The 70166-nt window shown below is 51.8% G+C and overlaps 2 protein-coding genes across 3 annotated transcripts; both read left to right on the forward strand.

The window, feature by feature from the left end:
- The first annotated feature begins 37047 nt into the window (after positions 1-37047).
- On the forward strand, positions 37048-38476 carry OTOS (otospiralin). Of its 2 annotated transcripts, XM_073888811.1 has the most exons (4): positions 37048-37132; positions 37281-37383; positions 37518-37544; positions 38245-38476. In XM_073888811.1, exons 2-4 carry the CDS (start codon positions 37326-37328, stop codon positions 38427-38429), a joined length of 270 nt encoding a protein of 89 aa, XP_073744912.1. In that variant the 5' UTR covers positions 37048-37132; positions 37281-37325; the 3' UTR covers positions 38430-38476. The 2 variants fall into 2 exon arrangements, with proteins under 2 accessions (XP_073744912.1, XP_025743610.1); XM_025887825.2 differs by having other exon boundaries at positions 37055-37383.
- A 3332-nt stretch (positions 38477-41808) lies between these two features.
- On the forward strand, positions 41809-46711 carry COPS9 (COP9 signalosome subunit 9). Its single transcript, XM_025888714.2, has 3 exons — positions 41809-41920; positions 43746-43818; positions 46309-46711. Exons 1-3 carry the CDS (start codon positions 41858-41860, stop codon positions 46344-46346), a joined length of 174 nt encoding a protein of 57 aa, XP_025744499.1. The 5' UTR covers positions 41809-41857; the 3' UTR covers positions 46347-46711.
- The last annotated feature ends 23455 nt before the right edge of the window (positions 46712-70166 follow it).

Here is a 70166-nt window from a genome sequence, read left to right on the forward strand (position 1 = left end):
ATTTTAATGTAATTAATAGCAGTGCATGGTGTGATTAATGAGATCCCCCAACACGCTGCTCCCTGTTTGTCGCCTCCTCCGCACGCCCTCCCTCCTACGTCTCCTCTGACGGCCATCCTCACATCCTCAAGGACCCCCTGGCACAGCATTCTCTGGGTTCTCTGGGGGAGATCCATAGCTGTCCTGGCCCTCAGCACCCTGCTGACATCTGCCAGGCCTGGGGGTGCTCCGTGCTCCCCACCTCCTCCGTGCTCAGGGAGGACATTCCTCACCCGTGGCGGCCCGCACAGGTCAGCCCGGGCGCTGGGCATCCGTTCGCACACGTTTGAGGAGCAGGGCGCGTCCTGTACCTGCATCTGCCTGAGGCTCCTGATGGTCACATATGTGCACCCTGTGCGGGCTGAGGACCCCGGCACTCAGCACCAGCCCTGCACTGGGTGGGGGTTCAGTGAGCATCACACATAGATGGGGAGCAGAAGGCCTCCCGGCCACTGTCGGGCTGGCCTCTGCCCACACCCCTTTCACCGGTCCACCCCCGCTTTTCCTCGGTCACTGTCTTCCCCAGAAACCCTCCTGGTTCCCAGCACAGGCCCACAGCCCTCCGGTATCCTTACTGCACCCTGGTGACCGGGCCTGTTGCTCCATTCCTCCCCTCCGGTGTCCTGGTCATCTGGGTGTCCCAGTTCTGCCCCGCACAGTGCTGGCCCCTGGGAAAGGGTCATGGAAGGCAGAGGCCCAGCTCTTCCTCAGAGTCCTCAGTGAGGGCAGAGGAGATTACGGGGCTGTGCACGGATGGGGGACCGTGGACAGATGTGGGACCATGGACGGATGTGGGACTGTGGACGGACGTGGGACCGCGGACAGACATGGCCTGGTGTGGGCTAGATGCAAAAGAAAAAATCCCAGTGAACACTGGCTTCACCCCCAGCCTTCTGTTTGCAGACGCCCAGGGGCACAGCTGCGGCCTCAGGGACAGACGGGTGGCGATCCCTCTGGAAAGGTGGGGCCCAGCACAGCTTGAGGGACAGTGCCATTCTGGTTGGCGTTTCTCCTGCTGCCGGGACTCAGTGTCTCTCTGAGGAGAGAAAGCTCCTTCCTCAGGGTCTGTTGTCACTCCTATTTACCACGGAACGGGTCCTTTAAGAAATAGCTGTACCGCTTTCATTTATAAAATAATGCTTGCTCATTGTCATTTTTACAAAGTCACACATTCAGAGAGTGTAAGAAAAATAGTAGAGAAGAATCCATGGAAATCTCACCAGAGTTTGCTGTCCTTTCAAAGTCTTTGCACAGAATCCATGGAAATATCACTGTTGCAAGAAAGGGATTATAGTATTAACACTATTCTATCAATTAACATTTGCACTTGTGCGTAGAAGTTACCTTGGATAATTTTCCACGTTGATAGATATAGATGCAACTCATATATAGATTCGTATGATAGATAAGACATATATAATTTATACAACATATAAATATGTTATGTATTTGCACACACACAACATACCTAATCTATATATGCAAACACATGCACATATATTTCCATCTGTTTTAAGGGCCGCGTTAAATTATGGATGTACTGTGGTTTATTTAACTAACTCGGTTTTGATAGACACTTGGCCTGGTTTTATTTATTTAGAATAAAAAATAATGCCACAATGAGCATCTTTGTATTCTTATGTGAGAGTTATGTAGACGGATTTCTGGAGGTGCCATTGCTGGGTCAAAAGCATGCATAAATTAAGGTTTGATGGACGTTGTCAGGCTGGGTTTCCATCAGTAATGCAGAAGCGTGTGGGGCCTCTGCCCTGTCGGCATCCGGGGACACCCATCTTTGTCATATGCAGCAAACGCCCACTCATGACTTCAGTTTCAGTTTTAAAGTTATTAGCGAGATGAAAATCTTTTCAGATGTTTACTGACTGTTATTAGTGAGACGAAAATCTTTTCAAGTGTTTACTGACTGTATGTTATGCTTAAAGAAGTAAATAAAATATTTGCTACCTCACAAAAATTAATTTCAAAGGGATAAAAGATTCACATATTTTAAAAACACATAAAAACAATGTTATGTAACATAAGGGTAAGGAGGGAAAGTCTTTCCTTAGCATAACAAGGCCAGAAAATTATTTTAAAACACAAATTTGATTGCATTTTTAAAATTCAGTGAGGTAACAGACATAAAGAAGCTGAGAGACAATGAAATGGAAATTTTGTTATAAAACACAAACTAATATAACATGACAAGTCTAGAAGGAAAATATTAGAAATACACTAGAATATGAAGATAAGGAGCGTCAGTGTGCCACCGGTGGAAGAAACCTCGTTCCTCGGGAGGCTCTGGGACGGCCGCCACCAGAGGGGTCCACCGAGAGCGCAGCAGGTGCGAAGCGCAGGGCCCCGGAGCGCGGCCAGCAGGTGGGGAACGCCCCGCGCTCCGGCCACCCAGGTTGGCTGCCCGGCAGGGACCGGAGGACAGATGGCTCCAGGAAGAACAAAACATGGAAACAACATGTCTCCCTGTGTGTCCCTTCCTCCGGGCGGAAGGCAGGTCAGAGCTGGGGGAGCATTTGTGAACCAGGAAAACGAGCCAACGGAACCAAGACCCCTGCGCCAGAGAAGCCTCGCGGGGCTCAAGCGCCGCGGGACATTTACATCGCGACCACAGCATGGACCGCGAAGACGGGGTTAATTCCTTGGGTGCCAGAACCCAGGTGGGCATGGGAGGCCCGGGCCGTGTGTGCGAGGGAGGTGGCGCCCTCTGATCTAGGAGGAAAGGCAGCTGGGAATGGACAGGGCAGCGCCCACCTGGCCCCAGGGCTGAGCGGGGGCAGCTGCTGGGGGCTGGGGGCAGGGAGACTGAGGCAGGCTGCTGGGGAGCTTCATCAGCCCCACTACCTGGGTCCTTCCTTCTCCCCAGCACGCGCGTAGGCTCTCGGCGCTGGTGGGGTGGCCATCGACAGATGTGGCCGTGCGGCGTGGCCGCCAGATGCCGTGTGGCCCACAGGACTGCAGACAGCCAGGCTGGAGGCTGGCGAGGAGGAAGTGGGCCCTTAGGGGCCTAAAGTGTATCCACGATGACAGAGTTTCCAGCCCAGGCAATATGAGGAGACACTTCCTTACACTGACAGCATAAAGAGAGAGAAGTGGTATTTTTAACGGATGTTCAGAAGATGTTCGATGCTATTTGATAACTGTATTAATAACCAACGGCTCTGTGACAAATTGCCGCCCAGGTTTAGCAGCTGGAAACTACAAATGCATTAGCTCGCCGTCTCCGTGGCCAGGAGTCCGAGCGTGGCTGGGCAGGGACCTCTGCCTCCCGCCCTCAGGGCGCCCTCCCGTGGGACTGGCCGGCGGGGAGGGTCCGAGTTCACTCACGGGGTGTTCGAGGCCTCAAGGACTGTTGGCCAGAGGCTCCCTCACTTCTCCACCATGTGGGCCTTTCCGTGGGCCCTGCATGGCAGGCAGCTTCTCCCAGGATGAGCAGTCTGGAGACAGAGTGCCCAAGAGTGCCACGCCTGCCCCTGACCTAGGGTCTCTGTCATGTCCACTGCACACCATGCACTAACCCAGGGGCTGCCATTCACTGGGGGTGGGAGGGGTGTCGCATGGAGGGTGTGTGGGCACGTGGGCAATCCCACCACCATGCTTGAGGAGGCGAAACTTCTGTGAGAGGCAGGAGGTGAAGATACCTTCCCCGGCAGAGTACGGACCCTGTATCATATTATTAAAGTTATTATTAAAATCTCAGCAGCAAACCCGTACCAACCGTTAGCGCCCAGATTGGATTATGGCGGAGTGAAGACCAGGTCTGGGGAAATTAATGGAACTTACTGGAATGAATTATCATTACGTAAATTCACTGCTGAGACAGGACGGGAGGGCCTCCCCCGGGGCGCGGCTCTTCTGGGAGTACCTGGCCCCTCACGGTGTCCCCTGCTGTTCTGGTCAGGGTCCTCTAGTTACACAAATGTAAAGTCAGAGCCTGCCACGGCTCTCAGAGCTGCAAGAGTCTCTGGAACGTGACCACAGGGCTGGCCACAGACTTTGATCAGGAAAACACACGAGCCCTGGGACAGGGATTTGGCATCCATGATGGGGAGTGCATGTGCCCTGGCCCTTCTTGCTTATGGTGTAGGGGAGTGCTGGGGACGGCCAGTTTGGGGAGGGGCCACTCTGCGCCCACCTCCGTGGTCACCATGGCCAGTGCAGGGCAAGCTCCGGTGGAGGGGGCGTGGCGTAAGGGCTACCGGGCACAAAGCTGAGAGCGCCGTGGGAACCAGCCGGCCGAGGCTAAGGGGACAGCCGGGCACTCCAGCTCCGGATATGCCCCAGTGAACGCACGGTGAAGTGGGAGCTTCCCTCTTCCACCAGATATTTTTAAAGCAGAAGATCAGAGGGGATGAGCATAACCTCCAAAAGGTATCAAATTAATACCCACATGAATGTCTAGCCCACAAAAATTTCACTTCAAATCCCCTAAATTGTAACTGTCACGTTCAGTGTGGCGAGATGCCTAGTGAGAACCCCATTTCCAGTAGAAGCAATTCCATCTGAATTCAATCTGCACCACACTGAATTACTTTAACTACGACTCGCCAGCAGAAAGTATTGTGAAAAAGGCATTCTCCCTTCTTATTTTAATCAGATTTCATAATTTTCAAGTGCACGTGCTGGTGGGAGAGCTGTTTGCTCAGGCGGAGGCAGAAGGAGACCAGGCGCTCCAAGCCCTCCCCGGACTCCAGTCAAGAAGGGCCAGGCTGTCGCTAATAAGACTGAACTATTCTATAGAGTGAAGTCGATAATAAGCCAAAGCTTTGGAGAAGATATTTGCAATGTATATAACGGCTGAGAAAATATAAAGAGCAAATCAGTAACAAATAGCCAGACAACCCGGTGGGAAAATTGCCAAATACTTGAATAGATGCTTCACAAGCGAGGATGACAGGAGCATCGTGACCAATGATGGGAGCATCATGAGGAGTGCGCCCTGTCCCTGGTAGCAGGGACACGGACCACAGTAGATGCTGCTGGCCGGGCTCAGATCCCCTTCGCCGACCGGCAGGCTGCCATCCCTGCTGGCTGCCGTCCACAGCTGCCCCTTCCCTGGAGAGCTGCCCCAGGCCAAGCAGAAACCACCTGGTCCCCGAGGGCCAACCTCAGTCAGTGACTAGCTGGTGTGAAGCTTCGGCAGGTGGGCCCTGCCTCTGGCCGGCACCACGTGCCACATGGCATGTGCTCATTCTCTCTCTCTCTTTCTCAAATAAATAAATAAATAAAGTCTTTAAAAATAAATGTAACTACTGCTTTACAACAGCAATCATACAGAAGCCTGCTCGTGCTCTTCAACTTGGCTTTGAAGTCCCTCTGAAAGCTCACTGGGATTATAGGAGAATTTTGTTAAAAACCTATTAATTGATTTAGGAAAGGATTGCTATTTGAATTCACTTTGTTGTTCCAGCCTGGAGCAGAATGTGTCCCTATGTATTTCTAAGACTTCGTTAGAATCCCCACGTCTGTCCACTATTGCTCCCTATGGTTATTCCTAGGAACTTCGTGGCCCGAGACTCACAAAGTGCTGGTGGATCCAGCGCTTGCCTGTGGCAGGCAGGCCTGGGGAATGGGAGGACTCCCTGGCCACCAAAGTCAGGTGGCCATTCTGCAGTGGGCAGCGGGTGGCCCTGGGGGGCTGACAGTAGGCAGGGACCTTATCCAACAGGTGTTCTAGGTCCCTCTGGGGGAGGCGCTCTGTGGAGGGCAGACGGGAGGGCTGACGGAGACTGGGACCCTCCCCACCGCCTCACCTACCCCTAGCAGGGGGCCCCTGCCACTCCAACCCCTGTGACCCCCACCCCGGCTTCCTTCCAGCCTTTGGGGGGGGACCCTAGAGCCCGAAGGGCCAGGCCATCAGGCCACAGCCTGTGTGACTACAGTCCTGTGCTCTCCTTCTCCCCCACGCTACCCTCTCTCACACCCCACATTTCCACTTCCCCGTCTCCGCCCCAGGCAGCCTGCTGTGCATGGTGCTCCCCCTGGGGTCCCTCTGGGCTTCGGGATGTGTAGGAGTGGCAGCTGGGGTGGGTCCAGGGTGGGTTTTATTTTGGTTCATGCTCACACTGCTGATCAGCAGGTCGGAGGGCCCCAGGGGAGGCGGATGCAAGGGCTCAGCGCCCACGGCCACCTGTAGCTCAGCAGAGTCGATGGGCAGCAGGCTGTGGGGGCCGCAAGCGGGGTGCCCAGCCAAGTCAGAAGGCAGCACCTTCCCTCCAGGAGCCCGGCCATCCAGGACCGGGTCTCAGAGTCCTTGTTGTGACCCCAACTTCCCTGGCCTGCAGCAGGCCAGGTGCCGGGCTGTGGCCACCACACCCACACCTTCATGCAGGTCCCCACTCCCTGGTCACACCGTTGGTGCTGCTGCCACCCTCCCCCCTCTCCTCAGTTCCTGTCCTCCCAGAAGCAGACCCCAGACCCAGAGAGGAGTCTCAGCTAGGGACTGATCAGTCCGGGGCCATAGCTGGGTGGGGGCGCAGGACGGGGAAGGACGAGAAGCTAAGCAAGGGCATGATTTTGGGTGAAGCCCCACGCGGCCTGGTCCTTGGTCCCTGGGTTACAGTCCCTGGTTGTCATCACACCTAGACTCCTGCCCCAGGTGGTCTACCCTGGGTTGTGAACTCTGCACTCGGGCCTCCAGGGCATGCTGTGTGAAAACTAGGGTGGGCTCACAGCCCCAGGGCCGTCTGCGAGGCAGAGACCCAGCCTGGGCTGCTAGAGGCAGAAGCACCCGGAGCTGGGGGAGGCGCATGCAGGCCCAGGGGAGGGGCAGGGGGAGGAGTGGGGGTTCCCTGGCACCCTGCCCCATCCTGGAAGCTGGGGGGAGGGGCATGCGGGCCCAGGTTTGGGGGGGTGGGGGTTCTCTGGCACCCTGCCCCATCCCGGGAGCTGGGGGGAGGGGCATGCGGGCCCAGGTTTGGGGGGTGGGGGTTCCCTGGCACCCTGCCCCATCCCGGGAGCTGGGGGAGGGGCATGCGGGCCCAGGTGTGGGGCGGTGGGGGTTCCCTGGCACCCTGCCCCATCCCAGGAGCTGGGGGAGGGGCATGCAGGCCCAGCGGAGGGGCAGGGGGAAGAGTGGGGGTTGCCTGGCACACTGCCCCATCCTGAAAACTGGGAGAGGGGCATGCAGGCCCAGGTTTGGGGGGGTGGGGCTTCCCTGGCACCCTGCCCCATCCTAGGAGCTGGGGGTGGGGCACGTAGGCCCAGGGTTGGGGGGGGGTTGCTCCCTGGCACCCTGCCCCATCTCAAGGTCACAAAATCTACTTGTCTACTCAGCATCAATTGCCGCAAAATTAGCAGCTTAAAACAATAAGCCCTTAGTATCCCTGTCTCTGTGGGTCAGGAGTCTGGACTCTGGCTCGAGGTCTGGCTGAAGGCCTGAGTGGGAGAGCATCCCCCACACTCAATCACACCGTCCTGGCGTCCTTGGCAAGACTCGGTTCCTTGTCACCTTGGTCGGAGCTCCTCCACAGGTGGTTCAAAGTAGGGCAAGCGGCTTTTGGGGGAGCTAAAGAGGGTGAGCAAGACAGCAGCTGAGGTCTTTCACACTTAACCTCAGAAGGGCGTCCCACTGCTGTGCTGTCTGTCCTGCTTAGAAGCAACTCTGGGCCCTCATGGCTCACGGGGAGGGCCACCCAGGCTGTGAGGGTAGGGGGTCCCTGGGCCATCCCAAGATTCCCTTTGGAGCAGTGGCGCTCCCCCTCAGTGGAGTGGACCCCCGGGGCCCTGGCTGCCTCTCGGGGACACAAGGGAGACGTACAGGGGCTCAAGGCACCTCCCCCATCAGCACCCAGGCTCTCACTAAGGATGACCCCTCCCGTCCTTCGCCACGGTCACCTGCTGCAGGGGAAATGCGGTTTGACTTGACAAGAGGCTTTGGAGAAATTCTAACCCAGAGACTTACAGGACTAACACTCCTCATTACGGCAGGGCAGAGGTGTGAAGATTTTCAATTTTCTTTTTAATCAGCGCAGCATTCACTGGGGAAACCCTGCTAGGTCATCTTGAAGAGTGCTTGACAAGTCCAAGGTCCTGGAGAGACTTAATTAAACCTGCAAAAACACAGCGGGGACACACGGATGACAGGGAATGCGGCCGCCGGCCACTAGCCCACGGCGAGGCTCACTCCCCACTCAGACACGATCCGACACGGGTCCTGAGCCACCACACGCCACGCCCGCGGCTCCTGTGGTGGGCCCGATGCCCGTCACTCCTGTCCGCCCCCCCATCCCCAGCCCCCCGCCCCAGCTAATCCAATGCCCCTCCCTTGGAGCCCCACGCCCCACACTCCCAGCCTGCCAACTGCCTCTGTTTCCCCTTAGCATCCTCTTGGTTTGGAAACTGTGTCCACCCAATCGGATCTCTTCTGAAGCCCCAGCGCCTGGTGCCCAGGACGGAGGAAGAGTTTGGGTTTGGAATGTACCAGAATGCAGGGGGAGGGGGATGCGTCTGGCTGCCCAGGGCAGAAGCAGCCCACAGCGAGCAGAATCCAGCGGTGAGGGCCAGCGGTGGAGTCCAGGTGCCCAGCTGCCGGACGTGGCCAAGAAGCACGCTGGAAAGGTTGGCCTGGCAGGAGGGTGCGGGGTTGGAGGGTTGGGGGCAGGGGCTGGGTGATGGTGTGGGGTCCAGGGAATGGCAGAAGGGCAGGATGGAGTAGCTGTTGGCCCTCAGGTGTGTCATATCCTGAGGAGTGAGGACACTTTCCAGCATTTTCCGAGAACCTCCTGCCCTCCCAGCCTGCAGCAGCTGGCTGAGACTTGGCAGGGTAAAACGCGTGGGCCGGGCTGGTTACCTTCCGGGATGGGCACATGGATGCTCAGGCGGCGCCCTCAGCCGGCCCTGCGAGGAAGAAACGCATCTGCACCCTGCCAGAGCCCATTGGGCCCCATGTTTCTGAGCGGCCTCCTCGGGGCCTTGGGCCGGCCACCCAGAGTCACCACATTTGTAGTATACGTGCTGCCGAGGCAAGCACCGGAGTCTCCACAAACCAGAGGCCCCGAGGGTGTGCTGGAATTGCAGACCCAATTGCTTGTCTACACCACACGTATGAATCTATTTAAAATAGTACACTGTTAAAAACACAGTTTCCAGGGAGGTCCCAGAGACTGGAAGAAAACAGGGTCTCAACTTCACGGGGTATGGCACCTGCTCCCGTAGGGCCCCTCAAGCGAGGCTGTGACCAGACCTGGCGCGCCCCCCGGAGATGCCCCAGCAGACCCGTCTGTGCCCATACCTGCCCCCCACCAACAAATTCTCCAAGGAGGACCCGAGACCCACTCCGACACGGTGACAGCAGCTCAGGGCTGGGATCGTGCAGCGTGGGGCACAGCGTGGTGGCAGAAATGCTCATGTGTAGCCGTGTGCATGCGCACGCGCTCTCCATGAGACCTAGAGCTTTAGAGTGAGTCTCCCAAGCACCATGGCATTGCGCAGACAGGTAAGGCAGCTACTGGACGTGCAAGGAAACTGAGGCTCAGGGAGGTAGGGTGACCTTCCCAAGGTCACAGGGCTGACAAACAGAGGAGCTGGCTCCCCAGGGAAGACGCTGGGCACAGAGAGCTACCACAAGGAGCCGAAGAGGACGGGGGAGCCCACCACACGCTTCCCTCACACTTCACAGCATCCTCCCGAAGAGCTCTGTGGAGAACAGAGAAAGCCTGAGCCGTGGGCCTCCCGGGAGCGGCCACCCCGTCTGGCGGTCCGTTCCGCTCTGGCTCGGTGGGGCTGACTGCTCCCCTCAGCCCGCCTGGCCGTCCAGACTCCCTCCCACACCGCAGCTTCCTCGTCCCAAGAGCGGGGCCACTTGAGACCATCAGCAGGATGAGGAAGACCAATCCAAACACGTGCATGTCCCCTGCCTTTTCTCACAGCTATGTGATGAGGAGATGAGGGGATGTCAGTGCCCGTGGTGTCCAGCCGCCACGGGTGACTCTGGGTCAACCCTGGAAGGTCACGGTTTCACGCCTCTATGTGACTGGAGGTCAGTCATGTGGCTGAAGTGGCCCAGGGGTCACCTCTCTGTGACCAGTGGGGAGTGTGTGGTTTGCTGGGTGTGAACATGCAAGGAAGGGGCTAGGGGGTCCCCTCCTCCCCTGGGTGGTGGCCCCCTCTATCATCCTTCACAACCAGCCCATGAGCTCCTGCGTGCCCTCCTGGCGACTTCTCCAGAATGTCCCAGACATGGACAGCTCGTGGGGAAGTGCATCGAGTACAGGATTCACAGAAGGATGCCAAAAGCACGCTGCCACCACAGGGGAGTGAGGGAGGAGGGAGGGGCGGAGCGTGGGTGAGAATCCGTGAGCCCCGCAGGACGCTGGGAGACGGGCCTTCCGGGGTGTCCTGGTGTCAGAAGCCCCTGACGCTGGAAAGCTTCTCTCCCTGAGTGGCGGGTGGGGGGACTGGGCCTCAGAGACAGATGCGGGCGGGGATGGTACAGAGGGGACGCTGGGCCAAGTCATGAGGGGAGACCCCGTCTCTAGGTGAGGCAGCCTCTAAAGAAGCCAAGAGCAGGGCACTCAGCCCAGTGTTCGGGCCCCTCCACACGAGGGGCTGCCGTCGGGGACACGCGATCTGGGGACACTACGGAAAGGTGAAGACCAAACATGTGACCTCAGCGTCAAGCGAGGCTGGGGACACAGGCACGCCCAACACTGCTGGCACAGCTTTCTGGGAGAAACAGACACCAGGCCACAAGCAAAGGTGCGATCACGTTCAATGCAGCATTGTTTAAAATAGGGGAAAAGTGGACGACGTGTTTGGTAGGCATTTGATACTGTCCGCTCTCAATAATGAAAAAACTAGTAGACAGAAAACCTGTCAGGATGTAGTAGACTTGAACACCACCATCAAACAACTGAACTTGCCCAACATTCATAGAACAGCAGAATATGCACTTTTTCAAGTGCACTTTTGAACCAAGACAGACCATATTATGGACCGTAAAATGAGGCTCAATAAACTTACAAGGACTTGGGGAATACGGAGCATGTTCCCTAGCAAAAACAAAATTGACATAGAAATCAAGAGCAGAAGGACATCTGGAAAATTCATGCATATTTGGGAAGTAAGTAACACACTTCTCAATAACCCATGCTTCAAAGAGTCAGGCAAAAAGAAGACAAGCAAAAAAAATTGAACTAAATGAAAATGAAAATAGAGCACTCGAGGATTGCTCCGCGCGCCTGTCAGAGAAGACGGACGGTCACACACCAATAACCTCGGCTTCCACCTGAAACAACTCGAGCAAGAAGAGTGAACTAATCCAGTGTAAACGGAAGAAGGAAAGAACGAAGATGAGAGTCAAAATCAATAGCATGGAAAACAGAAAAAAATAGAGAAAATCCATGAAATCAAAAGCTAGGTCTTACTAAAAGGGATATGTCTCTGGTTGGACAGATCAGGAAAGAAAAGACAAGGCACACATGACCAGTATCAGGAATGAGGAGGTGACAGGACAGACTCTGTGGATATAAAAGGATTTTAAGGGAATATTATGAGCAACTTTATGCTAATAAATCTGACACTTTGGATGAAATAATTTTTTGAAATGACCAAAGCTCACTCAAGCAGAAACGTGTACCTTAATAACCGTATATCCATTAAACAAATTGAATTTGTAGTTGAAAGCCTTCCCACCGACAAAACTCCAGGCCCAGATAGCTTCACTGATGCATCAGCCTAACATGAAAGGAAGAAATAATATTTCCCACACCAACTCTTCCAGAAACTTGTGGGGAGGAAAGGCTTCCCTGCTCGTCGACGAAGCCATTACCTTTGCCTCCAACGGCAAAGACATTGTAAGACTACAGATCAGAATCTCTCATGAAAGTAGCCACTACTACCCTTAACCAAATCTTAGCCAATTGGATCCAATCATATATAAAAAGAATTAACTCACCATGATTCGGTGTGGCTGACCCCAGGCATGTTAGGTTGGTGAAACATTTGAAAAATAGTATTAAACTAAAAAAAAAATGTCTTTACAGATGATCTCAGTAGCTGCTAAAAACATCTGACAAAACCCAACATCCACTCCCAGTATAAAACCCTGAGAAAGTCGTGATAAAACAAAGAGTTTTCAGCTCGATAAAGGGCATCTGTGAAGAACCCACTACTAACATTTCTTGATAGTGAAAAACTGAAAGCTTTGCCTATACGATCAGAAACAAGGCAAAGACACCTGCTCTTACCCCTTCTAGCCAACATGCCTCTGGGAGGTCTGGTCAGTAAAATAAGTCATAAAAGAGAAAGTAAAGAGATCTAGACTGGAAAGGAAGTTAAACTGTCTTTAGATATAGCCTGATCATCTCTGTAGAAAAACCCAATAGAGTCCACAAAAACTTAATAGAGCTAATCACTGAGTCTAGCAAAGTTGTAGGGTACAAGCTCAACGTGTCAAAATAAACTCTATTTTTATATCCTGGAAACACACAATTGGAGTTGAAATTTAAAGAACACCATTTGTAATAGTATCAAACATACGAAATATTCAGGGACGGATCTGACGGTGCACAAAACCCACAAAGCATCGCTGAGAAAAAGTGAGGAACTAAAAATCGGATTGATGTTCCATGTTCATGGGCCCGAAGGCTCAGTGTGGTCAAGGACTCAATCCTCCTCATTTTAATGTATTTTGTAAATGCAATCCCAAACCCAGGGAGTGTCTTTTGAAGAAAACAGGACACGTCAATTCTGAAATCCTTTTGGAAACGTAAGGGAAGTAGACTAGCCAAACAACTTTAAAAAGAAGAGAGTCAGGGGGCGCCTGGGTGGCTCAGTTGGTTGAGCACCCGACTCTTGATCTTGGCTCAGGTCATGGTCTCAGGGTCGTGGAATCGAGCCCCAAGTCAGGCTCCTTGCTCAGGAGGGAGTCTGCTTGAGGTTCTCTCTCTCGCCCTCTGCCCCTCCCCCCACTCTCGCTCGTGTTCTCGCTCTCTTAAATAAATAAATAAAATCTTAGGGAAATGCTTATAACCAAAAAAAAAAGAAGAAGAAGAAGAAGAAGAAGAAGAAGAGAGTCAGAGGACTAACATTATGTGATTTCAAGAATTACTATAAAGCCATAGTAACCAAGACAGTGCAGGATTGGTGGGAAGATAGAACTAGATCATTGAAACAGAACAGACTGTCGTCCAGAAAGAGACCCGCCCCCCCCACACGGGAAGCTGACCTTCTACAAAAGTACAAATATAATTCACTGGTGGAAGGAAAGTTGTCAAAAATGATCCTGGAACAATCGGATATCCATTTGAAAAAAAAAGGTCCATACCAGGCAAGGAGGGCTGGGAGGGAAGGGGTACAGGGTTATGAGGGGCACAAGGAAGGTTCCTGGTGATGGATATGTTCATATTTTGATTATGGTGATGATTTTATCAATTATACATGTGCCAAAAGTTATCAAGTTGTACTCTTTAAATAGGTATGGTTCATTGTAGGTAAAATATTGCCTTTAAGACCCTGTGTGGTCTGTCCTCCATTCACCCTCTGTCCTTAATTCTGAAAACTTTGTTCCTTGCTAAGTCCACCCCAACCATGGAGGACTCTTCGCTGTTTTTTTGGCCAAGTGCTCAATGCACCTCACCTTTGCACATGCTGTTCCGGATGCCTGGAATGCTTTTCTCCAGGGACTGCTTGGCTCTCTCTCACCAGCCCAGCCTCCATTGGTCTCAGCCTAAAATGTAACAACTCAGAGGCTTTCCTTAACCACCCTACTTAAAATCAACACTCTCCACCCCTCTCCCCCAGCATCCACACACACACACACATCCATACTCACTCACATGAGTCCTGGCCCGCTTTGCACCTCCATTCTTACCCACGGCACCCATTAACCTTCTACAGGTCACATTCACTCCTTTGCGGCCACCGTCCCCCACGCACTTACCTATCGCCTCCACAAGGGCAAGCGCTTTTGTCCCGTTTGTTTCCTGCTGCATTCCCAAATTTTGGAATAGGGCTTGCCACTTTTTAGGCACTCAATAAACCTGCTGTGCAAATGAGCAAAGTAACCAACTAAATGCTCCTCAGTCAGGATCTCTGAAGATACATACTTACAGGCGGGATATTGCACTGCTGTTAGAAAAGGATGAAGTGTAGGTACATACATCGCCCCCCCTGCAGTATGAATGAGGCTCAAGAAGGGCTTCATTTTACAGCTTCTCCTGCTGCAGGCATCTGGGTGGCGCCATCCCCGAGGCCTGAGGACATCCTGCCAACACATCAGGTGTGTCTCTACCTGCAGCCCCGCGCTATGCCCTGAGCTCTAGTGGTGCCTCTTCACTGTGTGACTTGGAAGCAGACCCTGCCCTTCATCCCATCCTCCCTCCATCCACCCGAGGAACTGTTAGATCAGAAATGGCAGGGCGCCTGGGTGGCTCAGTTCATTAAGCGACTGCCTTCGGCTCAGGTCATGATCCTGGAGTCCTGGGATTGAGTCCTGCATCGGGCTCCCTGCTCAGCAGGGAGTCTGCTTCTCCCTCTGACTCTCCCCCCTCTCATGTGCTCTCCCTCTCTCTCATTCTCTCTCTCAAGTAAAAAAATAAAATCTTAAAAAAAAAAAAAAGAAATGGCAGACGTGGGTGGTAAGTGGGAAGGGGATAATTTATCACTATTTCTAGTTCCACAGATTTAAAAAAAAGTTAGGCGGAGAAGTTTAACAAATCAGAAAATCAGAAAATTCTTCTGGCCTCCTTTTGATTCATTTTGAGTCAAACTGTACGCTCTCTCCCTCTGAACTCTGGACTTCAGCAAAAGGAAATAAAATCTAAAGAAGAAGTTCCCACAGGCAGGTTAAAAACCACTTCTCTAATTTTAACTTCAAGTTTAGTTAATGCCAAAATAGAACCCAAACCTATATGTCTCTGCATATGGAAAGATGCTCAAGATAATAGTAAGTAAATCAAACAGGTTCTGAATGAATGAATGAATGAATACAGGGAGGATTTCAATTATACCAAACAAATTATACATACACAAAAGAACATAATAAAAATTGTTCATATAGTTGCTAACCTTAAAAATAAAGCTGCCAGTTTTTTTTTGCCAGTTATTCGAGAATAGCACAGAATTGCTAACCCAGAATAAGAAACCTATAGCAAAACCATAAGCAACTCCCTAGAATAGAGCGAAGGAGGCTCACTTATAGAGGAAAAGAGGGTTGGCGCTCTTGTAAACAGTAAACTGGGAGCTGGAAGCCTAGTGGCTTCTCATTGGCTGAGCCTGACTGTCTCTCATTGGCTGGGCTGTCACTGTCTCTCACTGGTTGAGCTGGGACAGTTCTCATTGGCTGGGCTATTGCCGGGACAGAAGAAAACCATCCCTCCTCCTGCTGGGGTAATAACGTGGTACCCCGCGCAGGGTGGTCTCTACCTGTGGGGTCTGTTGTTGTCACTTGGTGTTGGGCATGAAGGCTCTGCCTGCCAGCCGCCCTACACTGTTCTCAATGAGGTTTCCCTTTATTAATTTTCACACAGTTCACTAGATGAGGGCGGGACTGTGGAGGACTTGCACTAGTTTACGTTATACACTTCTGTAAACTGGAACATTTTTCATCAAGGACATATTTATCATCACTGAATAATAACTGTATTTTGGGGGTGGGTGGGACACAAACAAAATGAAGGAAGGAAATAATTGCAGTTATTCTGGACCTTCTAAATATTCCAAGTAGGCAATTATAAGAATAAATGAAGAACTAGAAGATTCTGGGTTTTGTTTCTGAAACCTCTTTGTTGTTTTAAAAATGCTTGGAAAATAAGTATTGAAATCACCTCAGTTTCCTCTCAAGCTCCCATTTGGTATGCATTCCCTTCCTCTTGGCAAGTGCTGGATTGCGTTTGGCTAGCCAGTGGACAAACGTGTGTCAAAGATAAGCTTGGGATCAGGAAAAGCGTCTCTTCCCTTTCCACTGGGAGCCCAGGAGAAAAGAGTAACAATGACGGAGACCTCATCCAAGGGCATCTCTCTGCTGCAGGAATGTTTTGCTTCATGGAAGTTGTCCTTCTAAGCCGAGCCTGTCCAGGGGAGCAGAGAGCACAGAGCCGTAGACCATAGTGAGATGGGGAATTCCTGGAAGCCCTATGAACCTAAACATGTCCATGATGGGGATTCTTGAAATTCTACCGTGGAAGCCTCACTTGGATAAACAAAAGACCACCATCCCAGAAGGGCTAGCACGTTCAGCTGCCAGAGTCAGATTAGCTCATTTTCCTAAGGTTTGGGAGACCTGGGGAAGTCATTTGAAGCTGTGGGTACTGCTCCACATGACTCGTGCAAGACGTGGCCAGTTCTGGACAATGGTGGGAACAACTCGGGCCACTTTGGGCCAGCTGGACTCCGTGGGCATGAGGGGAGGTGGGGGCAGAGGTGGCCTCACACTTTTGAGATTCCATAACTTTAGGAACATCAGGTTTCTGGCCCAATCCCACTGTCTGCCTATCTTCATATTAGTGTTAAAAAGAAAAAAAGTTCAAAAACAATGATTGGCTCCTGCTGTTTATAAAATAAAGTCACCATTCCTCAGTGCAGCACGCTCAAGTTTTCAGACTCACTTACCATTGCCCGGCAAGCTTCTGGCCCTCTCTGTGTCCCCCTGGCTGGTGTCAAATCCTGCCTGCCCCTCCTGGCTGGAAATACCCCTTTACTCAACCTGCCTTCCTTACTGTGTATCTCAAACCTAAAGCGAAGCGCAGTGAGTCACACCTTTGCATTGATCCCCTCCCCTTGGGTGTGGCTGAAAGTGTGACTTGCTTCTACCAGTACGGTATGGCAAAGATGGTGAACGGTCAGTCCTGTGACTGGGTCCTAGAAGACTCGGGTCTTAGCAGACTGGAGGGAGACCTCCTCCTGGTCTTGGAGAAACGGCACCGTGAATTCTCCAGCTGCAGGAAACGAATCCCGCCAACAACCCGTAAGAGTCCTTCCCTTCTGCAGGTGGGAGCACAGCTCAGCTGACACCGTGGTTACAATCTGGCGAAACCCTGAGCGGACAGCCCCGCTGAGCTGTGCCTGCACTGTGACCCACAGAAAAGGTAAAATAACCAATGGGGTGGTTTTGAGCTGCTGTGTTTGTGGGAATTTGTTAGGCAGCTAGCAACTGCTACCTACTACGGTCCGCTCCTCAGGCTGTTCGTGCTCAACCACCCAGATGAGCGCGTGTTCCTCATCAACGTCTCCAGTGCTTGGCCCTCCGGGAAGCCCCGGGAAGCCATGAGCAGCTGATGGTTGACATAAAGCAGACTCTTTATGGGAGGACTTATCACAGGAAGGCCGAAAATAGGTATTATTTAAAATGCAAAAATAACGTTGAGGATCCAACATGGTTATTGCTCGCAAAATAGAAGAATGGCCTTGCTCGTCCTTTTTTGGAAGCTTTCCTTTGGAAAGGGGCCTTGAGGGCCACCTGCGTGGCTCAGTCATGCAGCATCTGCCTTCAGCTCAGGTCATGATCTCAGGGTCCTGGGATAGAGCCCCACATCGGGCTCCCTGCTCAGCGGGGAGCCTGCTTCTCCCTCTTCCTGCCGTTCCCCCTGCTTGTGCTCTCTCTCTCTCTCTCTGAGAATAAATAAATAAAATCTTTAAAAAAAAAAAAAGAGGCCTTGCTTCCGAGTCTATGGCGGTCAGACCCCTGCACACCCACCCGGGGCTCCATCAAGTCAACGCAGATAAAGCGGCCAAGCGCAGCATTTGTGCAAGACAGACACCCATAGCACTCATGTTTTGCTGGATAAAAAAGGACTTCTGACCCCATGTACTATCAACTGGTAGCATCATTTTCTTCTAATAACCCAAAGGAAGATGAGTATTTGATCTGACATGGCATAATTAAAGGAACTACCACCAAACACCCAAGCAGCAACCAAAACATAATCTGATCAGAGTTCAGTCTTTAATCTTTCAGTCAAAACTCAGTAAATGAAAATATATGAGAAACCAATTCGCCTTTTTCATGATTAACTTTGTTACGCAAACAAACTTCCACATCGGCCCTGAAAACCAAATTCTCGCTTCACTGAATAATGTTGACGGAATAAAGCAGCAAAATAAATCTCAATTTAACAAACAACCCTATAATCACATTGTTAACCACTTGCCACTTGAGACTAGAGAAAACTCAGTATTCTGTCTCCTCAGAAATTCTCTGTCAGCTCCGCGCATTTGTGCTCAGAGCCTGGCAGACACTTCCGCTGACACAGCTCGCCTCCTGCTCTGAGCCCACTGGCTCCTGAGAAGTGGAGCTGCATTCCGAGGGAGGTGGACATTCCAATCCTGCACAAGGAAGGGGCGGTGGGGGGGATGAACAGGGGTGGCTTCTGGCTTCTCACCTGGTCATCGAGACTGAATTCCACAGCCCGAGTGCAGGGCCTCGCACACCAGAGGATTCACCACCACGTGGTGTACCAGCGTACTTTGGAAGGCGACAGGGGGCTACCAACCATCATGCCAGGGTAGCTGACATACACAGGAGGCCTCGGGAGGCTGGGATGCGCAGTCACCTTTCCCGTGCAACTGAGAGATCCATATCCCGTGTGTCTGCTGTGACCACGAGTCGCAGGCACGTGACAAGCCAGCACCTGGCAGGACTGGTCTCAGGGCTGCGACAGACAGATGAAGAACAGAGTGTGGGAGGGGCTCCCCGGTCGTCAGCCCTGGAGGAATTTGTTGGACTCGCCAGCCAGAGGGTCCCGATGCTGATGCTTCCTTGACAACAAGAGAGGAGACCCTATTTCCAGGCCACCGTGCCTAAGACCTCTGTGTCCACGTCAGAGCCTCAGGCCAGACAGGTGATGGGCGTGCTTGAGGCTCCAGGAGAGCCCAGGTGACCCTCCTCCCAGGCTGGATAACTCCCTTCCCATACCCACAGCTTCATGACCCAGGGGGAGCATCAGAGTCTCCAGGATATGCAGTGACCTAGGCGGGTCAGCGGTGTTTGAGTCTGGAGCCAGAGGTCACATGGAGTCGCCACCACCAGGGCTAGTCACAGTTGTGTCCAAACCTGGTGGCCAGAGGGCAGAGACAAAGCTTGGGGTGTGGGCGGCAGGCCTCAGAGAAGAGAGAGGGCAGGCACAGAGGGATGGAGGCCAGGGGCCTGGGGAGAGGCGGGGAGGGAGGGAGGCAGAGGTAGCATCGGCCAGGTAACTGCTCAGTCCCCATGAGGGCTGGCTGAGGGTCCTCCTGCGGATCCAGGGGAGCTCCTCCACCAAATGTCTTTTGTTCCCAAGTTCCTCTGGAAGGGTCTCTCTTTCTTGCAACAGCAGGTCCCAAGCTGTGCCCAATTCCTCCTTGCCCCCCTTTCTAAGGGCTGCCCAGTGAACCAGGCATCCCCACCTGGCTGCAGGTGAAGACAGGCTCAGGGCGGTCAGACAACCTGCCCGAGGTCTCGCTGCTGACAAATGGGGAAAGCTGGGCTCCAACTCTGTCTTGGGCCATGTGTCTGGTAAGGAGCCCAGGACCTGACCACGAGCCATCGGCATGACCCTGCCCTGCCAGCTGGCCTCTGCTGATCCCACCAAGATCAGCTTCCGCGGCACTCCGACTGGGCCAGGGACTTTCAGGGCCCCACCAGCTGAGCATCCACCCCAGAGCCATCAGAGAAACTGCCCTGGGAGCTAAGGGAGGGGTCATGTGTCAGCCTCTGCTGGCTGTCCTTGCCGGGCGGTGCAGGTTCGAGGCTCAAAGTCATGAATGTAGAAAAGCAAGAAATCATTCAGCGTGGTGGCACTGGTTTTAAAAGCACCGACTCAAGAGGCACCCGGGTGGCTCAGTCCATTAAGCGTCTGACTCTTGATTTTGGCTCAGGTCATGATCTCAGTTTCGTGAGATCAATTCACACATCAGGCTCCAAGCTCAGCGTGGAGTCTGCTTGAGATTCTCTCCCTCCCCCTCTGCCCCTCCCCGCCCTCTTTCTCAAATAAATAAATAAATCTTAAAAAAAAAGCACCGACTTGAGGCACCGTTGTTCTCCTCCCCGCATGGCTCCCCCCGGTCACAGCCGCCTGAAGCGACACGAACCCGTGAAACCCCCTGGGGCCGTTAACAGGGATCCATCCCTTCCACAGACCCCCTGCTTCATGGATTTATGGGCATCTCCCGCCCACTGGACTAGGGCAGGGAGAGCAGTTTCATCAAGACAGGATTTGTCAACACTCAGGGCAGCTCGGAGAAGGCTCCATTTGCCTGGTTCTGCCCATTAGCCTCCCAGAGCCGTGTGGGATGAACTTCTGAACTAGAGGCCGTGGCAGAAGGCTCCGGAATGGTGGAGCAGGAAGGGGTCAGCCCGGGGCTGCCTCTCGCCACACGGTTGGGACACAGCAGTCAGGAACACAGCCCCTGACTTGGGGTCCAGGCTCCTGGTTCACTTTTTCTGTAGCTTTGGAGAAAACACTGTATTTCCTCACCAGCCCTTGGCGCCTCCCACCTTGACTCTGTGTCTCAGCACGTTTGCACGTGCCATCACACGTCCCCCTCCCCGTGCCTGCTGGGTGCCTGGTGCTCCTGAAACCCTGCCCAGGGCCCTGCAGGAGCTGTGAGCTCGGAGGAAGTGCTCGGGCGTGGGCCGAGGCCCGCGTCCCCTCAGAACGGCGCCTGCAGTTAGAGGACATTCCCATGGGGCCACCCCAGGCAGGGCATTAACATTGACACATTGCTGCCGCCCAAACTTCCTCAATTCAATTCGCTCCTGTCCCTAAAATGTCCCTACAGTCAAAGGATGCAGTCAAAATCACATGTCACATTCAGTTGTCAATTCTCCTGAGTCTCCTTGCACCTGGAAGAGTTTCTCATCTGCCCTTGGCTTTAATGACCTTGACGCTGGTCAGGCCCCCAGGCCAGTCACTTCACATTCGCCCCTCTGCCCCTCCGTGTGGGCTCCTCTGATGTTCCCTCCAGGATGCTGGATCCAGGCACCTTGTGGGGCAGGCGGGGCAGGCAGCTCACCTGGCCTTCCTGCCGCATCCCGCCCGTGGCGCGTGCTTTTGGTTTGCTGGTCATGGACGGCACTCACTTTCGGTCGCTTGGTTGAGCTGCTGTCCACCAGGCTTCCAAACTGTAACGATATTGTGTTACTATGTTACTATGTAACTGTGAAATGTCCTGTGTAATTAGTACATATTTTGTGGAAGATTCTTCGAAACAGTGTACGTATCATCCCGTTTCTCATCAGAGTTGCCTGAACTCATTTATTTATGTTGGTGTAGACTCCATGTCTCCTGCCTCTTTCAAGAAGCCCTAATCCAGTGCTGCTCATTGTAATGCTAAGTGGCTGCAGATCAGGTGGGGGCCCTTAGGAGGGGCATCATGGGGGCGGGCGTAGGGGGGCAGGAGAGAGCTGGAGTTCACTGTCTGGGGAGGAACGGTCTTCCTGGTCTTCCTGGCCGGCAGGCAGCTTGATGCAGCTCAATGTGGCCACAGATCCCAGGGAGCGTCATGGTGCCAGAGAAGACCATGGCCACCCTGGGGACTGCAGTGGTCCCAAGTGGCAGACGCTCTGTCACTACAGAGAACGCCTGGCCCCGAGCCCCAGCAGGCACCTTGAGAATGTTGCCCATGTCAGGAAAGATTTTAGGCAGTAATAGGGCTCCAGAGAAAGCTTCCCTCTGCATACTCAACGGAAGGCTCAGGAACGCTTGCTCGGGGAAGGAACTCAGCCCCTCAGGGGGTGGTGTCTGGGATCAGGGCTGACTTGCCGAGAAGCCCCCGGGTCCCCCACCACCTGCACCTGCCTGAATCTTCTCTTGGCAGGGGGCAGAGGTCATTGCTCACACCCAGCCTGGCCCTGCCCTGACCCCAGCCGCGAGCCCCCCTCACAGCCGCTCCTAATGTGGACCCCCTCTCTGGAACAACACTCACCCCTTCCCACCTGAGCCCAGCTATCCCAAACCCCGCACTGTCTTCCGGTGGTCTGTGCACTGAGCCCACCCCCAGCTCCCACCCTCTGCTTCATTCCAAGCCCCCTCCAGAGCCCCCCTGAGAGCCCTTACATGGGGAAGCCTCGCGAGCACTCTGCCCAGCCCACCGCTACTCCCCTCCGGAAGTTGCTCCCAGAGCTGTGGGGCCCCCCTCAGGCCGCCCCTTAGGGTGGCTGTGCCTCCCCTCCCCCCAGCTCCCTCAGGGTTCGCCCCCAGCTGGCCCTGCTCTTCTCGTCCTCCCTTCTGCCCTACAGGCTGGCACAGCCTCACCCCAAACACAGGACCCCCTCGAGCTAACCCAGCACCTTCCCAGCCAAGGCCATGGCCCTCCTCCATGGGGCCCTGCCACCAACGGTCAGGAGGACCTCAGCACCTCCTCTGTGCCCCACGGAGGCCGTCCCACGACCGCCTGCCTGGCACGGATCTCAGGAGCGGTGGGCCTGCCTCCATCGGCCTACCTGCCTGCAGCGAGGGCCTGAGTTCCAGGCTGGGACACCTGCAGGCAGAGGAGGTGGGTGGGGGCTTGAAGAGCAGGCACGCAGAGCCACCGGGGACAGCACCGACTCCAGGGAGGAAGCTGTGCGTGTCAGCTGCTTGGGAGACCTTTCTGTGGAAGAGCTACAGAGGACGGAGGACGAGAAGGGCTGCCTGTGGGCTCTGAGCACCCCTGGGCATGTGAAGGACTCTGTGCACTCCAACGGGCCTGCTGGAGGTCCAGCCACTAGCCGGGGGCAGGGAGGCGTGGGAGGGAGCAGCCCCGCAGAGGGCTGACCCCCCTGGGGCAGCCGGCGCTCCCACGTCGCCCTCCGCCCTCCCGCAGGAAGAACCAGTGCCATCTGGGCCTCTACTGTCTCAGACTTCTGGTACCAGGCGCTGGGGGACGCCTTCCTGCGACATGACCTCCTGCCGCTTTCTGACACCATCCGGCTGAACCAGCACAGGGGTGGTAGGACTATTCCTTCAAGCCTGTCGCCATCCAGGGACAACAACAATGGCAATTTACCTCTGCCTGGAAGGGCCCGCACACCTCATAAACGGGTTCCACAAGACCCTCACTGAGGACCCCCTACACAGTCCCCAACTGCCCACCACACGGCCATGGGCAGCAGAGCAAAGACAATGGGCTTAACTTGTTGTTGGTAAAATGTCATGGTTTGGTTTGTTTTGTGTAAAATTTACAAAACCGCAGGATTGTATGAGAACAGCTCTGGAGCCCCAGAGCTCTGGAGCGGGTCCACGCAGGTTCAGATGCGTCAGCCACGAGAGGTCAAGTAGTTTGCCTTGCAGGGAATCCCCTCGGGGAGCCAATCATATAAAGTTAGACTTGGGGGTGTGCGATACGGTTTACAATGTTTCCGGCATCTCCGCGTAGAGTGCCGAGGCCCTGGACATAGCCTGGCTGTTCATCAACACGATTGCTGAGGACACGCGGCTTTGGGCCTCCCCTCAGAGCAGGAGTCTCTCTTCCCACCACTTTGCCCCCGGGGATGTGGGACAATGTCTTGAGACATTTTGGGTTTTCTTGACTGGGGTCTAGGGGGTGGAGACCAGGGATGCTGTTAACCACCACGCAGCACACAGGATGGCCCCAGCATGGAGAGTGAGTCCACCTGACATCCACAGTGCTGAGGCTGAGAAGCTCCATGCCCCAGGATGATCAGCTTCTGGGAAGAATACGTGACTTGGACATATGTGTCGTTCCGTGCAGTTGTGTGTGAACGTGTGTGGTCGGAGTCTGTGTCCGTAGCACGACAAACATCAGCAGCGCCCAGGGTGCGCACAGCGCCTGGCTGGCTGGGCAGGGACGTGGAGAGGATCTGTCCACGCCCCGCTGTTAACACTGAGCGTTTGCTCAGAGAAAAGAAATGGAGGGTAAGGGGTGCAGTATCGTCTTCTTTTCTTTTTCTCACTTTAAAAATATTTCTTCATTTGCAATGTGTACCCGTCATTTGGCCTGCTTGTGGAGTGCAAGGCAGACGTCTCCCTGGGAGCAAAGCAGGAGGGGAGGCTCTGCTTTCAAGGTCACAGCCATCCAAGGAGACGGGTTTAGCGTGTGTTTCAAAGGCATCTCCAGCCCTTTAATTCCGAGATGCTGTTCTTGGCCCCGCTGGGCTCCTGCCCAGCGTGAGCCCCCCAGCTCCCCACATCCCGGCCTCACAATACCTGCTTCTGGGATGAGTCAACGAATCTAGGACAACCGGCTAGAAGTGAAACGGGAACCTGCTCTTTTATCAACCTATTTCCAAAACCAACACCAGGGAAGAAAGAACCAAAAAGACAGAGGGAGGAGAGGCCAGGTGGGCAGCCCGCCAGGAGCTGGTGCCCAGCTCCCAGCAGAGCCCCTCAAAGGCAAGAGAGCCCGAGGAGCCCCCGATGGCGGCGGGATGGGGCCATGCTGCCCAGACGCCTCAGCCAGGCTGAGAAACACGCTGAGCCCTGGTTCCCATAAATCCGGCTTTTATGTGGCAATGAATAGGGGTAAACAATGGATCTATTTCAGGCCGCAGGGAAACTAGCTCAGCCTGGGTCCCTCTCCTGCAATTAGGAGCCTCAACATGGCGAGTCCTGGAATCCCCTGCCTGGTCTGTGAGCTGCACAAAGACAGCCACCTGCTTGGGTTTGGGGGAGGAGATTCCGCCATCCCCTGGGGTCTGTTGCTGGCAGGACCCCCTCCCCAGACCACAGGAGGAAGTACAGTTGGCAGCCCCAGCTGCCGGCAGGACCCAGCTGGTGGTCACCCTCCCATCACCCCATCTCGGTGAGCACAGAGTTGGCCCTTGGCCTTGGGTGGTCTCTCCCAGCTTCTCCCAGAATGGGAACCCCTCCACTACCCCCTCATCCATGGTGACCAGACTCTGCTCAAATTCTCCCACTGAAGCAAATCCACCCTTGCAGACATCTTGAAAGTAATGTCCACTTCCACCAGCCACTGTCACTGCATTGCTCTGCCTATGGACACCCAGGCACCCACCCACCCCCAAGGGTAGACACTGTGCGTGTGCTGGGCGCAGCCAGATCGAGCGAGTCAGCCACTCCTACACAACAGTCCCCACCCCATGGTCTAAAGTGGCACCGGATCCAGTCCTTCCTCCTCGAGGCGAGGGTCCCTGTAAAGTGCCTATTCTCCAGACTCTCATCTCCCCAGCCGCCTCCCCCCACCGTCCCTGCCCAGGTGAGGGCTTTGGAGGGGACCTTAGCATCACACTGTCCTCACTCAGCAACAGGCCAGACTGGCTCCCTTGCATCACGCCCCATGCCCCACCTATGGAGAGAAATGCTTCCAGCCTGTCCCTCCCCAACTCCCAGCTTTACCTCTCAGATGCAATCATGTTCATCTCTATTAGCTGTTCTTCTGCCCTTCACCCTACATATTTCCAAAGAATAGGTTTATACATTGTCATGATTAATTCTGTGTGTCACCTTGACCAGCCCATGGTACCCAGTTGCTTGCTCAAACACCAATCTAGATGTCACTATGAAGGAATTTTTTCAATGAAAGCAGAAGACCTTCCATGATGTGGGTGGGCCTCACCCAATCAGTTGAGGGATTGAAGAGGAAAGACTGGGAAAGAGGGACCCCTGCTCCTTAGGGCCTTTGGACTCAAGCTGACACATCAGCTCTTCCCTGGCTCTCCAGCCTGCCCTGCAGATTTCAGACTTGCAAGCCCTAACAATCACCTTAACCAATTCCTTAAAATAAATCTTTCTCCCTTTCTCTCTATATTCACAGCCTGTTGATTCTGTTTCTCTGGAGAGCCTCGCCTAATACACAGCCTTGTTGTGGGCAGCCTCTGAAATGGTCCCCAGTGACTCCCGACTCCTGGTGTGCATGCCCGTGAGCCATTCCCTCCCCTTGAATGTGGGAGGGACCTCGTGATGGGCTCTCAGAGAGACAGTATGGCAGGTGTAATGGGATGCACTTCTAAGATTAGGTTACATTGGCTCAGCCTCTCTTGTGCTCCTTCTGGAGTCAGAAGCTTCCCTCGAAGGGAATGCAGCAGCTGCAGTGCGAGTTACCCTGTGGAGAGGCCCCTGTGACAAGGACTAGAGGGAGGCCTCTAGCCAGCAGCCATTAGGGATTTGAATCCTGGCAACTGTGAGGGAGGTGGGTACTTCCCTAGTGAGGCCTTCAGGAGACTGCAGACTCAGTCGATGCCCTGTGAGAGACCTGTGGTCAGAAGACCCCTCTGTCCTGAGCCTGGGTTCCCAACCCACTCAAACGGTGGGGTAATAGACATGTTTTAGTTGGAGGTCTGTTGTTTTGGGCCCACACACTTTGGGGTGACTCACTTCACTGGGATAGGAAACTAATACAGCCCTGTTCCTTTACATTTAGACCTGATCTGCTGAATAGTGCTGTTTCCCCCTGTTTTCCCTTCCCATTCCTCGCAGCACAGCCATATCAAACTTCGGGTGAAATCAATGCCCAGGCCTCACAGGGTTATGACCATGTAAAGGAAATTTACTTCTGAGCTAAAGAGTGCATCCTGATTGTACTCTGTTCTCCATCCATTTTTCCCAGAGTTGTTATTGCCTTGCTTTTATTTGTTTATTTTTAAAAAGTTTAGTTTTCTATGTACCAATTTATAATTCAAGTGCTCAAACAGAATTTTTAAATATTTTATTTATTTATTTATTTGAGAGAGCGAGAATGAGAGAGAGAGAGAGAGAGAGCACATGAGAGGGGGGAGGGTCAGAGGGAGAAGCAGACTCCCCGCTGAGCAGGGAGCCTGAGGCGGGACTCGATCCCGGGACGCCAGGATCATGACCTGAGCCGAAGGCAGTCGCTTAACGAACTGAGCCACCCAGGCGCTCTCAAATTTTTAATGCCATCAATATTTTTCCAAATGCTCAAATGTGTCAGATAATCTACTGTTTTTATTTTCCTTTCCTTCTGACATCTCCCCCCGGAACGTTGAGCTGTCCTCCAGAGTCCTGGTTCCCTAGACCCGCAGCACACCCATTGCTCTGGGGCTTCCCTTCACCTCTCTCTGGAGCTATGCAACCTATTTCCCATATTCCGTGGTTTCTCTGTGCACCGTGCCACCAAAACACAGGCCTAGCTGCTCCCCAAGAAAGAGAACATATCCCAGTCTTTATAGGTCTGAAATATCCACATAATCTCCCAATAGTTGGCTGATGGAGTTTTTGGGGGCAGGGTCCTGGTTCCCCTCCAGACACGGGGGGGTGGGGGGTTGAAGTGTCTCCCCGCCATCCAGAGATCGGATGCCATTGGAATTCACCTTCCTTTTATATGGTTTGCCCGCAGTTTGAAAACTTGTAGGCTTTTCTTTTTGTCTCCAGTGTCTTGAATTTTCCAAAGTTGTGCCTTCCTGTGGGTCTTTCTTTTCCCTGGGGAGGGGGGGGGGGGGGAACACTGTCTTCCCGCATGCTCACTCCTCGTCGCTGGAGCTTTCCTTGTGTTACCGTCATGTTCACGTAGGACCCCCTGAACTGACCTGCTAACATCCCACCTTCCTTTTTCCACTCTACATGTTTTTCGTCTTTTCATTTTATTTTAGCAGAGGTTTTCTCTACTCTATCTTCCTGCCTTTCTGTTGATTTTAAATAATTTAGATGATTATATTTTGAATTGTCAGTAATATTGCTTATTTTTGGAATGCTACTTTTGTGGGGATGCCCTCTTTTGTTTCACGGAGGCACTAGCTCACCCAAGCCTGATAACATTTACACGTTAAGCCGTTCTTCCCCTGATCCACTAAATTTGGGCTCACACCTTTAATCTTGTTGATATCAATAGTTGCTAACACCAGATGCCAGGGGCTTCCTAGACATTATCCCACCACTTTGCCCGTTTCTCAGATGAGAAACCGAGGCATAGAAAGAGTGTGTGCCCTGCTTAGTCTCATAATCTGTCAGAAATTAGGCCAGACTCATAGGTAGTGGGGTCCCTTCCGAGCCTGGATTCTGACCATTGGGCCATCCTGCCCCCAGCTGGGGCCAGCCAGAGACACCGAGCCCCTCACTCCTGCACATCCAGCTGGCAGGATGGATGAATCTTCGTGGTTCTCCTGGCGACACTCCCACTGCGCTGGTCTCCCTGAGGCCCACTCTCTACCTCTCCAGAGCACAGGTCCTTCTAGCCAGCCTAGAGGGACACAGGGGCGGGGCCAGGGACCCATACAGAGTCTGGGAAGTGGTAGTGATCTTTGTGCAGAGCATCACAGAGCTGGGAAGGACCCACTGTGTCCCATCCCGCTGTCCATGCCCGGTGTCGTCTGTCGCTCGGGGAGAGGATGGGGAGCTCAACAGTGAGGCTCAGATGACAGGGAAGCTACTGTTTGTTGAGAGCGTCCCACGGGCCAGGACCTGCCCCTTCATTCCCCTTCCCGGCCTAAGCAAATCAGTGCCCGAGCAGTTATTTACAGATGAGGATACTAAGGCCTGAGGGCACCCAAGTAACTTGCCCAGAGCCTCACAGAAATCAGCTAAGATGCTCTCCCCTTAACAAACACTTGTGATCTGAAACCAGCTCCGAGTCTCCTAGCCCCTGAGCTGGGAAGGAGCTGGCGGGGTCGGGTCAGGGGGTGCATGGCTGTGCCTTTGGGGAAGGCCCCAACACAAGGATCTCTTGGCTCTTCTTGGGTCTTAGAGAGAAGTGCAGCTTTCGAGAATGCCGCCCTGGGCGCCAGTGGCTGGGAGGAGCCTGCCTTTTGTCGCCTGCCCGCTGGACCCAGGAGCTAGCATGAGATCCCCTGGGCAGCCAGGCCCAGCCCAAGATCCTGAACTGGGAAAGGGTGAGGAAGAAGCAGATGAGTGTCTTGTTGGGGGCTGATGATTGTGCTTATGGGGCGTCGGGAAAGCTGTGTTTGATGTGCTTCGGCCTAAGCGGCTGTCACCTTCCGGGGTAGCGAGGGATAGCGGAGCTCAGGACAGAGCTCTCATCCTGTGGGGCTTCTCACCCACTCCAGCCTCCGTGTCCTGGTTATGAAGCAGGACCAGGATGCGAGGGCCCCTAGAGCCTCACGGTGGGCCCGGGTGACACAGGATACCTGCTTCCCTCCGGGGTCCCGGATCCCGGGAGGCAGGGACCCCAGCATGCCCTGTGCATGCACCCCCTGCCTGCCAGCCCCTCATTTCCCCGTTTCCCCTGGGGGAGTCTAGGGGACTGTGGCGCAGACTGCTGCCAGCCAGGGGTTGGGAGGCCAGAAGACGCTGAGTCCCCCCCGGACGCAGAAACACGGAATAAGGAAGGGTCTGTCCTCTAGGGTATGTTCTCTTGATCAAAGCAGAGACACTAATGCAGGGGAAGCTCTGGGCACTAGGAACGTCCCACCCTGCCACCAAGGTGGGACCAGGCCTGGGCACAGTTCAGTCAGTGAGCTGTGTGTCAGAGCCTGGCCCACTTTCCTGTATTATACACCTCCAGACAAGCCAACTCTCAGATCCTGTTGTGGTCCGACTGTCACCCTGGCGGGGGTCACACCTTCCAGCCTGGAGGTCAGGACTCACTCTCCTCCTCCAGGCCTCCTGGGCCTCTTCATTCCCCTGGAAAACCCCCCACCCTGCCCCCAAGCCCCTGACAGTCCCCACAGCCCCCCTCAGACCCCCAAAGTCCCTGCATCCCTCCACAGTCCCCCACAATCCCCCATACCCCCCAACAGACCCCACAGTCCACCACAGCCCCCTGCAGTCCACCAGGCCTAAAAGAAACTCAGACCCACTCTCACCAGGCCAAGAACGCAACTGCTGTCCACTGTAAGCCCTTTCCTGTTGTACTTCTGGGGACATGAGGGAGGGTTTGGGGTTCAAGGGAACAGGTTTTACCTGGATTCTCTAGTGAGCCTTTCAGACTCAAATGGGCATTTGGGATCCCCTAAAGGAAAAGTGCCCACCCACGTGTGCAAGGTGGTCTTCTCCCTGCGTTTACTCACTGCTCATGGAACGAGATTCGGGACGGAAGGGCTGGCGTCAGGCCCAGGACCCGGAAGCACACCGTTGTGGCATTTTCTCCCAAGCTCTCTGCCCATGGACTTCGTCCCCTTGCCCATGCCCACATCGGGTCGGTGGCCCTGTGTGCCCACGTGGCTCTTGCAGCCTCCGACCATCAGGACCCAGAACCCAGAGCTGGACCAACGTCAGCTTGAGCAACATTCCAGCAAGCCACTGTCCTGAGCCGTGGTCAATCTCAATGAGTCCCTGGGTTGTTTTCCAAGAACCATGAGCTCAAAGGCCCTTTGGGCTTTCTGTGAGGGGGTCCGACCCTCCATGCCGGGGCCTGTCCCTGGGCCTCCACGGCCTGCTGTTGGCTCTAGCAGGTCCCGAACGTGGAAAGCCTCAGTTCCCTCCCCCATAAGATGGAGAAGATAGAACACCTCGGAACTCAGCAGGAGCGAGGATTTCGGTCCACGGAGGGGCCTGGCGCAGAGCATCCTCTGGGAGATGTGTACTGTGCTGACACCAGGCCCTCAGCAAGTGAAGCGGGTTCTGGGTGAGGAGAGCACCTCCGGAGGTGGGATCGTCTGAGTAGGCGTCTCCGTGGTTTTTCACACAACGGGGGGCACTGAAACCCCTCCTCGGCTCACTGCATCCTCACTGATCACTGCGGTCGGCCTTTCTCACAAGTGCAAACCCCAGAGCGACTCTGTGCCCTTCGGGGACACCTGTGATGGGAAGACTGGGGAATACATGGTCCTGGGGCAGCTGCAAGCCCCTCTCTCTCCTCCTGCCCTGCAGAGGCAGCATCAGCCACAGGACGAGCTCCCAGACCTCGGCTGCTCTGCAGAGCCCCCCTCCCACATCCTCCATGCTTCTCTGAGACGCCAGTGCTGGACGCCTGCAGGGGCCCAGGGTTGCCCCAGCTGCCATGGGGGGAGCTCACCCCCATGGGCCAACCCCGAGCCAATACAGACACAAAGCAACGGATAAACACATCTTCTCCCGGTCTGAGATCTCAGAAGGGCCCGGGCGGGCACCACCTGCCCACAGCTGTGCCCAGGCGACATGTCCGAAGTTCCGACTTTCCCCATCTGTTCACAGCCCTGCCCAGTCCTCCATCGCGGCTCCCGGGGACTGCTTCCATGCGCGCCTGCACACACTAAGATGATACTGAGTAAGTCTGGGGGCGTTGGGGTGTGGCCCCTGCAAGCTCTCGGTACCCTGGAAGGAGGAGAATGGACGGGGAGCCCCCACATTCTGCATCCCCTGCTGTTCTCCCGGGGGGGACAGCGCGTCTCTCTCTTCAGGTCTCTGTCCTCCCATCTAGCCAAGCCCACACCTATGACCTCGGGCAGGATTCTCACACCACCTTGGCGCTGAGGCCCTGGGCTGCCTTCTCAGGGCGTATTTCCCAGAAGAAGACTGGGGTGCTAGGAGCTTGGGGGTCTGGGAGCACAGAGCATCCAGTGTGGGCATGCCGTGGGGTCCAGGCACCTATGACAGCTCACGTCTAATGCCCGTGTCTCTCTGCTCTAAGTCATGGGCCTTTGGGGCACTGTCCCCCATGTCCCCATCCCTGGCCCCAAGCCTGAGAGCAGGGTCTCTGCCGGCAGTGGTCTGCCCCCCTCTCTGGCTGCATCAGGTTCTCTCTGACAAGCCCCGCTGGGCCCGCTGTGGAGACCCGGGTGTGCTGAGCCAGGAGCCCCACTGGCCGGGGGAGTTCAGGGCTGCAGCCCACTGCCTGTGCGTGTCTGGCTAGAACCCTACAGCTCTAGGAGGAAGCATCTTAGAAAACCCAGAGCCAGGCAGGGACGCACAGGATGGCCAGACTTAGCAAATAAAAATACAGGCCACCCTGTTAGATGAGAAGGTCAAACAGTCAGTGAATGCTTTTTTAGTACGGAGTCATCCACCCTAGAATCGGGTCCCCTGCTGCCCAGCCTCACACCAGCCCCAGGCCAGGGTCTCCTGGGCTCAGGAGAATCCCTCTCACAGACCAAACTGGGACCTGGAGTTCTCACAAATCAGCTAAAGGTAAAGATGAGTTTTTAAAAGATTCGAATGGGCCTTACATGTGTTAGCTTTCAATTCTACACTGTACCTCCTTTGACCATCTGTCCAACCTTGGGCCAATGCGCCCTCCCCAGGGCCACGCGGATTCCAGCAGGGATGGCGCCCCCTGGAGCTGGCTGCCGAATGCGCCGGCCTTGATCCCAGGTTTGTGTTTCGAAGGCAGGGCCCTGGGGATTGTTAGGGCGTTGGTCCCCATCTCAGCGTCATCGGGCCACATCTCACTTACACTAGTTTCTGACAGTGTTCATCTGGAGTGGACCTTTCCAAGGCAACTCCGTTTTCATCCACAAAACTCTCTTCACGTTCACTAGATTTTATGATGTTTGAATCTTTTTCTTTAAAATGACAAGAACAGTCAGGAACTGTGGATTTGGGAACGAAATTTGTGAGCGTGAGAGGCGTCCCTTCACCTTGCAGGTGCTTCTCGAGGGGACGGGGATCGGGCAGTAGCCTGGAGAACAGCGCACGCAGCCTCGCACTGGCCCAGACGCCCAGGGACAGAGGAGTGAGTGGCTTGATGCTAACTGGGTGACCCAGGCGGGGCACCGAACTGCCGTGTGTTCAGCCCATCAGCCCTGTCACCAAGCCCTACCCACGGGACACTGAGAGTGCTCCAGGCCCCAGGCACCCGGGCACGCTCCCGGAGCCACCAGCTGGAATGCATAGCTAAGCAGGAGGGCAGTATCACTGACTAGGGCCGGGGACATGGGACAGAGAGACTGACTGTGCTCTGGGGACGGCAGAGGTTCCAGAGGGGGGCAGAGTTCCTAGGTTCAGGGAGGGGTAGAGAGGGAGGCCCCAGAGCTGAAGCTGTGCACACATTCCAGGGGCCCAAATGTGGGCTGGCCAGAAGGGAGCCTGGGGGCAAGCCGGCAGCCAGGGCTGAGGGTCCCAGGCCGGACCAGCTGAGCTGTGGGGAAACCTCCAGAAGCAAATTGAGGCCGCGGATGGGAGCTGAGCTGATGGTGGCTGTAGGAAGGTCAGGGAAGAGGAACATCCGGAAGGCACAGGCAGGAGAACCCAAGTGTGTGAGGACCTCTGGCTTTAGGACTTCATAATGAACAAGGCTCTGGTTTGTGTTGGGACAGCTGGAAGGGCTGTGACCCAAGGCATCCTGCCCGCCCTTCCAGGACGTCTGAGGTGGGCTGGGGGCTCGCCCTCAGGGGCCCACGCCCGGGATCCGCCGCTCTCAGTGACCTCGGCCAGAGGCCACGCTGGTGTTCCTGAGTCAGACGGCAGAGGGCGCCCCAAGGCCTCCTAACAGGAGCCTCTGCTGCGCTCGCTGGCAGGACATGCCCTAGGCTCCACCTGGTTCAGGTGAAGACGGGACAGAACAGGAGGCTCCCAAGCCAGCCACCTGGCTTGCTCCCCGCCAACACTGCTGGCAGAGGCCGCAGCGCCCTTTAGCCGAGTTAGCCTGGAGGCAGACCTCGTCCACGGTGCCCTCCAAGGCCCCTCTTGTGCGAGCAGAACTCACTACAGGCAGGTGGGACTTTTGGAGGGCTCCGATGCAGCCACAGGGAGAATCCTGTGCAGGGCAAGGGCCGGGGCTGGGCGAGCAGGGGACCCAGGCCCCACCTGGACCCGGTATAGTAGCATCCTGCTTTTGGAGACCGGGGGCTGAAATCCTGGCTACTGAGCAGCTCTGCAGGTGGTTCTGATGTGCGGTCAGGGTTAAGAACCTCTGCTTTAGACAGTGACTCGCACAGCCTGGCCCTGAACCTGCTTAGCACCCTCGGTAACATGGCAGATGTGCAGAGTCCCAGGCCTGGCCCCGAGCTGTGAGGCAGGACTCTGAGAAGCGGGGCCCAGCCATCTGCTAACATGTACAGGCGATTCTGAACTCCCAGGTCGAGAACCTGCTCACGCCTCGAGACCCTACATGTGCTCTGGGGGCCAGCAGCATGGGCATCTCTCCAGAGCGTCTTAGGAATGCAGATTCCTGGGATCTCCCCCAACCTGCTGAATCAGCACCTGCATTTAACAGGATCCCTGGGCCATCTGTGTGTCATGTGAGGACTGTTGCTCTAGGGACCCCACTGAGCAACAGCAATACGCCAATCGAGGCTGGCTGTGCAGAGCCCCAATGAGAGGCACTGTGGGAGGGCGGCTGGGTGAGGGGGGAAGGGGCCCTTGTCTGGGGGCAGAGGAGTTGGCCTCCAAGGTGGGGCCTTCCAGGTGGGGCCCTCCAGGTGGGGTCCTCCAGGTGGAGTTCTCCAGGTGGGGCCCTTCAGGTGGGATCCCTCCAGGTGGGGCCCTCCATGTGGGGTTCTCCAGGTGAGTCCAGGGAAGGTCTGTGTGCAGGCCAGCAAGGGAGAGTGGCTTGAAGTACTCAGGAAGAGAGAAAAGGTGTGGGGTGGACGTGGGGAAGACCTGAGTGGTTGACCCAGGACAGTGGATCAGGATGCTAAGTAACACAGAGTTTTGGTGGTGGTTTTCAAAGTTTCCCCCCTTCATAAAAGAAATAAATTAAGGAAAATATGTATATCCAGAAAGAAGAAAAAAAAACCACACCCATAGCTCTGCCACCCAACAGCATCACTGCTCATTACTTGTACGTTGTTTTTTCTAGATTTTATTTATTTATTTGAGAGAGAGAGCACAGAGGCAGAGGGAGAAGCAGGCTCCCCGCTGAGCAGAGAGCCTTACACGGGACTCAATCCCAGGACCCTTAGGATCGTGACCTCAGCCAAAGGCAGATGTTTATTCTACGTAGGTATTTTTTTATTATTAAGAAAATAGTTATAAAGATACAGTACATGTGACTTTATTTCCTTTTTCCTAACATTATAGGAATGATTAATTGCACATCATCTTTGGACACGGAGCTGTAGGTGATGGACAATGAGCCATTGCCCTCTGTTGTGGAGATGAACAGCAGCAGGTCCGTCCAGCAGGTCCTCACTGCTGTCCATGCGCTGTCCAGTTCTGCAAGGCTGCCGCCGAACACGGTGGTCTCAGCCCCCACAGACACGCGGGCCACGCAGAGGGCAGGGTGTTTCCCACTCTCCCACCAACCTTCACGTCCTCAGCCCCCCACGCAGTATCAGGTCTGGCTCTACAATAGCCCTGGGTCCCCCAGCACCCCTAGGGGCCGTGTTGGGCAGAAGGCTGGAGCCAGAAGTGGGCCCAGGGGGTGAGGTTTAGGATGGACTCAGGAATCGGTTCTCTGGCCTGCTGTGCAGTCCGTGGAGCCAAGGGGCTGCAGAAGGCCAGGCTCCGGGTGACCAGGCGGCTGATGCCACAGACCACTTAGTGGAAATAAACAGTAAGGGCTGTGGGGTTTGTTGGTAGTTTCGAAGTGTGCCAGAAAACGAAGAAAATTATGAGTGCAGAGCTTAAAATTCCCAGCTCAGGGGGAAGATAAAGAACCAAAAATCTTCTGTGTTGTGCAGAAGAGGGTCAACAAGGAGGCCCCACTGCCCCCCTGGGTGGCCCTCAGCAGGCGTTCCCAGGATAGTTCCCGGCACCCTCATGGATGAGAGGACCTCGCTGCCCCTGCACCTCTGTGCAGTGTGGTTCACGCTGAGCACCCGCTTCCTCCTGGGTGCCCTGAATCGACAGCAGGCAGGGGTGCCCCGGGCCCAGCCCCCAATAAAAACCCTGGGCTCTGCGTCTCTCCCGGGCTCCCCTGAAGACAGCACCTCACGCCTGGTGGGCTGTGCAGAGCCCCAATGAGAGGCACTGTGGGACACACCACACGACCTCTGCTGAGTCTGGGGGGCCCTAGTGAGTCACCGAGCCGGGTGGTCCTGGGGACACTGACACAGCTGCCCTAAAAGAATTCGTTATTTCTTGCGGGCACCGAGTCCAGATTTCTGAAAATAAAACCCAAGGTCTAATCTGGTGGGTGGTTGCATCACAAGACAAGTTGAGTTTCTGGGCTCTTGAGCCATTTCTTATGAAGGGTAGGGTATCGTTGGGCACGAAGGGGTCTCGTCACTTGGATGGAGACATGTGGGGAGATTCTGGAGAAGGTGGGGACCTGAGCCCCTAAATTCTCCAGGAAGTGCCCTTCCTCTGCCTCTGGCGGGTTAGTCCCCCTTCCTGGAGAACCTGTAGTCCCCCCAGAGTAGTTGTCTGTGGGGGGCTGCTGATTCTCCTCCGGACCCCGCCCCCACCTGTGACTCTTGTTTCCAGGTCTGTGACCAGACCCTGAGGCACAGCTATGACTGAGAAGGTGAGGCATGCAGTGTGCCCTGGGAGGCTCCACATATGACCACTGGTGTCACCCGAAGCCCAGGGAACATATTGGGGTGGCTCAGGTGGAGATGGTACGAAGTGCTGGCCTGGGCCCACTTGGCAGAGACTCTGGATTCGCAGGGTGACGAGGAGTGGCTCTAACCATTTGTGTTTGTGCAAAACTTGTCCATGCACGAGGCTGAGATGCCAGCTCTTTCAGTCCCCAGTCCAGGCAGGCGCCCAAAGGCTTGGGGAGACCAGGTGTGTGTTGTTTGACCTGCTCTCCGCCACTCAGCACCGCAGCTGGATTCAGTGGGTAGGGCCACGAGGCGTGGCTGCCATCTTCAGCTGCAGCCCTGAGGTTTAATCAGAGCTGATCCACAGAGCCCCGAAGGTGTCGTGTCGTCCATGGCATCCCTGTGGCTGGGACGGCTGCCTTCCCGACGACATGCTTAATCACTGCACACAAGCAGGGAAGCTCTGGTCTGCAGGTGTGCAGTGGGGCTGGATACCCACACTTCCTGCATGGCCTCTGCCCAGTGGTGTCCTGTCTGCAGGGGTGCTGATCCGTGGCTGCTTGTGGCTCCCTGACGGCCCCCCAGAGGCAGCTCTGCAATTACCTTGTTCCTGGAAGGGGGCATCTCTGCCCCAATGTCAGCCTTAGAATGTCTTTCTCTCCCGGTGCAGAGGAAATTGTGTTTATTTCGAGCACTGGTGTTGAATTCAGTCCTAAAATTCCCGGTCGTGCCCTGTGCAGAAGTGTTTTCCTCCCAGTTTGCTCCTTGGATCGTTCAAGGTCCTACAGCCGGCAAGAAGCCCTCAGTCCTCGGGCCGGAGATAAAAGATTCAGTTGGACGGCTCAGGAAGGTGACGTCCGCCTCCTTGCCCCCCGCCGTTTATAAAGAGGAGCCTGCAGCAGAGGCCCATCCCAGCTGCACCGGCTGAGCACCCGGAGTGCGAGGCAACCTCTGGAGGGGCAGACGCGGGGTCGCGGCCTCCAATTAGGAACTGCCAGCTGACAGGTGAAATGGAAACTGCTCTGAAAACCCTGGGAGCTTGTCTGGTTACCAGGGCTGTTTTCCAGGGAGTTGCTGGGGGGGGGGGGGGGCGGGAAGAGGCTGGGGCCCTGATGGAGGGCTGGCCCCACCCCCTGGGTGCCTCCCGCTGCAGGTGGACCGGAGCTTCATCAGCTGGTGGAGCGCCTGCCTGGGGGAGATGAAGGCCTGCTTGGCGCTAGGGCTGGCCTTCTGCCTCCTGCTGGGACCTCTGGCAGGTGAGTGGTGGCTCTGTCCCTCCTGCTGTCTCCCTGGCTGCGGAGGCAGCTGGTGTGTAGGGCTGTGCGGCGGGCGGCGGGGTGTCCTGCCTTGGGGGGCTCTCCAGAGTGACTGCCCTCCTCTTCCTCTGCAGGGGCCAAGCCAGTGCAGGAGGAGGGAGGTACTGTATTACCCTCTTATTCTTTTCTTGTGTGTTTGGGTGGGATGGGGTCGGAAGAGGGACCCGGGTGGGAGCTGGCTTCTTATCCTGAGCAAACGGAGCAGGAACCCTGGGTCAGCTCAAGGACAGGCTATGCAAGCAGAGGGACACGAGCCTCTTCCCTGGGCCCTGACCTCCAGCCACCTGGGGACACGCAGGGCAGGAGGGACTCTCTGAGCCCCGAGGCTTGGCATTCTCCCCCTCAGCCTGGACTCACCCCACGGCCCTCCCACCCCAGTCCTACCTCAGTGCAGTGGCGTCCGGACTCCGGGGCTGGGGGCTGTGGTCTCCCCTGGAACCCCAGCAGGATGCCCCCACACCCTCACCATGGTGTTCCCTCCCTGCCCAGCATCTCCAGGACAGGGGCCAGATTTCCCCTTCCCTCCCCCTTCCCGCTCCCCCCCTTCTTTTCCTCTCCCTGAGCTGTCCCCCCAGACCAGGAGTCCTGAGAGGGTCATCACCCAGATGACAAGGCTCCGGGATACTTTCACGGAGGACCAGGGGTGTCCCAGGTCCCGGCTCCCAGCTGGGAGGGCCCCTTTACCGCCCACCGCCGCTGCGCTGCTGGGCACCATCCACCTGCCCTGCGGCATCACGGAGGGGCAGCTTCAGGGCAGGACCGGTGGGGACAGCACCTGAGGCCGGGGGTGGTGTCTTTCAGGCCCCTATGCCGAGCTGCCCGCCATGCCCTACTGGCCTTTCTCCACCTCTGACTTCTGGAACTACGTGCAGTACTTCCAGACCCTGGGGGCCTACCCCCAGCTTGAGGATATGGCCCGCACCTTCTTCGCTCACTTCCCCCTGGGGACCACGCTGGGCTTCCATGTCCCCTACCAGCAGGACTGAGCGCCAGCCTGGATCCCTAGCCTCGTGCTCAATAAATTCCTGACTTAAGACGCACAAATGCTTCTGGCTTTCTTTCAAGAAAGCCCCAGTCAGGCCACGTTTCCTTTCTTATTTGACAAATGAACCACACTCTTTCTCACTCAGGGCCTGCTGTAAGTGTCACGCTCTTACCTAAGCTCACAGCCCCCCGGGAGGGCGGTGCTGTAGGTGCCCCGGAGTGCAGGGGGGAAACTGAGGCAAACAGACACCAGGGCACTGCCTGACTCATTGACGGGACCCAGATCCAGGCAGCCACACCCCAAAGCCCCTGCCCTCAGCCACGGAGGCCGGCAGTAGCCGGACCCCCAGCGGCCACCCCTGGGCTGGGGGCCCTGCCTGTCCCCCCTCCCTACAGTGTACTCCTGAGGGCCGTTCACACCAGCGCAGCAGGAACCCAGCCTGTGAGGAAGGGCCAGGGCCTGGGTGCTCTGGAGGGAGGGAGGGCCCAGCAGGCCATTTCCACGGTGTCTCGGGGACCATCCTGTGGCACTGGGCCAGCTACTGCACAGGTGGTGAGCCCCCACAGGCAAGCACACAAGCTTACAAGCTGCAGACCCTGCTGGTCACCTTCCATCGGATGAGAGGAAATTGCTCCAATGGGCTACAGCCAGCTTTTCTTTTAAAATAAAATAATGGGAAACAGTGTGTATTTAAATACAGGTGGCGAAGAAACTCCCCTGGGACAGGGCACAGCCACGCAGCCGGGTGGGGAGGGTGCTGGGGGGTGGGAGGTGCCCAGGACAGCAGGACGGCCTCCGGCGGTCGTCCCTCCCACTCCAGCCGTGCTTCCTGCCACCACTGCCGGTGTCCCCCGGGGACATTCTGCAGAGGAGGCCTAGCCGGTGGCTTTAGGAAAAGCCACTAACTTCTTCATCTCTTTCTTTCCCCACCTTGAGCTAGTGTGAATTTGGCTTCTGTAAACTAACCTCAACAGCACAAAAGTCCGGATTCACAGGATAGCCAGGCGAGAGGATGGGTCTTGAAGTCCCCACTGGGGACAGCTGGACTCGACCAAACATACCAGGCAAAAGACACGCTTTACAGCGGGATTTCCGTGTTGTTCACTAGCGTGTCAATTCGAGTGTGTGCACGGTCTTATTCCCCTCAGATTGTCATGCTGCCAGTTAGGGCGCTCGTTCAAGAACCACAGCTCTACTCCCCTGTCGGCAGGCTGCTCCGGAGGAGCAAAGTCCAGGCTTGTTCCAGGGAAAACATGTGGTGCCCTGGCCGGACCCCTTCCTCGGGCTCGGGTATCAGCAGCCCACAGCTGCCCCGGGGACGCCCAGCTGCATTTACGTTCTTAAAAGGCCTCACTTCTGTCTTCTTCTCAGAGGAAGAACCCCCACCTGGGGCCACCCTCGGCCAACCCCCTACCTGCTGGGCTCGCAGCCCCTGGGGCATTCCGCTCCTGGTCAGGACTCAGATCTGGCTGCGGGCCTCCCTGCTCACCTCAGCACCCAACAGGCTCAGTTCTCCTCTGTGCACCCCCTCCTGACTCCCCCCCACTGCAGGCAGACCTCGTGGGGGACCCTCCACTTCCTGCCTCATGCCCTCAGCCCCTCACCACCAACGCTGCACCACTGAGCTCCTCACCAGGAGCAAGCCCCACCTATGGCCACTGCCTCCTCATTCCTGCCACGGTGGCTGGGAATGGGGCTCCCGTGATTTGAAACCACTCAGAAGAGAAGCCTGTTGGTGGCCAGAGTAGTGGCTTCCCTGGTCTGACTTTCGCTCGGGTGCTTCAGGGTGATTCATGTCACCGTGACACCTGAGGCTCACCCACACCCCCAGCCTTTCCTCCCCTCTCCCTGAGCCCTGCACTGCCCACAGGGGTCACTGTCCCCCTCAATCTGGGCTCATTCCCTGTCTCCCTGCCCTGCCCCCCCCCTACTTCGCTCACAACCCAGCCTCCAAGCCTACCTACTTCCACAAGTCTAGCTCAAGGGTCTCATGCTCTCCCTCCCTCCCCCCTTCCTTCCTTCTCCTTCCCTCCTAACCCCTTCTCTCATTCACATACTTGTAAAAAATTATGATAAAATACATATAACATAAAATTTACTGCTGTAACTATTTCTAAGTGGCACCAAGCACATTCACACTGTTGTGCAGCCGTCACCTCTAGAACTTTCTCATTTCCCCCAACTGGATCTCCGTGCCCATGAAACACAGACTCCCCATCGGTCCCCAGCCCCTGGCGCCCCGCCCTTCTGCTCTCTGTCTCTGTGAATCTGACCACTGTAGGGAACTCGTGTCAGCGGGGTCATACAGGATGTGTGTGACAGCTCATTTCACTCAGCATAACGTCCTCATGCTTCATCCATGTTGTAGCATCTGTCAGAATTACCCTCCTTTTGCGGCTGGATGGTGTTCCCTTTTATGTACCTATAGAACACATCTTGCTCATCCATTCAGCTGTCCGCGAACACGGGGTGTTTCTACACTTTTAGCTCTTGGGGATAACAGTGCTCTGAGCACGGAGGTGCAAATATCTCTTGAAGACCCTGCTTCCACTCCCTCTGGGTTTTTATATAGCACCTGTTCTAAGGGGTGTGAAGGTGGTTTTGATTTGCATTTCCCGAATGCTTAGTGGTGTTGAGCATGTTTTCATGTGTCTCTTGGCCATTTGTATATCTCCTGCAGAGAAAGGTGTATTCAAGTCACTGCATTTGGATGGGGATTTGTTGTTGTTGAGTTTTAGGAGTTCTCTCTCTAGTCTGGATATTAACCCTTTAGTGAGTGTGTATCTATAGATATGTATATGTGTGTGTAATTTGCAAATATTTCCTCCCATTCTGTGGGTGGCCTTTTTACTCCGTGGACCATTCACATTCTTTTTTGTAAAGTACAGTTGACCTACAGTATCCTATTAGTTTCCGGTGTACAACACAGTGATTTGACAATTGCACACCATCTGTCCCGGTACAAAGTTATTACATTGTCATCGGCCATAGTCTGCGGGCTGTACTCTTCATCCTCCAGACTGTTTTATTTTATTATCTTTTTTTCCGGAGACATTCACTTTACAGCTGGAAGTCTGTACCTCCTTATCCCGCTCCCCTATATGGCCTGCCCCCCACCCCGCCGCTGCGGCAACCACCAGGCTTTCTGCCCACGCGCATTCCGTAACGGGCATCTCTTGGGCCCCTCTGCCTGCCAGGCCTTTCGGGCCGAACTGTCTGTGGCCGCCGGTCACCCCCGAGTCCCTGCGCAGCTTCCCCGGAGCGCTGACGGGCTGGCGGGAGACCGGGACCCGCCGGACCCCAAGCGCCAGGGGAACCATAGAGTCGGAGGTCCTCCGGCGTCTAGACACGCCACGGCCGGGCGCGCACCGGAAGAGGCGTCCGGCGGGCCGGAAGTGGGCCGGGGAGGCGGCAGACGCCGCGGGCGAGATGAAGCCGGCAGTGGACGAGATGTTCCCTGAGGGCGCCGGGCCCTACGTGGACCTGGACGAGGTGAGGAGGCCCGCGGCGGGCGAGGGAAGGCGGCGGCCGGGCGAGTCCGGGGCGCCCTGCCGGCCGCGGGCCTGGGGCTCCCCGCCTCACGGCCACAGCCCACCTCGGGCCCGGGACGTCGCCGCCGGGGAGCGCGACGGTGCTCGGCGACGAGGGGAGGAGGGTGGGCCTTGCCGCGGACCGCGCGCTGCCAGCGTCCTGAAATACGCCTTACGCGGAGGGAGGCACGGCCGGAGCGAGGCTGGAAGCTCGCCGGCCCAGGGAGCCAGGGAGCTGGGCGCTGGGGGCCGTGTCTGGCGGGGGCGTGCTCTGCCCGGTGACCCCGGCCTCGGGCGGTCGTGCAGGGTTGGCCGGGGGTCTCGCGGTTTTCGTCACTGCGTCGTGGCCGCTGCTGGTGTTCTCTGAGCCGTTGGCACCCGCGCCGCTGCGGGTGTCGGGGCTTCGTTTTCTCTTTCCCAAAGCCTGGGGGGCAGACCTCGTGGCTTGCTCCCTGGGATGGCGTGTGACGGGCAGAGGCGCCCTGCAAACACCGCGCGTGCACGGAAAGCTGGAGGTGCCCGATGGACGCACCCTCCCGCCTCGGGGTGGCCCAGCACGGGCCTGGGAGGGAGGGCCCCTGGCGGTGGGCGACGCCGAGGGGCATGTGCTGGTGTTTGCTGAGGGGACAGGCTGGAGGAGGAAGGCCTGGGGGGAGCGGAGTCCTGGAGGGAGGGGCAGGTCCCGCGGTTGCAGGCGGGCTGCCGGATGCCCGCGCCTGCGGAGAGAGCAGCTGCAAGAGGCGGCCCGTGGCTGTGCCGGGGCGGGTGGTGTCGGCACCCGACCCCCGAAGCGGGCAAACCCGGCTTCTCCGTGCTCTGTTAGCGTCTGCGGCGTGGAGGCACTGGACGGCAGCGCGGCGGGGGCCGAGAGGCTTCCTGGCCGGTCACTGGAGAGTCTGGGGGTCAGGCTTGGAGGTGAGGGAGCGGACACCGCTCGCGGGGGGCGAGAGGAGGCTCTGGATGAGGGGAGCGCCCGCGGGTGGACGCAGGGCCGACTGAACATAGCGGCGAGTGGCGCGTCTGCATGGCCTCGCCCTGGGCACGGGGACGGGCGGCGGCTCGAGGAGAGCGGAGAGGAGTCAGAACCCTGGGCTTTTCGCTCAGCTTTGGGCTACTGAGGCAGCCACGGAAAGGAACATGGGAGACGCTCAGCTACTCCAGAGCCAGGAGAGGTCAGGGGTCAGGGCAGCGGCAGGGACCTGTGGGCGGAGGACTCTGCTCTGACCGTGCCTGTGTCTTGACCGCGTCAGACTGCCCGGCTTTGGTTGTCGCGTAGTTTTACTGCCACCATTAGCTGTGGCAGTGGGAGGCGCTGTGACGACACCCTCACCGGAGCCCCAGGTCAGTAGGTCAGTTTCCCAAGGAAAATGGTGTGATTCTCAGAAGCAGCAGGGGACATTCCAGAGCAGAGAAGTCACTGGCACAGTTTTACACGCGTTTGGGGCCTCTGTAGCAGCGTCTTACAGGGAATTAGAACCTCGCCCAAGGCTTACAGAGAAGTGGTGTTCACGGCAACAGCAGGATTCTGTTTAAAAAGCAGGAGGAGTCGAGGAAGGTAAGACCCAAGGAGACCTTAAAAATAATCCTTGGGACGCCGCCTCTCCCACCTGCTTCCTTTGCCCGAAACTAAATTGTGACTCCAGCCTGGGCACCTTTCCATCCCTCGCCTTCCTCTGCCAAGGAGTGGGAGGACCCTGTAAGTGGCCGTAAGGCGCTTACAGTGGGCCCTGTAAGGCGCCGTCCCCCCGGAGAACAGCACTGACACCACGTCACCTTTCCCTTCCCAGGCAGGAGGCAGCACGGGGCTCCTGATGGACTTGGCAGCCAATGAGAAGGCAGTTCACGCAGACTTTTTTAATGGTAAGGATGCTGGGGTTGGGGACTCCGGTTTTAGTCTGAATGTTCCTTTTGTGTGTTACACGGTGGAATACTTTGTGGCGTGACTGATTGGGGGCATAGAACAGGAAAGCCAGATGTGTGCCATTCGCAGCACGCCGTGCGGTTTGTACAAAACAGCAGCACGGGCTGTTAACGCTGGCAGTCAGCCCCGTGTTTCACGAGACAGCAGAGTGTAACATTGCTCCCGGTCTTGCGTTCCACTAGTTGAGCTTGAGCTGGAGCCGTGCTTTTGTCCCACTGAACCTGTCGCAGAGGCTGGTCTGTTGCTCGTGACCCGAGACAGGGGTGTAGGAACCCCGCCGGGCTTTCTCTTCTGTCAGGAGGCACCTGGCTTTCCTTCCTTTCCTGTGTGCTGCTGGGTTCTGGCCTCTTGGCTCCCTTCGCAGTGACAACCAGCTTTCCCTGCCCTTTTCTCTGAAAGCAGGACTCGTACTGAAGAGCTTTCGTGCTGCTTCCCAAGAACATGGATGGTAAGCAGGGAAAAACCAAGTTGTGCGACACCTTCCCACAGGCTCCAGGGCTACTTCTCTTGCTGTCTTCTGATTTCCTGAGGCCTTGTTCCTATGGATTATATTCTTACTGAGGGTTCAAATCATGAGTGGGAATGCAAGACAGGTCTTGTTAGGAGACTCTCTGTCATCCTTCTTTCGTCCAAGGTGCCTGCCACTACAAAGAACTGTCGCTAGTTGGTGGCAGCTGGGATGCTACGAGGCCACACTACCGGGTTTGATGTACCAAATACCCCCTGGAGCCGAGTCCATGTTCTCTTATCTGGCATCTTTTCAGCAAGTTGTTGCCTAAAAAGAGAAGCCAGGCTGCTTAATTAGGTGCCTTCTTCCCAGGGAGGCTGGCCACTCCACTGAGGCGACATCTGGGCTGCCACCAAACTTGAGGATGGGGACAGCCTTTCTCTAAGGTCTCCAGAGCCACCATGTGAAAGCCCTCATTCACGTGGGGTGACCTTGGGGGCCCTCACCCGGCAGGGCAGGGTGATATCTAACACCACCCAACCCGCTCCCACATGTGATGATCTCCTTCAAGGTCCCATGCATCCTCTGGATTTACGGACTATTGGCTGTGTTCTAGTGTTCGAGTTCATGTGGTTTCTGAAAATAGCCTTCTAATTCTGCCAAAAGGGCATCTGGGAGGGACCTGGGCTGCTCTGCCAAGGGAGTGTGAGCAACATGAGCAGTGTGGGGGCTTCCTCCCTCTGGGTCAGGGCTGGAAAGGGAAAAAACACAGAAGAGCTTCGTGCTGCATTGGTCTGCCCACCGACAGAGTTCATGAGGCGTGTGCCGCCCCATCAGGTTGTGGCAGCCCTGCGGGTTCAGAAAGCCACTTGCTGTGAGAAAGCCATGAGTGCTTTGGACAGAGTTTCTCCTGAGTCCTTCTTGCTCACGGAGCAGAGCTTCTGACCTCTGGTCCCCTAGGCACTGGGGTTCAGACCAGGGTCTGAAGAAGGCTTACTCTCTTCACTCACTGTGTTTGATAAAGTAGGGGAGCGTTAGACAAGGCAGCACGGAGGGACAGCCATGGCAAGAGCCCTGGCAGAGGTGGGTGGCCTTGTTTCTAGGAGCACATCAGAGGGCAGTGTCTCGTGGGGGGGGTGATACCTCAGGGCTTGGGGAGGTGTGACAAGTTAGCTGGGGCTGGGGGCTGGGGGAGAAAGTGTGCAGAGCTGTAGGACCACAGGCCAGCCCCAGCCCCGCTGCTATGGGACCACCCACGTCAGTGCTGAGCAGAGGTGGTTGGGACACCGCCCTCCCTGACGGCCTGTGACAGCATGTGGAGATGCCCCTGGGGCCATCCACTCACCTCCTTCCAGCTCACTGTTTATCCTGCACAGTTTGAACTCATGGGACTATGAGTAGACCCTCAGTTTTCCTTTCCCCATCATGAGAGCAGGACATGCCCATGGTAGACGGTTTAGGAAAGCCATAGACAAATAAATAGAAGGGCACAGTGACCCTGACTGCCACCCATCCCAGTAAATAGCATGCTGTGGGTGTGTGGCCCTTCTTCCAGTGGGAAGGGCTCGGACTGTCTCTCAAGCATGACCGCCGTTTGGACTCCCTTAAAGACAGCCATTTTTGCATGGCCCAGTTCTTCTAGCACCTTCCTCCCACCTGCCCTCTGCATTCTCGTACTTGCATGGGGTCTTGTGCCCGCCAGCCTTCTGGCTGCCTCACCTCCACCTCGCCTCCACCTCCATGCATTTTCTTAAGATTGTCACCTAAACAGAAGATTAAAGATGCCTTCTACACCACTCTGTCCCCTTGGACGATATGACCTCTGCTGGATAAAATTGAGTCTGTCGTGGGAAAAGTCCTTTATTTAGATTGTTTAATGCTTTTTCTCTATTTTGAATGTGTAATTCATATTTTGAAGTTATTTTCTCAGTTGTTTACCTTGTGTGCCCCCATTAACATGTGGTTTTGTTCATTTACGTAGATTTTGAAGATCTCTTTGATGATGATGATATCCAGTGAGACGCCGTCCAGCGGTGCGTGTGGTCATGTGTGTTACGAGGTGGTGTGGCGGAGCTCCTCAGAGGACAATTTCAGATGGTCCTAAAGAACTCGTGGATGTTACTTGAAATTAGGAGATGGTTAACCAGGAAAGAGAAGGGTGGTTTTAACTCTCTGCATGAGGCCCGCTTATCTCTGAATGTGACCAGCTTTTGTCCTTCAATTAAAAAGCGATGCCATCATTTGCAGGGTAATTTTAATTCTTGGATTTTCGAGCAAATATTACAATGCCTAAAAGCCTCTGTGCATACGTGTGGGTGCATGTGTGTTGACATAGTCAGTGAAACACGTTTGTCAGCTTACAAATACACTGCTTTTTTCCTGAACTCAGTGTTGAGTAATTACGAGGCTCACAGCCTGCGAAGTGGTGTTCGTGTTAGATCACTAAGCAGTGCTGGGCTTATAGGGGGCCCTCCTCGTGGCACTCTGTTAAGACCTTACTCTAGTGGGCAGGTGTGCATGGCACGTTTCCCCCACCACAGTCGGGCCTGTCGTCACCTGCGTAAGCCCCAGAGCAGCTGCTGTCCCCAGACCTGAGGCTTGAGGACTCAGGACAGCTAGACAATGACCCTGACAGAGGTGCCCTCCTCTTGAGAAATGTGTATGTTGTGCCGTTTCAAAGGGAATGTAACATGGAAGGGAGAAAAGGTGTTTTTGTCTTTCTCCTTGGCCCAGCTCAGCAATAGATAATGGCTGTAAAAATTAAGATTCCTATTTCATGTCGATCTCAAAGCGAAGAGTGTTTCTTCGACCAGGAAACGCCCAGGCCACAGGACTGCCGCAGTCCCCATATTTTAGAGTTAAGCAGGGCACATGCCGACCTCCCCCGGGAGAACCCGCTGAACAGCATCACCCTGATGGCCTGAAGACAGATGAAGTCTGAAACTGGAGGAGACCTCACCTCTGCTGTGTTCCTGTGAGTGGTGTGCGGATTCCCAGTCTGTCATTTGGACAGTGCTCCTGCCCTGGGAGGACTAATGTGGCAAGCTCCCGTGGCCCGTAGCGAGAGCAGGGTCACAGCCTACCGTCCTGCCAAGATGGGACAGACGTGCTCTGTGGTGTTGGAATCCCCTTCCTCTGAGGCTCGGCCCTGGGGCTGGGACTCAGGGCTGCCACTGTGTCAGAGACTCAGAGGGGCGGGCTTCCCCACAGGTGAGCTGCATACTGTCTGCGTTCTGAGAACGACTTTCTCAGGTTTAGTTTTTTAATTCACGTTTTTGCTGTGTCCTAAGTGGGTTCCCCAGAACAGGCCCCAGGTGTCTGTGGGGATCACCAGGTATTGGGGTGAATTCTTTGGTGGTTACCCTACAGTCCTCGTCCGTTGAGGTTTACAGCAGAGTCCCTCGAGGCTTGTGCTGCACTGTGTCGGGGCCGGCCTTGGCTCAGCCCTGCAGTGACCCCGCGGCGACCCATGTGTCATGTGTCACCGAGGAGCTGTGGGCCCTCCCCAAACCCCTTGCTTCTTGGGCCTCCATTCCTCGTCAGCAGACAAGGCCCTCAGTCCCTGAGGTGCCCCCTGGTTCTTAGATCTCTGCTCTTCAGCAGGAGGGAGTGGCTGAGGTGAAGGAAGGACAGTGACGCGCAGGAATTCGATGGCACAGCGGGCCCCGGTGAGGAGCTGGCGTGAGGACCCCACAGGGCTCTGTGTGGGCCTTGGAATTCCAGGCGGCTCTGTAAATGGTAATCCCGTGTGTGCTGCACGCGGTGAGACCTGGTTAAACATTTGAGCTGTAGACCACCCTTTGCCTTCACAGAATCTGCAGCTTCTTGGGACTGTGAGGCCCAGAGACAGAATTTGCATCCTTCCCCTCGCTCGTCTCGCTGCGCCTTGGCCAGCGCTGTGAAGGAGTGGCGAGTACATTAGGGCACACACAGCAGCTTCCGCTTACTTTTGTGCCTGTGCTGACTCCTTTGGCAAAACTCTTGATCATTTTTTATTGATCGTGACAAAAACACACTTATTCTCGCTTCTTATACCTAATTGCCTTGATCGCAGGGACATGTGTGCCCATCTCTGCCACATTTAGAAATGCTGTGTAAGTTACGCCACAGCTGACCCCAGGCCCAGCTGCCAGCCAAGTTGTGGGACGTGAGAAAGTGAGGCACAGCTGGGCTGGAATGGCTGCTGGCTCCTTGGAGAACTGGCTGAGGGTGAGGAAGACCTCTGGAAGCCTGGAGAGGACTCTCCAGTGAGGACAGGAGGGAGCTTTTGCACCAGCGCCCTTGAGAGGGAGCAGGGATTTGTGGGCAGGCTGTAAGGATGGGCGAGCAGAGGACAGCTGCCTTGGGCTCCGGGACCCTGGACGAGGCCACCTCCTGGGTTCCTCTGCCACGGGCTTCTTTGGCCAGGTAGAAACAGGTTTCTGACGGTGCTGGCTGTTCCTGTCCCGGTGCCCTCCCTCCTGGCAGTTGTGTCCCTGAGAAGGCCTCCAGTTGGTGCACCCACCCTTGGTCCCACCCCCTAGGACCACTCAAACCCCTGCAGTTGGGGAAGCACCTTTCTACAAAGGGGAAGGTATCTGGGGGATGGCCACCACCCCATGGCTGTAATGGGATCTTTGGAGAATATTCTGCTAACTAACTGTTTGGGAATCCTTGGGATCCAAAGCTACTGGTTCTTGGATGTGAGGAGGCTAACAAGAGGGAGCCCTTTCCAGACCTTGTGACCAACCATGTGGGTGTGGGGCTTGGGAAGCAACTGGACAGTAAGATTGTGTCCATGTCTCACACTGTTGAAGGACTGCAGTCAGTGCCTCTGAAGGGACCGTCTCCTCTCCCGGCCCTCGGTGTCTCCTGGGCAGGGACGGCATTTGCCCCACTCCAGCCTTGGCCTTTATCAGGACTCTGGATACCGCCAGGGTGGGGGCAGGCCTCTGAGCTCCTGCACAAACACCAAACAGCTGGGCTAAGCGTGCTTCCAAAACAAGTCACATTTTTTAAAAAGCAACATAAGTGATTTTAGAAATCTTACTGCTGTGAATTCTGCCTGGAGCCAGAATGAGAAAGTGCTGAGGAGAGGTGCTCAGATAAAAAGGCCCCTTGTTTCTCAAGAAGCTGAAGACGGACACTGAGGAGCAGTCACAGAAGCGAGGCCTCAACCAAGGGCAAAGGCAACTGAACCCTCCACACGCTCTGCCTTTGCTCCCTCTCAGGGCACAGCCTCAGGGGGAATGAGCAGCTTGCCCACAAGCACCTTGAGGCCTTGTCTTCACCTCCTGCATCCAGCTCAGGTCAGCATGGGAGGTCAGCTGCGCTGTGAGATCTACAGGTGCCCATTGTGTTGTGTGAATCATCATTACCCCTGACGAGTCAGAAAATGAGCTACTTATAGGTATGGCTCTGATGGCTTTTATCACTTGTGTAATTTTGGGGAGGGATGTGATTCCCTGGGAGTGGCAAGTGCCCTGCAGTCCAATACAATTATCCCTTGAGGAGGGGTGGTGGCAGGGAAGTCCAGGCAGTCCCCTGACCTGAGGATGACTGTGAACTAGAGGGACAACTTCAAGCAGTGGCTGCCACACAGTAGGTGCTCAATAAATGTCTGTTAGATGTAAATAAATGGCACCAGTTTGCAGTCCCATCAACAGCACACAAGGGTTCCTTGTTCACATCCTTGCCAGCACCTGTTGTTTCTTGTGTTGTTGATTCTAGCCATCCTGACAGGTGTGAGGTGGTATCTCATCATGGTTTTGATTTGCATTTCCCTGACGATCAGTGATGTTGAGCATGTTTCCACGTGTCTGTTGGCCATCCGGATGTCTTCTTTGGAGAGATGTCTGTTCAGATCCTCTGTGCATTTTTTAATCAGATGATTTGGGGTTTTTTTGGTGTTGAGTTGTATAAGTTCTTTATATATTTTGTATACTAACCCTTTATCAGATATGTCATTTGTAAATATCTTCTCTCATTCAGTAGGCTGCCCTTTTCATTTTGTTGACAGTTTCTTCCACTGTGCAAATGCTTTTTATTTTGATGAAGTCCCGGTAGTTTATTTTTGCTTTTATTTCTCTTGCTTCAGGAGACACATCTAGAAAGAAGTGGCTATGTCCAATGTTGGAGAAATCACTGCTTGTCCTTCTACTAGGAGTTTTATGGTTTCCTGCCTCACATTTAGTTCTTTCATCCATTTTGAATTTGTTTTTGTGTATGGTGTGAGAAGATGAGAAGGTGGCCCAGTGTCATTCTTTTGCATGTAGCTGTCCAGTTCTCCCAGCACCATTTGCTGAAGAGACTCTCTTTTCCCCATTGCATATTCTTTCCTGTTTTGTCCAAGATTAGTTGGTCAAATAAGCAAGGGTTTATTTCTGGGCTCTATTCAGTTCCATTGATCCACATGTCTGTTTTGGTGCCAGTACTGTACTGTTTTGATGACTACAGCTTTTTTTTTTAATCTTATTTATTTATTTGCGAGAGAGCGAACACAAGCAGGGGGAGAGCGGCAGAGGGAGAAGGAGAAGCAGGCTCCCCACCGAACAGGGAGCCCAATGCAGGACTCGATCCCAGGACTCTGGGATCATGACCTGAGCTGAAGGCAGACACTTAACTGATTGAGCCACCCAGGTGTCCCATGACTATAGTTTTGTAGCAATGTTGAAATTTGGGATTGTGATGCCTCCGGCTTTGTTCTTTCTTAAGAAAGAACAGTTTTGGCTGTTCAGAGTCTTCTGTGGTTCCATACAAATTTTAGTAATTGTTTTAGTTCTGTGAGAAATAATCCAGTAATTCCACTACTGGGTATTTACTCAAAGAAAATGAAAACACTAAGTTGAAAAGATATATGTACCCCATGTTTATTGCAGCATTATTTACGTTGTGCACTTGAAATTAATGTGACATCGTGTGTCAACTACACTCAAAAAAAGAAAACAATAAATCTAAACAAATAATAGTGTATTTGATATGCAAGGGACTTTGAAAATAGCCAAGTCCTGGGGCCTGCTGGAGAGGGGAGAGAAGCAGCCTGGAAAGGTTCTGCACCCTGGCCAGTGTCCACACTGCAGCACCTCATGAGCCTCCAGCGCACCTCAGGGCAGGGGCATGGCTATGCGCATAGCCAGGCGTGGGGAGAGCCTGGGAAACCTGCATTCCCATTGGTCTTCAAGTCACACCTGTCTAGAGCGAGGCTGCCCTGACAGACCCCTGACCCCCCAGAGTCTTGGAGGTGGGACGGGCCAGACCTCACCTGGACCAAACAGGCCCAGCCAAATGAAACTGCTGCCCCCTCGCCTCTAGAAATGTGCAGGCTGTGCCGACCCTGCCTGGAGACGGGCCAGAGGCTTCAAAGGGCCTGCGTGAGACTCTAGGCCTTGGATTCCTGGTGCCGGGGTGCATACCTGCACTTTGCAGGGAGCTCACCATTCCTGCTCTGCGGTGACAGGCCACGTGGCAGCCCTCCCTGCTGCCCACCCCCACCCAGTTCATTAGATCATTAGATGGGGGTGGATTATGGCCCAGAGGCTACCCAGAGAGAAGACAGACCCCACGGCCAGCAGGGCCCTAGAGCTGAGCTGCAAGGCTGTGGACTCGGATGTTGGTGGGGCCAGTTCAGCCGTGTGTGAGATGTGTAACAGGAAACCAGGCCTCAGGCAGGAGGGACAAGTAACTGAGCAGCTGTGCTGGCAGAGAGCAGCATGGGTCCTCCAGGCCTGAGGATTTCCGGCCCTGCAGGCCAAAGGCTCCAAGAGATGGGGTCCTCACATCAGCCCCAGGTGACCTCCTTGACTTGGGGGTCCCAGGGCCCCTTGGGATGAGAGCATTGTGGAAACACATCTCAGTATGGGGGCTGCCTGCCACATGGCCCACGGGGGACAGGGGACCTGAGCGTGTGCTCCACATGCTGCCTGGTCAGGAGACAGGCAGATGGAGCACACAAGGCAATGTCACCAGGTTCCCCAGAGCTGTTCGTCCCCTGGGTGGTCCTGGGACAACTGCAGTCTCTCTGTGCCTGAGCCCGTGAAGTGGGGGTGCTGAGCTTGCGTGACCCCACGTTACACCCAGGACAGCCCCCTGTGCACGTGGCAACGCAGGCTACTAGTGCCATGAGCACATTCGTGGGCTATAGGCGTGCTGCGTCCTCTGTCCTTGGCTCCCCCCTCTTTCCTGAGTCCCTGAGTTCCTGTACTTGTAGTCACCGTCTGCCCCCTGCACACAGGGATTCGCCCCAGGTCCCGCAGCTCTCAGGAGGCACCAGACCCTGGTCCTTGGGCTCTGACTGCATTCTCTCTCCCCAGACATCATAGACAAGGCCAGGAGACAGACGGTGAGTTTGGAAGGAGCCACAGGAACTGTACATTACAGACAGGGCTGAAGTGCTAGTATTTACCAATGTAGGGCACTTGTGCAAAATGGCAGATGAAGCCACGCATCAGACAATGATGGGCACGGGGAACCCAGAAGACAATTCACAGAACCAACAGCCTGTGGCAGTAAATAGTTAAAGGTACTCAAAGTGTCCCAAAGTGGCAAAATGTCAGTTAAGGCAACAAGATGTCACTTTGCTCACTAGAGGGGCAAACATCTAAAAAATTTTTTATTTTTACTTGAAGTATAGTTGACATGGGATATCAGTGTTGGGTGTACAACATAGTGATCGGACGGTTCTATCCATGACTCAGTGCTCGCCACATGACTGTGGTCCCCATCTGTCCCCACACAATGTGACAACAGTATCATAGGCCACATTCCCGACGCTGCACTTTCCATCCCTGTGACTTACTGTTTTATAACCGGAAGTTTGTGCCTCTTCATCCCCTCCCTTATTCTGTTCACCCCCATCCTGCCCCTCTGGAAACCACCAGTTTGTTCTCTGTAGGTCTGATTCTGCTTTTTTTTGTTTATTCATTTATTTTTTGGATTTCACATAAATAAGTGAAATCATATGGTAGTGTTCTTTCTCTGACTTGTTTCACTTAGCATAATACCCTCTAGCTTCATCCAGGTCATTGCAAATAGCAAGATCTCATTCTTTTGTATGGCTGAGTGATATTCCATTTTGTGTGTGTGTGTGTGTGTGTGTGTGTGTGTGTGTGAGACTGTGTATGTGGAAGAGATGAGGTGCAGAGAGGTAGGTACTCTTATTTGACACATTTATACCTGTTCATCTAATATGTGGAATTTACCTTTTGTTGTGTGTGTGTGCAGATGTATATTTTGGGGGAGGATATATATGTGGGGTGTGCCTGTACATATACAGTTCAACACACTTCCTATGCACCCACCTCAGCCCATGGCTGTGATGATACATCTGGTACATGCTCATATGTGTGTGTGTGTGAGTGTGTCACAGAAGGTGGAACTCACAGCCCCATGAGGCAGGACAGTAAGTGAAGATCCTGTGAAAACAGTGTGAGGGCAGGTGCTGGGGCAGATGTAGGCCCCACTGTGGAGGGAGCCCTTGAGGTGAGCCCCGGATGGTGAGTAGGAGAGGGAGCATCAGGAGAGGGAGAGGAGAGTGGCTCAGATATGTGCAGGGTCCAGAGGCAGGAGGGCAGGTGGCCAGTGGGGTGGCCATGGGGGTAGGGGCAGGGGTCCCCAGCAGCACTGGGGGTGCCGGGGTGGAGGGTAGCACTCAGATGGCTTTCTTCCTGTCTCCTGGATCTGCCCCAAGTTGGGGTCCCACTCCAGCTTCTTTGGCTCCATGGTTTCCAGCTGAAGCGGAGAAGGAAGGTCCAGCCTTCAAGGTCAAGCACCATTAAGTGATTTCATGGCCGAGTCCCTGGAGCTTGGAGAAGTTGTCGGCGTCAGGGCCTGGCCGAGACCTGCAGATGGGTGGGAGTTGCCTCTGGAAAACGGTGTGCCGGGCTATGCCAGGCATGGTGCCTGTGTCTCCATCTGGAGTCTGCCCTGCACAGCAGTGTTTGCTGCCCAGCGGGGACTTCATCTATGCTGGGGCAGGACAGAGATAAGTTTGCACAATTGGAAAGTCATTTGTGGGTCGGGAGATCAAGGCTTCCTATTGGAAGGGACTTGTGTGGGACTCAGGATGATTGGTCCTAGCCAGCAGTCTTTGGATGGTGTTATTGGTTTTGTTCTGTTTGGTTTTGCTTTTTATTCTTTCAACTTTAAATTTTGTTTTGCTGAGACCTAATTTATCCTGTCACTAGGAGGGCAGAATTCTGTCCCCAACTGTGCCCAGCACAGTTAAGTAAATGTTGAAAGAACCTGCTGGAACTTTTGCTGAGACAGGAAAACCACCAAACCTGCTGTGAAAACATTTGGAACAGTTAGCTGTCTTAACAATCCCACAGGACGGCGTTCACTGAAAGCCAACTTAGAGCACAGCATTTTCTACCATTAAGTCCCCAGGATGTTCCAGAGAGGCAGGTCATGTGCCATTTGCATGAATAAACTGAGGCTCGGCAAGATGACATGACACCCAGACAGGCCCTCTGAGGACAGGAAGAGCAGGGCTTTGTCCTGGAGAAGTAAGCATGGCAACTGTGCTCGGGACATTCAGGTGCGGGTCTTGCTTCTACCCTCTGAGATGTGTGACCTGGGGAGAAACTTCCCTGCCTGTTTCCCATCTACACGAATGCGGGTTAGAGAGACACCTAGCTTGAGACTAATAATTTCTACTTGACAAAAGATGCCATTGAGGAATAATCAAGCTGCAGACTGAGAAATATTATGTACATTATCTGACAAAGGACTCATATTCAAAATATATAAAGAGCTTCTACAAATCAACAATAAAAACATGAACAACCTAATGAAACATGGGAACAGAACATTTATAAAAGGAGGTATGCAAATGACCAGTGGCCACCTGAAAAGATGCTCAACATTATCAGTCAGGGTGATGGTGATGGGATGTGATCTCACACTTGCTTGAATGGCCAGAGTCTGAAATAATAACTGCAGATGCCAGGGGTCCTCAAGGTGAGTAGGAGAGGGAGCATCAGGAGAGGGAGAGGAGAGTGGCCTGGGTGTGTGCAGGGTTTGGAGGCAGGACCCTGCTGGTGGGCATGTCAGGTCTGCCACTTTGGGCAGTGGCTTGGCAGTGCCTTAGAAAGCTAAGCGTGCATCTCCCCTAGAGACCATTGGTCTGCAAGCTGCCCCTTCAGGCATTTGCCCAAGAGAGATGAGTACATGTGTGCACCGAAAGGAAGAAAGAGACTTGTTCAAGAGTATTTAGCAGCCTTATCACCATGGCCCCAAACTGGACCCTGACCCAAGTGTGCTCAGCAGTGAGGACGGATGCAGGTTGACAGCAGCATGGTGCTGAGAGAAAGCAGCCAGACACAGAGGAATCTGTGATTAGGACTCCGTTCACATGAAGTCCTGGTGCAGCAAGGCTCATCCACGGGGATGCAGGTTAGACGATGGAGGGGTGGGGTGGGATTGACTGGGAATGAAAGGTGACATTTCTGTGGGGATGGAATTTTCTTTCTTGTCTGCAGCTGGTAGTTACATGGTTGCATTTAATTATCAGCACCCATCAAACTGAACATTAGGTCTGTGCAGTTGATTATATATCAGTTGCCCCTCAGTAATGGTTTTAAAGGGCAGTGTGTTAGTCTGCTCGGGCGGCCATGACAAAGCACCTCAAGTGTGTGGCGGCTTCAACAACAGAAACTTATTTTCTCAGTCTGGAGGCAGGACGTCCAAGATCAAGGTGTTGCCAGGGCTGGTTTCTGCTGAGACCGCTCTCTTTGGCGTGCAGATGGCGGTCTCCTCATATCCTCACGTGGCCTCGTCCCCGTGAGTGCCTGGTGTCTCCTCCTCCTCCTGTAAGGACGTCAGGCCTATGGGACTGGGGACCCACACTTAGAATTCATTTAACGTCAGCTGTATCCTCAAACGCCCTGTCTCCAAACAGTCACATGAGGGTGTTGGGCTTCAACTTGTGAACTTTGGGGAGGATCAGTTCAGTTCATAACAAAGAAAGTTTTTAAAAGGGAAAAATCGTACCTGCCTTGTGGAGTGGTCGTTAAGGATTACACAAAGGAGGTAAGACCTGAGCATGGAGCCCAACCCACGCTAAATAAGAGGGAGATGTCATCATCACAGCTTGCTTTGGAAGGCCGTGCTGTTTTGAGTCCATTCTTAGGAATGTTAACAAGGAACGCGTGTGGGTCCTAGCTTGTCTGGCATGAAATCACCATGGCAGAAAGGAACACTTTATCAATTAAGGAATTTGCCTCTGCCTGCACTTCTGTCCCAAGAGTTGCTTGCTGACCAAGGGTATTGCCGTCGATTGCAGATCAGAGGAAAGATGGTCATCCAACCAAATCTGGGTCTGGTCACTTTTGCCTCTCACCCCTAGAAGCAGAATGCAAGGAACTTGTTGAATCCTAGAACTGTGTTCTATGGAGAGATGTGGACATTTAAGGAAAGAGAAAACAAGTAGATTTATAATTTTGCCCTGCTCCAGATGTCTGTATTCAGAACCTAAATAAGAAAAGAAGCTGCCCTTGTTCTAGTCAGCAGGCAGAAAACAAGAATTTTCAAGAGGTTATTTCTTTGTAAGCAACTTTGTTGCCATGTAGTTTACATGCAGTTCGATGCATCCATTTTAAGAGTATAGGTGATTTTTTTTTTTAAAGATTATTTATTTATTTAACAAGAGATAGCATAAGTAGGCAGAGCGGCAGACAGAGGGAGAGGGAGAAGCAGGCTCTCCACAGAGCAGGGAGCCTGATGTGGGGCTCGATCCCAGGACCCTGGGATCATGACCTGAGCCAAAGGCAGCCGCTTAACCGACTGAGCCACCCAGGCACCCCAAGAGTATAGGTGATGTTTTGGCAAATGTATGTATCCGTGTAACTCCTGTCACATTCAAGATACAGGACATTTCATTACCCCCAAACCCAAAACATCCCCTCCTACTCCTCTAGTCAAACCCCCCCACCTGCAACGTCTGACCTGCTTTCTGTAAATATAGCAAAGTTGTGCAATTCTAGCATCTCATACAAATACACTCATACTCTTTTGCATCTAGCGTATTTTTCTGAGATGATATTTTCAAGACTCATCCATGCTGATATGTGTATCAGCAGTTCATTCCTTATGGCTGAATACTCTGCCATTGTAGGGATCTACTGTAACTTTAGCCACTCATCTGCAACAGACATTTTTATTGTTTTCAGTTTTTTGATACTGTGAATAAAGTTGGAATTGGCATTATGTACAAGTCTTTTTGCAGATATATGTCCATTTCTCTTGGTTAAATATTTAATTTATTTAATATAAATAAGAGGAGTAGATATACAGGGAGTAGAACTGCAGGGTCATATTGGAAACGTATGTTTGGCTTTACAGGAATCTGGTAAGTGCTTTTCCAGGGTGGTCGTATAAGTGTACAACTCCAGTGGTGATATAAAGTTCCAGTGATGCCACAGACTCTCCAGCACTTAACATTATCAGAATTTTACATATAGCCATGCAAGTGAATGTGTAATAGTAACTATCACATTGTGGTCTTGATTTCTGTTCCCCTTATGACTCATGATGGTGAGTATTGACCATTTGTATATCTTCTTTGGTGTAGTATCTATTAGAATGTTTGGCCCCCTGTTTTTGGAGGGTGCTTGTTATCTTATTGATTTTTGAGAGTTCTTTTTTAAAAAGATTTTATTTATTTATTTGACAGAGAGTGAACGCACAAGCAGGGGGAGTGGGAGAGGGAGAAGCAGGCTCCCCACAGAGCAGGGAGCCCGATGTGGGGAGCTCCCCAGGACCCCGGGATCATGACCTGAGCCGAAGGCAGACACTTAACTGACTGAGCCACCTAGGCGCCCCATATTTGAGAGTTCTTTATATAGTTTGCATACAAGTCTACAAGTCCTTTGCCAGGTATGTATGATAAAAATATCTTTACCCCCTCTGTGGCTTGCCCTTCTTACCAGTGTCTTTGGAGGAGCAGAAGTTTTAAGTTTTGGTAGAGTCTATTTTTTTCCTTTATTTGGTTAGTATTTTTGGGTTTTGCAATCTTTGCCTACTGCAAGGTTGTGAAAATTTTCTTCTATTTTTTTTTCTAGAAGTTATATTGTTTTACATCTGTGATCCATTTCAAATTAATATTTATGCACAGTAAAGGCAAGAGTTGAGGATCATTTTCTGTTTTCACATCGATGTCTAGTTTGTCCAGCAATTAATTTCTATATTTGAAAGCAGTATCAAATAATCAGACTGTTTTTGTCTTTATCACTGTAGCTATGTAGGAAGTCTGGGAGTCAGATAGTATCAGTCCTCCAACTTTGTTTTGCTCCTTTGATAGTTTGTTGTCTCCTCTGAGTCTCTTACCTTTCCATAGAAAATTTAGAATCAGTTTGTTAATATCCACAAAATAACTTCCTGTTATTTTGATTGGAATTGTAGTGAATCTATAGATCAAGTTGGAAAAAACTGACATCTTGACAATGGTGAGTCTTCCTATCTGTGAACATGGAATATCCCTCCATTTATCTAGCTCTCCTTTGTTTTCTTTCATCAGAAGTTTGTAGTTTCCCTCATATAGATTTTGTACATATTCTGTTAAATGTACACCTGAGTATTTCATTTTTGGGGGTGATAATGTAAAGCAGTGATAATGTAAACAGTATTGCGTTTTCAATTTTAAATTCTACTTGTTTGTTGCTGGCATATAGGAAAGACATTTTCTTTTAAATATTAACCTTATATCCTGCAACCTTGCTGTAATTGCTTATTAGTGCCAAGAGTTTTTTTGTTGATATTTTTTGGATTTTGTAGAGATGGTTGTGTCATCTGTGAACAGAGTTTTATTTCTTCCTTCCCAATCAGAATGTCTTTTGTTTCGTTTTTTCTCCCCACCTGATTGAATTTGCCATGACTTCCAGCATGATTTTGAAAAGGAGTGAGGAGAGGAGGTATCCTTGTCTTGCTCCTGATCCAAGTGGGAAGGCTTCATGTTTCACACGATTAAGTATGATGTTAGCTGTAGGTTTCTTTTAGACATTCCCGATCAGGTTGAGGAAGTTCCTTTAGTTCCTAACTTACTGGAAAGTTTTTATCATAAATGGATGTTCGATTATGAAAAATGTTTTTTCTGCATCTATCGATATGATCACATGATTTTCCTTCTTTAGCCTGTTGATTTGATGGATTGTATTATTTGACTTAAAATGTTTAATTAACCTTGCATACCTGGGATAAATCCCACATGGTTGTGTTGTGTAATTATTTTGTTCATTGTTGGATCAATCTGCTAATATTTTGTTGAGGATTTTTGTATCTTTGTTCATGAGAGATGAGATATTGGTCTGTACAACGAGTTGGGAAGTATCTCTCTGAGACAGATTGTGGAGAACTGATACAGTTTATTCTTTAAATGTTTGGTAGAATTCATTAGTATCTGGGTTTGGTGCTTTCTGTTTTGGAAGGTTATCAATTATTGCTTTCAATTTCGTTAAAAGATATCGGCATGTCCAGATTGTCAATTTCTTCATGGGTGTATTTTGGCAAATTGTATTTTTCAAGAATTTGGTCCATTTCATTTAGGTTACCAAGTTATTGGATATCAAGTTGTTTTAGTATTCTTTTATTATCCTTTTAAAGTCCATGGATCTGTAGTGACGTCCTCTTTGTCATTTCTGATGTTAATAATTTTTGTCCTTTCTGTTTTTCTTGGTCTGATTAGAGGCTCATCAATTTTGTTGATCTTTTTAAAGTGACAGTGTTTGGTTTCATTGATTTCCTCTATTGTTTTTCTGTTCTTAATTAATTTCTGCTCTAATTTTTATTATTTTTTCCTCCTGTTTATCTTCTTTTTCTATTTTTCTAAGATGGAACCTTAGATGATTGATCTTTCTTATACTCTAATATATGCATTCAGTGCTATAAATTTCCCCCTGAGCACTACTTCCTATGCACCCCACAAATCTGGTGAATTGTGTTTTCTTTTTCACTTAGTTCAAAATATATTTAAATTTATTTTGAGATTTTTTTCTTTAAGTGTTTAATATCCATGTATTTTGGGATTTTCTAGCTATCTTTCTGTTACTGATTTCTAGTTTATTCCATTGGGGGCTGAGAGGAGACACTATGATTTCTTTTATTTTAAGTTTGTTAAGTGTGTGTTTATCTTGGTGAATGTTCCAAGCGAGTTTGAGAACAACATGCCTATAGATGTCCATTATATCCAATTGACAGATGCATTGTTGAGTTCAACCATGTCCTTACTGATTTTCTGCCAGTTGGATATGTCCATTTCTAGTAGAGAGGTGTTAAAGTCTCCAACTATAGGGGCCCCTGGGTGGCTCAGTTGGTTAAGCGTCTGCCTTCAGCTCAGGTCATGACCTCAGGGTCCTGGGATCAAGCCTCACGTCAGGCTTCCTGCTCAGTGGGGAGTCTGCTTCTCCCTCTACCTCTGCCTGCTGCTCCCCCTGCTTGTGTGCTCTCTCAAATAAATAATAAAATAAAATCTTTAAAAAACTGAAGTCTCCAACTATAATAAAAATGGATTCATTTGTTTTTTTGCCTCATGCAATTTGATGCTCTCCTATTTGTTGGATACACATTAAAGATCATTATATCCTCTTAGAGAACTGACCCCTTTATCATTATGTAATGTCTTTCTCCATCCTTGATAACTTTCCTTGCTGTGAAGTCGGCTCTGTCTGAAATGAATAGAGCTACTCCTGCTTTCTTTTGATTAGTGTTAGCATGGATTCTCTTTTTCCATTCATTTAATTTTAATCTATATTTTAAGTTGAATTTTTATAGACAACATATAATTGGGTTTTGTTTTTTGATAATTCTGACAATCTATATAGTTTAATTGGTGCATTTAGACCAGTGACATTCAAAGTGATTATTGACATGTTGGACTAATATCTACCATATTTGTTGCTGTTTTCTGTTTTTCCCCTTATTCTTTGTTCCCATTTTTGTCTTCTGCTCTTTTTCTGCCTTTCCTTTTTCTTTTTTTAATTTAAATTCAATTAGCCAATATATAGTACATCATTAGTTTTTGATGTAGTGTTCAGTGATTCATTAGTTGCATATAACACCCCAGCGCTTATCACATCATGTGCCCTCCTTAATGCCCTTCACCAGTTAACCCATTCCCACACCCACCTCCGTATCTGCAACCCTCAATTTGTTTCTTGGAGTCAAGTGTCTCTCATGGTTTGTCTCCCTCTCTTATTTCTTCCCATTCAGTTTTCCCTCCCTTCCCCTATTGTCCTCTGCACTATTCCTTATATTCCACATATGAGTGAAACCATATGATAATAGTCTTTCTCCAATTGACTTATTTCAGTTAGCATAATACCCTCCAGTTCCATCCATGTTGATGTAAATGGTAGGTATTCATCCTTTCTGATGGCTGAGTTATATTCCATTGTATATATGAACCACATCTTCTTTATCCATTCATCTGTTGAAGGGCATCTCAGTCCCTTCTACAGGTTGGCTACTGTGGACATTACTGCTATGAACATTGGGGTGCAGGTGCCCCTTCTTTTTACTACATTTGTATCTTTGGGGGTAAGTACCTAGTAGTGCAGTTGATGGGTTGTAGGGTAGCTCTATTTTTAACTTTTTGAGGAACCTCCATACTGTTTTCCAGTGTAGCTGTACCAACTTGCATTCCCACTAACAGTGTAAGAGAGTTCCCCTTTCTCCACATCCACGCCAACATTTGTTATTTCCTGTCTTGTTCATTTTAGCCATTCTAACTAGTGTGAGGTAGTATCTCATTGTGATTTTGATTTGTATTTCCCTGATGGCAAGTGATGTGGAGCATTTTCTCATGTGTCTGTTGGCCATTTGTATGTCTTCTTTTGAGAAATGTCTGTTCATGTCTTCTGCCCATTTCTTGACTGGAGTCTTTGTTTTTTGGGCGTTGAGTTTGATAAGTTCTTTATAGATCTTGGATACCACCCTTTATCTGTAATGTCATTTGCAAATATCTTCTCCCATTCTGTGGTTTTACTGTTTCCTTTGCTGTGCAGAAGCTTTTTATCTTGATGAAATCCCAATAGTTCATTTTTGATTTTGTTTCCCTTGCCTTCAGAGATGTGTCTTGCAAGAAGTTGCTGTGGCTGAGGTCAAAGAGGTTACTGCTTGTGTTCTCCTTTAGGATTTTGATGGATTCCTGTCTCATATTTAGGTCTTTCATCCATTTTGAGTTTATCTTTGTTTATGGTGTAAGAGAATGGTCCAGTTTCATTCTTCTGCGTTGTGGCTGTCCAATTTTCCCAGCACCATTTATTGAAGACACTCTCTTTTTTCCATTGGATATTCTTTTCTGCTTTGTCAAAGATTAGTTGACCATAGAGTTGAGGGTCCCTTTCTGGGGTCTCTATTCCGTTCCATTGATCTTTGTGTCTGTTTTTGTGCCAATACCATGCTGTCTTGATGATTACAACTCTGTAATATAGCTTGAGGTCAGGCATTGTGATGCCCCTAGTTTTGGTTTTCTTTTTCAACATTGCCTTGGCAATTCAGGGTCTTTTCTGGTTCCATACAAATTTTAGGATTGTTTGTTCCAGCTCTGTGAAAAATGTCGATGATATTTTGATAGGGATTACATTGAATGTGTAGATTGCTCTGGGTAGCACAGATGTTTTAATGATATTTTTCCTTCTAATCCATGAGCATGGAATGTTTTTCCATCTCTTTGTATCTTCCTCAATTTCTTTCATAAGTGTTCTGTAGTTTTTAGAGTACAGATCCTTTACCTCTTTGGTTAGGTTTATTCCTAGGTATCTTATGGTTTTTGGTGCAATTATAAATGGGATCAATTCCTTAATTTCTCTTTCTTCAGTCTTATTTTTAGTGTATAGAAATGCAACTGATTTCTGTGCATTGATTTTATATCCTGCCATGTTGCTGAATTGCTGTATGAGTTCTAGCAATTTTGGGGGTGGAGTCTTTTGGGTTTTCCACATAAAGTATCATGTCATCTGTGAAGAGTGAGAGTTTGACTTCTTCTTTGCCAATTTGAATGCCTTTTATTTCTTTTTGTTTTCTGGTTGCTGAGGCTAGGACTTCTAGTACTATGTTGATCAATAGTGGTCTATGTAAATTTTAGAATTAGCTCATCATTATCTTTAAAAAGTCTATTGGGATTTTGATCAGGTTTACACTGAATCTTTAGATCAAATGTGGGTGAATGGATATCTTAACAGTATAGAACATTCCAATTCATGAACACAATTTATCTCTCCATTTATTTAGACTTTCTTTAATTTTTTAAATTAGTCTTTATAATTTTATACAAATTATTTTCTGCTTATTTTGTTAGATTTATACTGAAACATTCCATTTCTATGATGCTATTGCAAATGGTACTTTTAAAATTTCAAAATCCAACTGTTTATTGCTAATCTATAGAAATAGTACTGATTTTGTATTCTGACTTTGTACCCTGAGACTTTGCTAAACTTATTTATTGTTCTAGGGGATATTTTGTACATTCCTTGAAAGTTTCCATATAACTGGTGTTATCTACTAATGTTAAACAGGCCCCAGTGGCCCAGAAACTTTAGTTTACTGGCATAGTTGCAACACAAATCCATGCTTATGATCATCAAAAGACATGCAAAAGATTGCTCATAGCAGTTTGAGTTGTGATAGCCCCCAAATTGGAACAACTCAAATGGTGTTCAACAGTAGAGAGGATACATAAGTTGTGTGTTTAGGAAAGAGTGAACCTCTGCAACATGCAACAGCACGGAGGATTTTCACAGGCATGACACTGAGCCAAACAAGCCAGACAAAAGAGGACATCTATCTGTGGCAGTGTATATTCCATTTTTATAATGTTCAAAAGCAGAAAAAAATGATTTATGTTATTAGAGATCAGAATGGTTGTCACCCTAGGAGCAGGGTATTAATTGGGAAGGGGTACAAATCCGCCCCCTTGGTTCTGAAAATGTGTCAGTCTTGGCATGGGTGGTGGTTTCATGGGAATTTTCACATGGGAGAATCACTAAGCTGCACATGTAGTATTTTGTGTTATGGATGGGGGTGTATGAGATTGAAGGGTCTCATATGGAGACAGTGACCTCAGAGATCACTGAGTGTGTGGCAAATGGACCCTGGAGAGATGAGGGGCAAAAACAGCCCCCTGGGGGCACCAGAATTTAAATGACATGAAAGAGAGGGACCAACACAAGTGTCTGGGTAGGAATTATCAAAAGTGTTTGGAAAGAACAGGGATTGCCACGTGCCCTAGATATTAAAGGAGGAGGTGCTGTCAAAGAAGAAAGAGGTAGCAGTACCCAAATCCACTCTGGTCGTCGCTGATAAGGACGACCATTAGACTCGGTGGCACTGTCAGCAGTTAGATGTAGTGCTGGGTGCAGAGGCCTGATAGCAAAGGGATGCAGGATAGCACAGGTAGAGACAGTGAGTGCAGAGTCTGGGTTTAAAAAACGTTCATGGGGAGTGAGTGAGAGATATAAGCAGGCCCAGAGATGTCTGGGCTAAAGGGAAGGGTGAGAGATCTCTGTACAGGTTTGAAGCCTGATGAGAAAGAGTCAGGAAAGAGAGGGGATGCTTGTTGGCAGAGAGTCCCTAAAGGAGCCCAGAGGAGTGGACGTGGTAGAATTCCAAACCCAGTGTAGGGTTCAGCCTTGAGCAGGATGGGGACAATTCATCCTGGGAAGATGGAGGGAGTAGGTAAAGATGGGAGTGCCTGATGGCCCCATGTTTTTAGTGAAGATCATGATGAACTACTTTGCTGATGGTGAGGCAGTTTGGGGGACTCAGTTCAATTCAGCAAACATTCAGCATCTACCAGATGCCATGAGCAGGGGCTACAGAGACAGCTGAGATGTGATCTCTGTACTTGAGACAGGTGTACATGTATGCACATGCACGCGCACACACACACACACACACACACACACAGAATTGCCATTCATGTAACATGGGAGATGCACTGGTAGAAGTATCCACAGTGGAGGGAAGACATGCAAGAAGAGTACATAGATCTGTCTTGGACTTGATGCTGGGACTGTGCTGGGGAAGGGCAGTGGCAAACAAGATAGAGGTGTAGCCAGCAAGCTAGGAAGGAGGTTCACTCTAGGCACCATTGCAGACTTGTTACAAGAGGAACACTGGCTTCTTGGGACAAGAGAGGGACCATGATTGCCCAGAGAGAGTGCCAACATGGCCAGATTTCTCTGGGCTTGGTCTTAGAAGCCTCACCATAAGGCTCACCCCTCTCTGATAGAATCCCTTTCCAGGGGCTCGGATAAACTGCATGGTCAGAGGCTGGAGTAGCAGTGATTTCCTGAGAAGCCATGGTGGGCAGTGGGGGCATGGAACAGACCAAGGGGCTGAGAGCCAGAAATGTCAGGGCCTCTGCCTAGGGTCCATTTACCATTCAACCTGGTGTGCTCTTGATTGTGGGAGAGTTCTAGGTAAGAAAGGCACATTCCTTCTAATTTTCTTCTAATTTTTGTTCTAATTTTTGATGTCACTTTGGTTATTCTTATAGCTGGTTTCTACATAGAAATTTTAGAATCATTTGTCCAGCACTATAAAAAAAAAAAAATCATGTTAAAAGCAAGACAGAAGGGCGCCTGGGTGGCTCAGTTGGTTAAGCGACTGCCTTCGGCTCAGGTCATGATCCTGGAGTCCCAGGATCGAGTCCCGCATCAGACTCCCTGCTCAGCGGGGAGTCTGCTTCTCCCTCTGACCTTCCCCCTTCTCATGTACTCTCTCTCATTCTCTCTCTCAAATAAATAAATAAAATCTTTAAAAGAAAATAAAAGCAAGACAGCATTGGAGCGCCTGGGTGACTCAGTTGGTTAAGTGTCTGACTCTTGGTTTCAGCTCGGTCATGATCTCAGAGTTGTGAGATCAAGCCCTGTGTTGGGCTCCATGCTCAGTGGGGAGACCTCCCTCTCCCCTCTGCCCCTCCCCCTGCTTGCACTCTCTTTCTCTTGCTCGCTCAGTCTAAAATAAACAGAAAAGGAGTAAGAGAGCATAATGGCTATGTTGCATAATAAGAATCTTTATGTTAAAACTTCTCATCCATGAACATGGTATAGATCTCCATTTCCTCAGTTCTTTGATATATTTCAATAACATTTAAAATTGTATTTCTAATTATATTGCACATTATTTGTTATATTTATTCATATATACAGAAGAGCTTATATTATGATATTTTACTTTTTAAATATTCAACAATACGTTATAGAATAGCACAAGAATAGACAGCCAAGTGGGACACAATAAGACTCGGAAACACACCAACATATATAGGGACACTTGGTTTATGACAAAGGTGACACTACATAGCAGTGGAGGAAAAAAAAAATATATATTTTTAAAGGTCATTAGGATAACCATATTAAAAAAAAGAAACAACCCCTATATCACAAAAGCCATAAAAAGGTTATTTCCATGTGAATTATAGATACTAACATAAAAAACAGGAAGAAAACTTCTACTAGTATCTTTTTGGATCTAGTACAGGCAGTGATTCTTTAAATATGCTCAGAATGAAGTAATCATGAAGGAGATGACTGATAAACTAACTTTACTAAGTAAACTTAAGAACTTCTGTCAATAGAGAAAATTTTTTAATCAATAGAAGTGCAAATGTGGAAGCCACAAAGAAGGAGAAGACATTTGCAAATCATATAACTGGTGAAGGGCTCATGTCCAGAATATAGACAAAATTTCTACAGTCAGTATGAAAAAGAAAAACAATACAGTAGAAAACTGAGAAAAGCACATATACTTCCCCAAGAGGACATCCAAATTGCTGCTAAATATATGAAAATCTGGTTAACCCATTGGCCATTGGAGAAATGAAAATGAAAGCCACAATGATATGTGGCTATCTACCCAGCATAATGGCTAAAATTAATAAGACAGACAATATAGCTTCTTTGTGATGATGTGCAGCAACAGGAACTCTCAGGCACTATTTTTGGGAACAAAGATTGCTGTAACATTTTTGGAAAACTTGAGTTATCCAAAAAGATAAAAATTCCACTCCTAAGAATGCCCAAAGGAATTAATTCACAGCAAAAAACAAACAAACAAACAAACAAAAACAAAAAACAAAAAAACCACGTATAAGTATTTCATAACAGCATTATTTTAAAAGACAATAACTGGAAACAACCCAAGTGTTCATCAACAATAAGATGGACAAATTATGGTATCTTCATTTAATGAAATTTATATAGGAATGAAAATTAAAGAACTGCTACAATACACAATCACAAGGATTAATTTCACAAAGAGAATATTAGCAAAAAAAAAAAAAAAGCCACAAAAGAAGAAAAATTGTGTGGTTCTATTCATAGGAAGTTCACAGCAGGCAAAACTAACCTGTGTGTTAGAGGGAGGATAGGTGTTAACCTTGCAGGTCACTGACTAGAAGGAGGCAGGGGTATTGTGGAAACTGGGTAGGTTTCTTTCTTGACCTGGGTAATGGTGATCTCCCTGAGTGGATATGATTGGGTATTTTTTCTGTAGATGCATAAAAATTATGTTTACACTTCATGTCTCCCATTCTGTGACTAGAAAGGTGGATGTCACAGCTGGATCTCTGGGTCATTTTTTCTACTAACAGTGTCTTCCATGCCCTTGGTGTCATGAAGCAAAACCCAAGGGATCTCCTTCCCCTGAATGAAACCAATGCATTTGCCTCAGACGACCAACCTGGCTTCTCTGTGAGAGAGGCCCTATTGTCAGACCTGAACCACTCCAGCCAAACCTATTCCTAATGACACCAAACCCACCATGGGGAATGCCTTAGCCATGTATTACATTATTATTTTAAACAGATCTCTCTGGCAATGGTATTGAGGATGGCAGCCCATTTATGAGAGGTAAATGCTCATGTTTGGCCAAGAGGAGACAGCAAGGCCCTGCATCTGGAGGACAGGAGGGTGAAGGTACAGTGTTTAAGACATTTTTTTCTTCCAAGTTTGATCAAGATGCACAAACATCTGACTTCTCTCCCACTAAATCTCCTGGATGGCCCAGAGAACCATGATAAGTAATAGGCAGAAGACTCACCCCTGCCTTGACGCCCAGTGATTTCTCTGCCCAGTCTTCATGTGATTCAAGTCACTGCTCCTTCTCTGAATATTTAGAGCTTTGGGTGAAGAACATCCTTATTTGTCTATGCATTTCCCACTTAGTAAACATCTGGTCCATTAAATGCTTTCAAGCAATATTGATTGAAAGAGTAAATGAATGAGTTTTTTCTTAATTTTTTTTATTGTTATGTTAATCACCATACATTACATCATTAGTTTGTGATGTAGTGTTCCATGATTCATTGTTTGCGTATAACACCCAGTGCTCCACACAGAATGTGCCCTCTTTAATACCCATCACCAGGCTAACCCATCCCCCCACCCCCCTCCCCTCTAGAACCCTCAGTTTGTTATTCAGAGTCCATCGTCTCTCATAGTTCGTCTCCCCATCCAACTTACTCCCCTTCCTTCTTCCCCTCCTGCTATCTTCTTCTTTTTTCTTTTTTTTAAAAACATGTTACATTATTTGTTTCAGAGGTACAGATCTGTGATTCAACAGTCTTGCACAATTCATAGCGCTCACCATAGCACATACCCTCCCCAATGACTATCACCCAGCCACCCCATCCCTCCCACCCCCCCACCACTCCAGCAACACTCAGTTTGTTTCCTGAGATTAAGAATTCTTCATATCACTGAGGTCATATGATACATGTCTTTCTCTGAATGACTTATTTCACTCAGCATAACACCCTCCAGTTCCATCCACGTCGTCGCAAATGGCAAGATCTCATTCCTTTTGATGGCTGCATACTATTCCATTGTGTATATATACCACATCTTCTTTATCCATTCACCTGTCCACGGACATCTTGGCTCTTTCACGGTTTGGCTATTGTGGACATTGCTGCTATAAACATCGGGGTCCATGTACCCCTTTGGACCCCTACATTTGTATCTTTGGGGTAAATACCCAGTAGTGCAATTGCTGGATCGTATGGTAGCTCTATTTTCAACTGTTTGAGGAACCTCCATACTGTTTTCCAGAGTGGTTGCACCAGCTTGCATTCCCACCAACAGGGTAGGAGGGTTCCCCTTTCTCCGCATCCCCGCCAACATCTGTCGTTTCCTGACATGTTAATTTTAGCCATTCTGACTGGTGTGAGAACCTCTCATTGAGGTTTTGATTTGGATTTCCCTGATGCCGAGAGATGTTGAGCACCTTTTTCATGTGTCTGTTGGCCATTTGGATGTCTTCTTTGGAAAAATGTCTGTTCATGTCTTCTGCCCATTTCTTGATTGGATTATTTGTTCTTTGGGTGTTGAGTTTGATAAGTTCTTTATAGATTTTGGATACTAGCCCTTTTCTGATATGTCATTTGCAAATATTTTCTCCCATTCTGTCGGTTGTCTTTTGGTTTTGTGGACTGTTTCTTTTGCTGTGCAAAAGCTTTTTATCTTGATGAAATCCCAAGAGTTCATTTTTGCCCTGGCTTCCCTTGCCTTTGGCGATGTTTCTAGGAAGAAGTTGCTGCAGCTGAAGTCGAAGAAGTTGCTGCCTGTGTTCTCCTTTAGGATTTTGATGGACTCCTGTCTCACGTTTAGGTCTTCCAACCATTTGGAGTCTATTTTTGTGTGTGGTGTAAGGAAATGGTCCAGTTTCATTCTTCTGCATGTGGCTGTCCAATTTTCCCAACACCATTTGTTGAAGAGACTGTCTTTTTGCCATTGGACATTCTTTCCTGCTTTGTCGAAGATGAGTTGACCATAGAGTTGAGGGTCCATTTCTGGGCTCTCGATTCTATTCCATTGATCTATGTGTCTGTTTTTGTGCCCGTACCATACTGTCTTGATGATGACA

Source organism: Callorhinus ursinus, unplaced genomic scaffold, assembly GCF_003265705.2.
Source record: "Callorhinus ursinus isolate GAN/ISIS: 27379988/994484 unplaced genomic scaffold, GSC_fseal_2.0 scaffold96, whole genome shotgun sequence".
Classification (NCBI taxonomy): Eukaryota; Metazoa; Chordata; class Mammalia; order Carnivora; family Otariidae; genus Callorhinus; species Callorhinus ursinus.

Bases quoted from the DNA above. Each gene is read 5' to 3' on its own strand.
- OTOS (XM_073888811.1), top strand. From the start codon at position 37,326: ATGAAGGCCTGCTTGGCGCTAGGGCTGGCCTTCTGCCTCCTGCTGGGA. The intron at 37,384-37,517 runs GTGAGTGGTGGC...CTTCCTCTGCAG, and splicing joins CCTGCTGGGACCTCTGGCAG to GGGCCAAGCCAGTGCAGGAG. The intron at 37,545-38,244 runs GTACTGTATTAC...GGTGTCTTTCAG, and splicing joins GCCAGTGCAGGAGGAGGGAG to GCCCCTATGCCGAGCTGCCC.
- COPS9 (XM_025888714.2), top strand. From the start codon at position 41,858: ATGAAGCCGGCAGTGGACGAGATGTTCCCTGAGGGCGCCGGGCCCTAC. The intron at 41,921-43,745 runs GTGAGGAGGCCC...TTCCCTTCCCAG, and splicing joins CCTACGTGGACCTGGACGAG to GCAGGAGGCAGCACGGGGCT. The intron at 43,819-46,308 runs GTAAGGATGCTG...TCATTTACGTAG, and splicing joins TCACGCAGACTTTTTTAATG to ATTTTGAAGATCTCTTTGAT.